The following is a 70,391-nucleotide window of genomic DNA, read 5'->3' as shown; positions in this document are numbered from 1 at the left end:
AACCGCTAGCTGCCCGTTTTCTCTATGTTCACCCCACCTAACGTTACTCCTTTGAATCCAACGCTAGAGCCACCGAGTGCGGTCTTCTAGTTTGATGCTCCCAAAGGAAATGTTTCTGCTAGTTAACGTTAGCTTGGCTAATTACGATACCCTACCCTGGCATTTGTGGGCTACTATGTCGACGTCTGTCTAATTTATATTTACGTTAAATGACGTTATGAAGCAGATGTTGATTACTCACCCATTTAGCTACTGTAACGTTAGCTAGTGTGAGCGATACGCCAAGCAGTTTCGGATCAGGATGCGCCCAGGAGGCTGTCAAACTGCTATTCACAGCGAAAAACGTGCAAGTTGTTAGCTAGTGTTGGTTAACAACACTTGATTTTATATTATTTGAAGATGCTATCTAGCTAGCTGGTCAATCATATACCCAGGCAAGGCCCACCTTAGCTAACCCACGCCGTGTCGTCCCCGGCAAAAAACAGTAAGCCACAGCACTCTCCCTCCCAGATGCCACCGGGAAAGCTTGAAGCGTAGCCTATAGTACAACCCCCACCTCACAACTATGGTATGGTTGAGTAATTTATCCGCTAGTAATATTAATCCACATCGACGCCAATATTCGCTACTTCAACCACAGAGTTTGCTTCCACTCTGCTAGACACGCACTTCCTACTACTCGCTCGCTTGCACATGCAGCAGCTACAGATTCCACGCACAGTGAATCGCAGCCTATTGCTGGCGGTTGATTGGCTCTTGGCCTGCACATAACTCGTTTTCATTGGCCAAAGTCTGTGTCGTTTGCTCGTGCCACGCCCTAAAGTGTTATTAAAAATGTCAAATTTTCAAGTGACATCACTATTCATAGCAATTAAGTCATACAAACAGAATTGTAGCTACATGGTTTGGTCTGCTAGCTACTTTACTGGAAGACTAAGGCACTATTTTCATTGAACTAGTATCACAGGCCATTGCAAATTAACATTACACAACAAATTGGAAATCGCAAATTGAAAAATGAGTGGCTAACTGCAAGCATTGCAAAGCAATCACTAGCCTGCTATTCAGTGGAGTGCGTGTGTGGTCCCAATTCTCGGTTTAAGGGTCTCTTTTCCAAGCTTAAAATTATAAAAATTCTACATTGGCCATTTCTGCCACACTCAAAAAATGTTTTTACTCAGAACTGGGAAATCTGACTTCAGTGAGTTACAGACACCTGGGAACTCAAAGTAACCCCGACTCTGAAAATACGCTTTGAATGGTCAAAGTCTGGAACTCAGGCCTCTATTTTTTTCACATTGTATTTCTCCTGTATTTAACCAGGTAGGCCAGTTGAGAACAAGTTGTCATTTACAACTGCGACCTGGCCAAGGTAAAGCCAAGCAGTGCTACAAAACAGAGTTACATATAAACAAATGTACAGTCAATAACACAATAGAAAAATGTATGTACAGTGTGTGCAAATGTAGAAGAGTTGAGAGGTAAGGCAATAAATAGGCCATATAGGTGAAATAATTACAATTTAGCATTAACACTGGAGTGAGATGTGCAGATGATGTGCAAGTAGAGATACTGGGGTGCAAAAGAGCAAGAAGATAAGTAACAATATGGGGATGAGGTAGTTTGGTGTGCTATTTACAGATTGGCTGTGTACAGGTACAGTGATAGGAAAGCTGCTCTGACAGCTGATGCTTAAAGTTAGAGGGAGATAAGACTCCAGCTTCAGTGATTTGGGGGGATGATCAGTGAAATATACCTGCTGGAGCGCATGCTACGGGTGGGTGTTGCTATGGTGACCAGTGAGCTGAGATAAGGCGGGGCTTTACCTAGCAAAGACTTATAGATGACCTGGAGCCAGTGGGTTTGGTGACGAATATGTAGTGAGGGCCAGCCAACGAGAGCATACAGGTCGCAGTGGTGGGTAGTACATGGGGCTTTGGTGACAAAACGGATGGCACTGTGAAAAACTGCATCCAATTTGTTGAGTAGAGTGCTGGAGGTTATTTTGTAAATGACGTCGCAGAAGTCAAGGATCGGTAGGACAGTCAGTTTTACGAGGGTATGTTTGGCAGCATGAGTGAAGGATGCTTTGTTGCGAAACAGGAAGCCGATTCTAGATTACATTTTGGATTGGAGATGCTTAAAGCGAGTCTGGAAGGAGAGTTTACAGTCTAACCAGACACCTAGGTATTTGTAGTTGTCCACATATTGTAAGTCAGAACCGCCCAGAGTAGTGATGCTAGTCAGGCGGGAGGGTGCGGGGGTGCGGGCAGCAATCGGTTGAAGAACATGAACTTAGTTTTCCTTGCATTTAAAAGCAGTTGGAGGCCTCGGAAGGAGTGTTATGGCATTGAAGCTCGTCTGGAGCTTTGTTAGCACAGTGTCCAAAGAAGGGCAAGATGTATACAGAATGGTGTTGTCTGCGTAGAAGTGGATCAGAAAATCACCGGCAGCAAGAGCGACATTGATATATACAGAGAAAAGAGTCGGCCCAAGAATTGAACCCTGTGGCACCCCCATAGAGAATGCCAGAGGTCCGGACAACAGGCCCTCCGATTTGACACACTGAACTTTGTCAGAGAAGTAGTTGGTGAACCAGGTGAGGCAGTCATTTGAGAAACCAAGGCTGTTGAGTCTGCCGATAAGAATGTGGTGATTGACAGAGTCGAAATTCCTTGGCCAGGTCAATGAAGACGGCTGCACAGTACGGTCTTTTATCGATGACGGTTATGATATCATTTAGGACCTTGATCGTGGCTGAGGTGCACCCATGACCAGCTCGGAAACCAGATTGCATAGTGGAGAAGGTACTGTGGGATTCGAAATGGTCGGTGACCTGTTTGTTAACTTGTCTTTCGAAGACCTTAGAAAAGGCAGGGTAACATAGATATAGGTCTGTAGCGGTTTGGATCTAGAGTGTCTCCCCCTTTGAAGAGGGGGGATGACCGCGGTAGCTTTCCAATCTTTGGGGATCTCAGATGATACGAAAAAGTTGAATAGGCTAGTAATAGGATTTGCAACAATTGCGGCGGATAATTTTATAAAGAGAGGGTCCAGATTGTCTAGCCCAGCTGATTTGTAGGGATCCAGATTTTGCAGCTCTTTCAGAACATCAGCTGTCTGGATTTGGGCTGTCTCTTATACACATCTAGATGTGTATAAGAGACAGGTGTAGGGGTAGCCAGGTGGAAAGCATGGCCAGCCGTAGAGAAATGCTTATTGGAATTATCTATTATCGTAGATTTATCAGTGGTGACAGTGTTTCCTATCCTCAGTGCATGGGGCAGCTGGGAGGAGGTGCTCTTATTCTCCATGGACTTTAGTGTCCCAAAACTCTTTGGAATTAGTGCTACAGGATGAAAATTTCTGTTTGAAAAAGCTAGCCTTTGCTTTCCTAACTGACAGAGTATGTTGGTTCCTGACTTCCCTGAAAAGTTCCATATCGCGAGGGCTATTCGATGCTAATGCAGAACGCCACAGAATGTTTTTGTGCTGGTCAAGGGTAGTCAAGTCTGGGGTGAACCAAGGGCTATATCTGTTCTTAGTTCTGCATTTTTTGAATGGGGCATGGTTATTCAAGTTAGGGAGGAAAGCACTTTTAAAGAGCAACCAGGCATCCTCTACTGACGGGATGAGGTCAATATCCTTCCAGGATACCCGGGCCAGGTCGATTAGAAAGGCCTGCTCGCTGATGTGTTTTAGGGAGCGTTTGACAGTGATGAGGGGTGGTGAGGGGCAGACCCATTACACACGCAGGCAATGATCGCTGAGATCCTGGTTGAAGACAGCAAAGGTGTATTTAGAGGGCAAGTTGGTCAGGATGATATCTAAGAGGGTGCCCATGGTTACAGATTTAGGGTTGTACCTGGTAGGTTCCTTGATCATTTGTGTGAGATTGAGGGCATCTAGCTTAGATTGTCGGACGGCCGGGGTGTTAAGCATGTCCCAGTTTAGGTTACCTAACAGTACGAACTCAAGATATATGGAGGGCAATCAATTCACATATGGTGTCCAGGGCACAGCTGGGGGCTGAAGGGGGTCTATAACAAGCGGCAACGGTGAGAGACTTGTTTCTGGAAAGGTGGATTTTTAAAAGTAGAAGCTCTAATTCTTTGGGCACAGACCTGGATAGTAAGACAGAACTCTGCAGGCTAACTCCACCCCCTTTGGCAGTTCTATCTTGTTGGAAAATTTTATAGTTAGGGATGGACATTTCTGGATTTTTTTGGGGTGACCTTCCTAAGCCAGGATTCAGACACGGCTAGGACATCTGGGTAGGCGGAGTGTGACAAAGCAGTGAATAAAACAAACTTAGGGAGGAGGCTTCTGATGTTAACATGCATGAAACCAAGGCTTTTACGGTTACAGAAGTCAACAAATGAGAGCACCTGGGGAATGGGAGTGGAGCTAGGGGCTGCAGGGCCTGGGTTAACCTCTACATAACCAGAGGAACAGAGGAGGAGAAGGATAAGGGTACGGCTAAAGTCTATAAGAGCTGGTCGTCTAGTGCGTTCGGAACAGAGAGTAAAAGGAGCAGATTTCTGGGCGTGGAAGAATAGATTCAAGGTATAATGTACAGACAAGGGTATGGTTGGATTTGAATACAGTGGAGGTAAACCTAGGCATTGAGTGATGATGAGAGAGGTTTTCTCCAGAGGCACCATTTAAGCCAGATGTGTGGGACGTGGAACAAAAGGGCTAGCTAAGGCATATTGAGCAGGGCTGGAGGCTGTACAGTGAAATAAGACAATCACTAACCAAAACAGCAATAGACAAGGCATATTGACATAAGGGAGAGGCATGTGTAGCTGAATGATCATAGGGTCCAGTGAGTAGCTAGGCGAGCTGGAGACACGGCGATTCAGACAGCTAGAGGGCAGGGGCTAGCAGGCGGGCCTCCGGGGGACATCGCAACGGAAGAACCTGTTGAAAACCCCCTTGGACGGTTACGTCGGCAGACCAGCCGTGATGGATCGGCGGGGCTCCGTGTTGGCAGTAAAAAGATCCAGGCCAAATTGGCAAAATAGGTATTGTAGCCCAAGAATTGGCTGATGGACCTCTTCGGCTAGCCGGGAGATGGGCCTAGCTCCAGGCTAACTGGTGCTTGCTTCGGGACAGAGTCGTTGGCCAGGAGTAGCCACTCGGATAGCAGCTAGCTAGCTGCGATGATCCGGTGTAAAGGTTCAGAGTTTGCTGTTGGAATCCGGAGATGTGGTAGAGAAAAAGCAGTCCGATATGCTCTGGGTTGATATCGCGCTGTGCAGACTGGCAGGAATTGACCGGGCTGAGGCTGGCTGATGTCCGAGTTAATGGTGATGACCGCTAGCATTGGCTAACTGACTACTAGCTAGTAGCTGGCTAGCTTCTGATGGGGGTTCCGGTTCTAAAGTGTCAAAATTAGCAGATGCGTACCACATTGGGTGAGGCGGGTTGCAGGAGAGTATGTTCAGTCCGTAGATGGAAATTGAGATTAAAAATATATGAAATAAATAGATCACAGCCGTCATGATTCAAACTTTTTTTTTTCAAGTTCCCAGTTGTCTTGAAAGCACCATAAATTCAGAGAATGCCAGACTGATGTCAAAATTACCCTGTGAAGGACAGCTGCGCCACCTTCCTGTTCAAGTGAGCACAGCACAACAAGGGGAGCAAAAAAATGTATTGTATGTTGCTGCATAAATCATGTAATATGCATACTGTAGCTAAGAAAGTAATATTAAGTGTGTGTTGTGTAGTAAACTGTTAGTAGCCCATGTGCCTACCCCTAATAATTTGGTCTATTTTCCCCTCTTAATTTCACCTACTGTTCTGACTTGGTGGTGCACATGTAGACTAACCTGTTTTAGAGAAATGTAATCATCGAATATTGTAAGAGATATCATTGTCTGCTTATATGCCCCCGTTATTTAGCCTACGGTTCTGACTTGGTATACAGGGAGAACACTAAGAGCGGCTCATGTTCTGAATTCTGTCGCTGTATATTTCAAAAGTGTTGAACAAATACTTATGGCTACGTCCGTCCTAGCTCGCTCATTAATGTCTTAATCTAAATGACGGATTGCCTCTTATCCGTTTGTCGTCCTCTTATGCCATAGTTTGTAAATCTCAATTGTCAGTAGAAACCACATTTGTTTAAGAGAGTCAGCCATGTTTTTTTTAAAGGCAGTAAATGAGGCTGAATGAACTGTTTCGCTGCCAGACAAGGCTCTGCTGATAGCCAGGTGTAGCAGTGGTAAGTAAGGTGTTGGGACTGCTGTGGGACAGCTTTATGTAGGCCCTAACAGTTTGTGGGCTCCGTTTGTCACAGTTATAGTGAAATTAATGTATTGTTTAGTGCCGTGTTGTGTAGTGACATGCATCCCCACATTTCCGTTTTGTTTGCCTCACCAAGATGTACAGTTGAAGTCGATAGTTTACATACACCTTAGCCAAATACATTTAAACTCAGTTTCACAATTCCTGACATTTAATCATAGTAAAAATTCCCTGTCTTAGGTCAGTTAGGATCACCACTTTCCTTGCTCACACACGCTTTTTCAGTTCTGCCCACAAATGTTCTATAGGATTGAGGTCAGGGCTTTGCGATGGCCACTCCAATACCTTAACTTTGTTGTCCTTAAGCCATTTTGCCACAACTTTGGAAGTATGCTTGTGGTCATTGTCCATTTGGAAGACCCATTTGCGACCAAGCCTTAACTTCCTGAATGATGTCTTGAGATGTTGCTTCAATATATCCACATAATTTCCCTTCCTCATGATGCCATCTATTTTGTGAAGTGCACCAGTCCCTCCTGCAGCAAAGCACCCCCACAACATGATGCTGCCACCCCCGTGCTTCACGATTGGGATGGTGTTCTTCGGCTTGCAAGCGTCCCCCTTTTTCCTCCAAACATAACGATGGTCATTATGGCCAAAGAGTTCCATTTTTGTTTCATCAGACCAAATTAAATGTCTCCAAAAAGTACAATCTTTGTCCCCATGTGCAGTTGCAAACCGTAGTCTGGCTTTTTTATGGTGGTTTTGGAGCAGTTGCTTCTTCCTTGCTGAGCGGCCTTTCAGGTTATGTCGATATAGGACTCGTTTTACTGTGGATATAGATACTTTTGTTCCCGTTTCCTCCAGCATCTTTACAAGATCCTTTGCTGTTGTTCTGGGATTGATTTGCACTTTTCGCACCAAAGTATGGTCATCTCTAGGAGACAGAATGCCTCTCATTCCTGCTTGGTATGACGGCTGCGTGGTCCCATGGTGTTTATACTTGCGTACTATTGTTTGTACAGATGAAAGTGGTACCTTTCAGCGTTTGGAAATTGCTCCCAAGGATGAACCAGACTTCTGGAGGTCTACAATTTTTATTTTCCTGAGGTCTTGATTTTCCCATGATGTCAAGCAAAGAGGCACTGAGCTTGAAGGTAGGCCTTGAAATACATCCACAGGTACACCTCCAATTGACTCAAATGATGTCAATTAGCCGACCACAAGCTTCTAAAGCCATGACATCATTTTCTGGCATTTTCCATGCTGGTTAAAGGCACAGTCAACTTAGTGTATGTAAACTTCTGAACCACTGGAATTGTGACACAGTGAATTATAAGGGAAATAATCTGTCTGTAAACAATTGTTGGAAAAATGTATTGTGTCATGCACAAAGTAGATGTCCTAACCGACTTGCCAAAACTATAGTTAGTCAACAAGAAATTTGTGGAGTGGTTGAAAAACGAGTTTTAATGACTCCAACCTAAGTGTATGAAAACTTTGACTTCAACTGTACATGCTAAAATAGCCACTGATGACAGGGAGTCATTTGAAAATCAATTATCCTGAGAAGGGCAGAGATTTTTTTATCCATATGTATTTTTATAGCTGTAGATTGGTACTTTCGACATTTCCTCATATATAAATAAATAATATTAATCCTTACTCCAAGAGGTCATTTGAGCATACTGTTCCGGCTAAAATAGCCAGTGTTGGGGAGTAGTGAACTACATGTAGGACTAGTTAAACTAGTAATTAAACTACATTTTGCGTAGCTTGGTGGTAGTTGAACTAAATTCAAATATTGATAGTGTTTTCAGTAGTTAATTATTTTTTTGCCAAGTAGCGGTGCAGTTAAATATTGGAACACTACTTTTTTTGTAAAAATAAAACATGGGTGTAGTAGACAATAATGTATTTTCTTTTTCAGCATCAGACCCGTCTAATTTTCACTTGAAACATTGTTGTGTTTAATAGGATATTTTGACTATATAGTAATCTGTTCTTGCTATTTGCATTCTATGACACTTCAGACTTATGACAAAGTAGTTTGGAAGTAGTGTGCAACTTTATCAAAGTAGTTTTAGTTAAGTAAACTATATTTTTCTTAGGGGTAGCTTTAGTGTAACTTAACTTCTTCTAGTGTGAAGTAATTGGTAAACTATATTTTCTGAATAGCTTGAAAATAGCCAACCTGGCCTGTCCCTGACAACTGTATTCATATAGTAAATCTATTAAATATAAAAAATTATATTTTGCTGATAAAAAAAAAAGTAAGCTTACAGAAATACTACCTTAAAACCTGCAATTCACATCTACACAGATGTTCCAGTTCCCACTTGCACGAGAGCCGGGTTGCATTCAGTGCCACAGAACGGTGTGCAACATTGAATTCAACAGAAACGGTACTGAATGCGATAAACATATGTCAGGGATCGGCAATAGGTGGCCCGTGGGCCAAAACCAGCCCGTGAGTGATTTTAATTATTTGTAGTATTACATTTTTTGGTTAAAAAAAGCCTAAAATCACAAGGAATTTTAACTAAAAATTAATTTAATTCAGGAATTCTGTTCAAGTATTCCCACAAATAAAAAAAGAGACATGTGATCTTGTCTCAATATAATCAAGGTATGAAATTATTGTTATTTTCAAATAAAATCTATTATTGGGCTTGTACAAGTTATTATACAGTGGGGCAAAAAAGTATTTAGTCAGCCACCAATTGTGCAAGTTCTCCCACTTAAAAAGATGAGAGAGGCCTGTAATTTTCATCATAGGTACACTTCAACTATGACAGACAAAATGAGAAAAAAAAATCCAGAAAATCACATTGTAAGATTTTAACAAACACTGATGCAATATGACATTTCATTTTTTTTACCTTTATTTAACTAGGCAAGTCAGTTAAGAACAAATTCTTATTTACAAAGACGGCCTACCGGGGAACAGTGGGTTAACTGCCTTGTTCAGGCGCAGAACGACAGATTTGTACCTTGTCAGCTCTGGGATTCAATCCAGCCACTTTTTCGTTACTGGCCCAACACTCTAACCACTAGGCTACCTGCCCCCCATTTTATCGACTACAAATTACATGACCCTCTCCTGGACAAAAAAATTATAATAATACTAAACCCTCCCCCTGATAAAAAGCCTGAACCTCCCCCAGTTTCCTTTGGGTAACAATTGCTTATATTTGACAGCTCCCTAAAGTTGTCAGAGAATCTGAAAATGGTAGTGGAAAATTGTGTTATATTAAGACAGTAATAAGTTTTAAAAAATTGCATCTGAGCTCCTAGAGTGTGCGGCTCTCCTTTATTTTCAAGTATTAAGACAGTACACATATTTTCCTAGCTTTTTTTTCCAGACCGCCCACCATTAAAACTAGTTAAGGAGGAAAATAATGCCTTTGCAGCCGAGGATGCTTTATGTTCGAGCCGGGAATGCACATCAATCCAAGAAGACAGTGTAGATCTAGCGCCCACTATCGTCTGCCTAGGCTAAAAAAAACTAGGCTCCCATATCACAGACTTGCCAATTAAAAGAAAAGATTAAGATGGGCAAAAGAACACAGACACTGGACAGAGATATGGCTTTTTCTTTGCAACTCTGCCTAGAAGGCCAGCATCCTGGAGTCACCTCTTCACTGTTGACGTTGAGACTGGTGTTTTGCGGGCACTATTTAATGAAGCTGCCAGTTGAGGACTTGTGAGGTGTCTGTTTCTCAAACTAGACACTCTAATGTACTTGTCCTCTTGCTCAGTTGTGCACCGGGGCCTTCCACTCCTCTTTCTATTCTGGTTAGAGACAGTTTGCGTGTTCTGTGAAGGGAGTAGTACACAGCCCCACAGTGGACAGACTAGCACCCAGGTTTATATGGGGAGGATATTAATACATGCATTCTATGTTTTTTTTAATCCATTTTGTTGATAGATTTTATAAATATTATAGTTCTAATAATTAATTTTGGAATGATTAAATGTAATATATTGAACATCTAAGAATTCTGTTTAAAATTAACTGTAATTTGGATTAGTTAATGCTGTTCTAATTAAACATTTAGAACATAACCAATTTCTAAACATTCTTCAGTATACAGTATATCTACCTGTGAAATACAGAATGTTTATTTTTATCGTAAAACAATGAGCTTGGTAATTGTAAAGAACTGTTAATTTGTCATTTTATTTTTAGCTATAGGTCTTGTGATATATATTCTTGTGGAATGCCTTTTGGTGTTAGTTAGAGTAATGATTATGTGTCTAAAGACACAGTAGGTGGCAGTGTATTCTGGGAATGGAGCCTTCGTGTGTCTGTGGGAGGGACGGGGTGTGTGTGTGGAATGGTGGTGGGTTGGAGGTAACCCTACGGGTAAAAACCTGCTGATCGATCTCATTCTCTGTCACACATACTTTCTGCCTCACACACACACACACACAGAGCGACACACGCAGGAGGCGTTCTTCTCCCTCTCCATCAGAAACAACTGACGGCCAGGCGGGAGAGCTGCATTTTCTGTTTAGGTAGTTATAGCTGGAGCGTATACAGCTACTAGCCTCTACTGCCTGCTTACATCTGTCAGCTGGCCACCCGATACGTGGATCCTTTTGTGTCCGACTTCCATTGTGCCATCTATTGAGGGTGCTTAAGGAAACCGCCGCCAGTGGACAAGATGAAAGAACACAGGGGCTGGGACCTCAAAGGCTTACTGAAGAGGAACTGGTTGCTGATTGCGACCATTGTGTCAGTGCTGTTAGGTAAGTGAAAGTGAAGCCCCCCTAACCCTATTGTCTGCGCTCGACTTAGTGTGAAGAAGCCCTGCTTGATGTCACACACTCCCGCGTAGCTGCCTGTCTGTCTCCGCTCTCTCTCCTTGCTCTGTCAGTGCACCCTTTCCCCACTCCCTCTCTCCTTTTTGTCTATTTTGACACATTTTTAATCTCTCCTGATGTTTTCCATTGCTGCAGTCCAGGCTTAGAGTTATCCAGAAGCCTGTCTTGGCCCTATAAAGATGTGTAGGGCTGGGGGACTGGCTGATGAGAATTGTAAAAAAAAAAAAAATAAATGAACCTTTATTTAACTAGGCAAGTCAGTTAAGAACATAAGAACAAATTCTTATTTACAATGACGGCCTAGCCCGGCCAAACCCTATGAGAGTAGTAATGTGCATGCATGGGTGTATTTGTTGTGTGTGCATAATGTTGCCTTGTGCATGCTGCGTGTGTGTGTGTGTGTGTGTGTGCACCTGTGTGCATGCAGCTGTGAGGATGTTCAAAGATGGATGCGAACAGAACAAATCAAATTTATTTATATAGCCCTTCTTACATCAGCTGATATCTCAAAGTGCTGTACAGAAACCCAGCCTAAAACCCCAAACAGCAAGCAATGCAGGTGTAGAAGCACGGTGGCTAGGAAAAACTCCCTAGAAAGGCCGAAACCTAGAGAGGAACCAGGCTATGAGGGGTGGCCAGTCCTTTTCTGGCTATGCCGGGTGGAGATTATAACAGAACATGGCCAAGATGTTCAAATGTTCATAAATGACCAGCATGGTCAAATAATAATAATCACAGTAGCTGTTGAGGGTGCAACAAGTCAGAACCTCAGGAGTAAATGTCAGTTGGCTTTTCATAGCATCTCTACCGCTCCTGCTGTCTCTAGAGAGTTGAAAACAGCACGTCTGGTGAACAGGTCATGGTTCCATAGCCGCAGGCAGAACAGTTGAAACTGGAGCAGCAGCACGGCCAGGTGGACTGGGGACAGCATCATGCCAGGTAGTTCTGAGGCATGGTCCTAGGGCCCAGGTCCTCCGAGAGAGAGAAAGAGAGAGAGCATACTTAAATTCACACAGGACACCGGATAAGACAGGAGAAGTACTCCAGATATAACAGACTGACCCTAGCCCTCCGACACATAAACTACTGCAGCATAAATACTGGAGGCTGAGACAGGAGGGGTCAGGAGACACTGTGGCCCCATCCGATGATACCCCCGGACAGGGCCAAACAGGCAGAATATAACCCCACCCACTTTGCCAAAGCACAGCCCCCACACCACTAGAGGGATATCTTCAACCACCAATTTACCATCCTGAGACAAGGCCGAGTATAGCCCACAAAGATCTCCCCCATGGCACAACCCAAGGGGGGGCCAGTGTGTGTGTGTGTGTGTGACTGGTCATAATGTGTGTTTCTGTGTGACTGTTCATTATATTGATGTGCACAGCAGTCTCTGCCACTGCTACGCTGATGCCCACTCTCCTACAGAGACAGGGTTCCCTGCACTGTTGTATGCTGTGCTGCCTCCCTGAGCCTGTCTCACTGCCCCAGTCAAACGGAACTAGATTGAACTGACCCACTCCACTGGCTCCTTCAGTCCAGTCAGTCAGTTATTCTGCATCAGCCCTTGCAATTTTGAATCCTTGGGACGTCCCTACCTCCCCATTGAAGATGAAAAGTTGGTTATGGTTAAGGTTATGATAAGGTTAGGTGTTAAGTTTAGGGTTTAAGGTAGGGACGTACCAAGGATTCCATATAGCAGGGTTTCCCAAACTTGGTATTGCACAATTTCACACTGCCTTCTGACGCTGCCTGCGACCCGTTGTTTTGGAAAAAACAGCCCACTGACATTTAGGGCCCGTCACTGAATTGTCCTGCCCTGTAACCATTTTGTTGTGCTTGCTTGGTTGGACATTTATGATTTTATGGACTAAATGGACTTTGGCTCAGTGGCAGTATTGTGTTTTAAAGGCTGTCAAACCATTAAATGATAAATGGTGCCTTTGAAGGGCCCTCCACAAGGATAATACAATTTCTGCTTATGAAGTTACCCACTGGGCACATATGTCAATTCAACGTCTATTCCACGTTGGTTCAATGTAATTTCATTGAAATTACGTGGGAACAACGTTGATTCAACCAGTGTGTACCCAGTGGGTATTTTCAGAATGTAAACACATAAACCTGGCCAAATAGATAACCTATTCCTATTTTTATTTTACTTTCTTGGAAAAAAACATAGTCATTTACAATAACATTGTAACAGTTGCCATGGAGAGGAGAGTTAGTAGAGCCAATAGCCCTTATGCACATTCCATGATCGAACGTTCTAAACACACTTTCTACCGGTGTGGCAATTTCCGGCAGTCTAGATGTTATTGACGATATAACGTTACTACCACTATGTCGCCGTTTTTTTACTAGGTGTCTTCAGGACTTGCCTCAAATTAATATTAATGATGTACATCGAATTGTTAAATCAGCTTCCGAGACTCCAGCTAGCAAGAATGAAAAGGGGTTAAAGATGTATATAGGAACCTACATAGACAACTATGAGTACCAAGTCAGTGACAGATATAACGTTAGCTAGCTACAATCATTAGCTAGCTAATTTAACTATTAACTGTAGCTAGCTAGTTACTTCGTAAAATGATGTAACGTTGACAGAATCTACCTGAGACTGTGTGTATTTTCGTTAGCTTGGTTAAGTTATGCTTGCTAGCTAAAAAATAATTGTTATTCGTGTCTTCTACACAGTATCTAACAAAGATACATTGACAGGGGAGATCACCGTGAGGGCTGCCTGTCACAGGTCCATGAGGAAGAGTGAAAAGCCGCACAGCATGAGAGTAGGGAAAGGTTATAGATAGCTACTAGGGACCTTGTTAAACATCTCCTGTGGGACACTGACATCATGGTCAAAATGTGTTGGAGACAGTGTCAACATTTAATCTTATCAGTAGATAGAAATTAATGATGGGTCCCAATCCCAATTTAGAATTGCCCACTTAACAGGTTAAAGCACTCCGTACCAGTGATAGTTGTCCAAAGCCACTGCTCCTGTGTTGCAGGAAGTGCTATGTGCAATCATCTGGTGGCCCTTCTTTACCAGACAGCGCACTACTCTCAACTAAACATTCCTACTGCACCACCAGTTAGTTCACAGCTGCACAGACACAGAACAGAGTTGGCACAAGCCAAGAACACTTGTGAGTCTATCAATATCCATAAAAAAATGCACCTGAAAAGTATTCAGCCTATGTAACAGTAAATCCGTGTTAATTAGGGTGTGAAACCAGGTCTGTTTGATGGGATAGAGTTCCGTAAACCAACTAACTCGTGTGCTGATGGAATAAGGTAAGTTGGAGGTTCCTAGAATGGAAACATTTTAGTTTTTGTATCCAGATGATAAGCCTAAACAGTGGCGTCTTTACGATGTAATGACAAATGTTTGGGACAAAGACTGGGGGGAAATATATAATCTATAAATCTGTATATTTTAATTCATTTTATTTGAACTTTTGGGCTTGTGCTGTTTCTGGAAAAGTTACATGAGTCTTTGTCATAGTAATCTCTCCAACCTGTTGTTAAGGTTTTAAAATGTTTTGCAGAAGTGCTCTCTACAAAGCACTCAATGGATACATGCCTGACATGGACCTTCTCCGCATCTCAGAAACGTATGCCAACTTTTCTCCACTTACTGCCCCTCTTGTGACAACAATGGAAATGTCAGCTGACGTGCCCCTGGTTGAGTCCGCCTTTGGGCCAGTGCAAGCCGGCAGTGTTCTGTCCTATCAGCTTCCACAGCCAAAGACCCGTGAAATTGTGAAGATTGCCGATGCCCCTTCTCCACCAATACTTCCATTAGATGGCTACAGGCTTCAGTCTTTCCAGTGTGCTTACGTCCTTAGCCATCAGGAGCAGTTCCACCTCAAGGCATTAGAGACAACCTATGAGATGTCACACAAAGTCCAGGTTGCTACAAGGGAGCAGAGCAGCAGCCCGGAATGGCATCAGCTCAGGAAAATGAGAATAACATCCTCTTGTTTCCGAAAGGTTTGCCATGTCCGGGGAGAGACCTCACCTCAGACCACCTAGCTGAGCGGATGTTCAAGGGATCTGGTATGCAGACCATGGAGATGAAGAGGGGGCTTGCCATGGAGCCAGTGGCTGTACAGGAGTACTGCACACTGAAGAATGTTAACTTCTTTCCGTGTGGCTTCGTAGTGCACCCAGATGCTCCGTGGTTAGGATCCTCTCCAGATGGCATCATATTTGATCCCAGTGTGAGACTACACTTTGGACTCTTAGAGGTCAAGTGCCCAAATGTACCAAGTTATGTTGACTGCCCTTACCTGAAGATACAGAATGGAGAGCTGAAGTTGAAGAGATCTCATGCTTACTACTGGCAGGTGCAAGGTCAAATCCTTCTCACAGGTTGTAGCTGGTGTGACTTTGTCATCTGTGCACAGGAGGACATCCTAGTTGAAAGGATTTATAAAGATCTACATGTTTCAAAAACTATAAGAGAGAAGGTTGACCACTTGTATTTTTACCACTACATGCAGAAGTGTCTCTCGCACCTGAATGGAACCCCTGCATGGGTGCCAAGTTTAGTGGTTTTATGAAAAATAAGTATTGATGTTCTTGTGAAGAAATCTACAGTAGAATAGATTTGTTTAAAAAAATGTATTTCAGCAAATGTTCAACAGTTCAGTTAATCAATTACACATCTCTAACGTTGTATTCAATCTTGCATTCTGGTTATTCTGTGTTTACTTGATTTCTTTCCCCCACCCCTGTTACTCATTGCCTAATTAAAGCCAATACAAGCTCCACACAAACTGATATTCACTACAACACAAATGATTGATACATGTCGTAGATAAACAAATTATTATTTTGCTGCTAGCAAATAAACACATGTTAATTTACACTGGTTTGGCCCATGCTCTGACCAAAGGTCCGTTTTGATAGTTGACCAACAGGCACGCCACTGCAAATAATTGGTTGATGCTGCCTGAGATGGTCAGGGGGATGACTGCGTCAAACAGCTTGTGCTCCTTTACTCTGTGGATCATTCTTTCAACATGCACTCTCAGCCTGGCAATGGATTGGGTCTCCCTAACCTCATGCGCTGGCATCTGTGTGCGTCTTGACAGAAAGGCTGGCCGGTAGACCTTGCACGGAACAATGTCATCTACGAGAAAGCCCTTATCCACCATAATGGCCATGTCAGGGGTGAGTAAGGGAATAATTCCAGACTACTTGAAGATCTCCTTGTTACTCACAGATCCAGCATACAACGATGACACAAAAGTGACAGTTCCATGTGGTGACATTCCCAACATGCCTTTAAAGGTACAGTTTGACTTGTAGGAAGAAAACGCCTCACTCTGCAGTAGTAGTGAAGATGGTGCCTGGCAGTGGAGTTCAGTGCAGTCGATCACTACCTGGGTGTCTGGATAGTCCTTGAACTCAGGTGGTAGGTGGGCTTTGATGGTTTTCTTGGGGATCCATATCCGTGCTGATCCAAGCAGACAGGCGTATAATGCGATAAAATTAATAAAGTTTTCCGTGATGAGATAAGAACTCGCAACCTTCAGGTTGCTAGACTTTTGCATTATATGTTTGAGCTATTTTAAAATCTCATCATGGACAACTTTATACGTTTAGCTAATTAGCAACTTTTCTTTTTATTATTATTTTAAAAAAAATGTACCCCCTTTTCTCCCCAATTTTCGTGGTATCCAATCGCTAGTAATTACTATCTTGTCTCATCGCTACAACTCCCGTACGGGCTCGGGAGGGTCGAAAGCCATGCGTCCTCCGAAGCACAACCCAACCAAGCCACACTGATTCTTAACACAGCGCGCCTCCAACCCGGAAGCCAGCCGCACCAATGTGTCGGAGGAAACACCGTGCACCTGGCCCCCTTGGTTAGCGCGCACTGCGCCCGGCCCGCCACAGGAGTCGCTGGAGCGCGATGAGACAAGGATATCCCTACCGGCCAAACCTTCCCTAACCCGGCCAAACCTTCCCTAACCCGGACGACTCTAGGCTAATTGTGCGTCGCCCCACGGACCTCCCGGTCGCGGCCGGCTGCGACAGAGCCTGGGCGCGAACCCAGAGACTCTGGTGGCGCAGCTAGCACTGCGATGCAGTGCCCTAGACCACTGCGCCACCCGGGAGGCTTAATTAGCAACTTTTCAACTATTTAATACTTTTTAGCTACTTTGCATCTATACTAAACAAAAATATAAACGCAACATGAAACGTGTTGGTTGGTCCCATGTTTCATGAGCTGAAATAAAAGATCCCAGAAATGTTCCACATGCACAAAAAGCGTATTTATCTAAAATGTTGTGCACAAATTTGTTTACATCCCTGTTAGTGAGCATTTCTCCTTTGCCAAGATAATCCATCCACTTGACAGGTGTGGCATATCAAGAAGCTGATTAAACGGCATGATCATTACACAGGTGCACCTTGTGCTGGGGACAATAAAAGACCAAGTTTTGAGGGAGCGTACAATTGGCATGCTGACTGCAGGAATATCCACCAGAGCTGTTGCCAGAGCATGTAATGTTAATTTTTCTATCAAAAGCCACCTCCACCGTTGTTTTAGAGAATTTGGCAGTACGTCCAACTGGCTTCACAACCGCAGACCACGTGCAACCATGCTAGCCCAGTACTGCCACATCTGGCTTCTTAACCTGCGAGATTGTCTGAAATCAGTCTGGACAGCTAATGAAACAGGAGTATTTCTGTCTGTAATAAAGCCATTTTGTGGGGAAAAACTCATTCTGTTTGGCTGGGCCTGGCTCCCCAGTGGGTGGGCCTGGCTCCCAAGTAGGAGGGCCTATGCCCTCCCAGGCCAACCCATGGCTTCGCCCCTGCCCAGTCATGAGAAATCAATAGATTAGGGCATAATGAATCTATTTCAATTGACTGATTTCCTTATATGAAGTGTAACTCAGTAAAATTGTTGCTTTATTTTTGTTCAGTATACTTAGCATGTTAGCTAACCCTTCCCCTAACCTAATTTATTACATATCATACATTTGCAAATTCGTAACACATTGTACGTTTTACAAATTTTTAACAAATAATATGAATTGTAGTTCGTAACATACATATTGTCACGTTCCTGACCTGTTTTCTGTTTTGTATGTGTGTGTTGGTCAGGGCGTGAGTTTTGGGTGGGCAGTCTATGTTTGCTGTTTCTATGTTGGTTTTGGGTTGCCTGGTATGGCTCTTAATTAGAGGCAGGTGTTTTGCGTTTTCCTCTAATTGAGAGTCATATTAAGGTAGGTTGTTCTCACTGTTTGTTTGTGGGTGATTGTCTTCCGTGTCTGTGTCTGCGTACCACACGGGACTGTAGCGTTTGTTATTAGTCTGTACCTGTTCCTACGTGCTTCGTGTTTTATGTAAGTACTCATGGTGTAGGTCAGTCTACATTCGTTTTTTGTTATTTTGTAATCCTTCCCAGTGTTTGTTTTCGTGTCTCGTCGATTGATTTAATAAATCATTATGTATTCAAAACCCGCTGCATTTTGGTCGAATCACTACTCCTCCTCTTCGTATGAAGGGGAGGAGGAACACCGTTACACATATCATACGAAATGGGTGATGGACTTCCACAAATGAATGCATACCATACAAAACGTAACATATCATACGAAATGGGTGATGGACTTCCACAAATGAATGCATACCATACAAAACGTAACATATCATACTAAATGGAGTGTCCCGGATTTACGTACAGAATGATACAAAATGCTCTGAGACCAGGTTGCTGAGCAGTCAACCTGCTTGCACTAATCACATATAATTACAGTAAAATACTGTGAAATACAAACCGCTCTCTTCAATGAATTTCATTAATTCATCCATTAATTCTGATTACAGTAACATTTACACAGTACTTGCTTCAATACCATATTTATTTTACAGTAGGTGTACTGTAATATGAAATACAGAATTTTACTTGCCACAGAGCTGCCTGTAAGCTACTGTCAAAATCACGGTAACGGCTTTGCAGTGCACATAAAAGTTCATTACTACACAATGTGGCCTCTGTTGCTGGCCATGCTTACACTCTAGTAGCAAGGCAGCCCCTTCCATGCCAGTTCTGTACTTAAGTTATTACATGAGTGGGATTGTTGGACGTCGTCTTGTATGTTTAATTCAAAACCATAAGTAATTTAGCTTTGCCAATATGCCAATAACTGTCCTATTGTGGCATGCTGCAAGATTTTACTCTCCATAGGGCCTGTATTCATAAATAGTCTGACTAGGAGTGCTGATCTAGGATCAGGTCCCCTCCATATCCATATACTCTTATTTATTATTATCTAAAATACAAAACTGATCCTAGCACACATACTCTGTGAATACAGACCCAGATCTCAAGAAATGTGCTGACTCATCTTTTTAATGAAACCATGAAAACCGCGTGGAGATTGTGATTAACCATTTTGAAGGAATCACATTATTTTACATAAATTACCAGATAGAAATTGCATGACAAAATGATCATTCCTTTAGCAATAAGGCCTGAGGAGGTGTGGTATATGGCCAATATACCGCGGCTAAGGGCTGTTCTTAGGCGCGACGCAACGCGGAGCCCTTACAACCTTGCCACCATTACCACAATCACCACCACCATTATCAACTTACCTGGTAAAATAAATCAATAATTAAAAAATAAAAACGTATTACCACAGCCACCACCACCACCGGTGTGGAACAACTTCTATACAGTACAGTATATCATGAGAGGGTTTATTTTGAATTAGGAATGATGTAACCTATTTAGTTACAATTCGCTGTGTCACCACTTTTCCCAACCTTTCACAGGGTTGTTTTATGGTGGCTTGTAGTGGTTGATAACACAGGGTGGGGAGGATGGAAGTGGATCAGCGAAATACACTGTATGTGCCGTTTATGGGCGAACCCCCCACCTCTCCACCCCATAAACCCATGACGTTTATGGGCGAACCCCCCACCTCTCCACCCCATAAACCCATGACTGTTTATGGGCGAACCCCCCACCTCTCCACCCCATAAACCCATGACGTTTATGGGTGAACCCCCCACCTCTCCACCCCATAAACCCATGACGTTTATGGGTGAACCCCCCACCTCTCCACCCCATAAACGTTACATACAGTGTATTTCTCAATGTCATAACCTTAAACCCCTGTCATGAAACCCTGTGCCAAGCTAAAGTTATGTAACACCTTGCCCATAAACTAAAAACGAGAAAGTCACAAAGTCATAATACTGTGGTAGCCTACTTGGCAGCTCTTAAATAATAGCGACGCTTACATTTTAATTTGACATGGCATGCAGGTCGAACATGTTGTTCCTTTTGTCATCATTATATCTCCCTCTCTCCCACTACATTTCCACAGTGAAAATGCTTCATATTCAGTGAATGGGTAGTGTGGGAACTGGGAACTAAACTTGTGATGTATTGAACAAACCTTGTACTGAACTAACCTTCGTAAACTAACCTTATTCATCTCTCTCTCTCTCAGGGATAGGCCTTGGGGTGTTGGTTAGGGACTATGCTTCCCTTTCCCACCTCGATAAGCAGTATTTTGGATTCCCGGGAGATATCCTGATGCGGATGCTCAAGCTGGTCATCCTGCCCCTCATCATCTCCAGCATGATAACAGGTAACTTGGGATGAATTGTATCTCAACAGCTCTATTTCAGTCACTCTGCACTATGTTTAATGAAGGGGGCCGTCAGAGAATGCGTACAGATATCTTAGTCAAAAACAACTAACATAGTCCTAGTCATTGAGAGGACTTGTTGACAGACATGCTTCCTTTGGGTGAACAGGTCTTGTTTGTGTTCACAGGAGTGGCCGCCCTGGATTCGGATGTTTCCGGAAAGATAGGTTTGAGGGCTGTGGTTTATTACTTAACCACCACCATCATTGCAGTCATTTTGGGTGAGTTAAAAGCGCCTGGTCTCACTCCCTTTCAGCTGTTCCCCCATTTGTTATGAAGAATGACATTTGACTATTGAATGATGGTGAACATGTTTTTCAGGTATTGCATTGGTGATAGCCATCAAACCTGGTGTCTCTCAGAAGGCAGAAAACATCGACAGGACAGAGAACACACAAAACGTCAACACTGTTGACACACTACTGGATCTTGTCAGGTGACGGCTTCCAGTGTTTCCCCTATAATTATTTTCAGCAGCAGTGGCAAAGTTAGTTTGAGGGAGGGGAGGGGTGGCCGAACCGAACCAATTTAGCAGTCAAATAAATGAATATGATATTTAATTTGATAGAATTTCTATAAAAGGCCCATTCTACATCAGTCAGAGATGCAGTTAATAACATTTCCACATTTGGCTCACCTTGTTGGCATCTCAACATTTGTCCTATTCGATCCACAGAAACATGTTTCCTGAAAACATAGTGCAGGCTTGTTTCCAACAGGTAAGAGTCATTGTCTGATTTGTACATTCAAGCTTACGGTCACTAGCCTGGTCCCAGATCTGTTTGTGCTGCCTTGTCAACTCTTATGAGAATTGTCAAGACGGCACAAACAAATCTGGGGGCAGGCTATACAAATCAAATTTTATTTGTCACATTCACATGGTTAGCAGATGTTAATGCGAGTGTAGCGAAACGCTTGTGCTTCTAGTTCTGACAATGCAGTAATAACCAACGAGTAATCTAACCTAACAATTCCACAATTACTACCTTATACACACAAGTGTAAAGGGATAAAGAATATGTACATAAAGATATATGAATGAGTGATGGTACAGAACGGCATAGGCAAGATGCAGTAGATGGTATCGAGTACAGTATATACATATGAGATGAGTAATGTAGGGTATGTAAACATAAAAGTGGCATAGTTTAAAGTGGCTAGTGATACATGTATTACATAAAGATGGCAAGATGCAGTAGATGATATAGAGTACAGTATATACATTATATTAAGTGGCATTGTTTAAAGTGGCTAGTGATACATTTTTGATCATTTCCCATCAATTTCCATTATTAAAGTGAGCTGGAGTTGAGTCAGTATGTTGGCAGCAGCCACTCAATGCTCTTTGAGGAGAAAACATGATCTACATTCAAATATAACCATGTCAAATGTTACTATTTCAATTCAACCAGTACAAGACAACACGCAAAGAGTTGGAACCCTCTAAAGTGAAGGAGAACACTACAACCACAATGTTCCCTCCTCTCTCTACCACTGTTATGGCAACCATTTTCCCCCCAGAGGTAGGTGTTACTGTTTCCATATGTTTATCCGCCTGTGTGTCAAGAGCTGTGATTTGATAGGATCGAAGCTGGCAAGCCCGGTCTTCTTTTCTTACTTGTTTAGAGTTCATCAGTCTATCTATCCAATCACAATCTTTTGTGGTATGAAAATGTGTCCATTTCAGTCTTTTTTTCAGATGTGCCTTGGTGCGTCTACACCTGGCTACCCACATCGAGTGTGATGACCACAGATCAACTTGTAGAACATTATAATGCCACTGTGTGGACAGGGGTCAATATGTTGTGATCTGAGGAAAAAGCACAAGAAAATGGCTGTCGGCCATTGAAACACAGTACTTCACCTGTGGATGTTTTGACCAAAATCTATTTCTATTTTTCTATTTGCTTCCTTATTTCTCCTCTCTGTAGAACATCACCAAGGACTATATAATAGTCGGGTCATATTCTGATGGGCTCAACGTGCTGGGCCTCATCGTGTTCTGTGTGGCGTTTGGCCTCGTCATTGGCAAGATGGGGGAAAGGGGACGCATTCTGCTGGAGTTCTTTGATGCTTTAAACGAGGCCACCATGAGGCTAGTTCAGATTATCATGTGGTATGTAACTACAGGCCACTATGAGGCTAGTTCAGGTTATCATGTGGTATGTACTTACAGGCCACTATGAGGCTTGTTCAATTATCATGTGGTATGTAACTACAGGCCACCATGAGGCTAGTTCAGGTTATCATGTGGTATGTAACTACAGGCCACCATGAGGCTAGTTCAGGTTATCATGTGGTATGTAACTACAGGCCACCATGAGGCTAGTTCAGATTATCATGTGGTATGTAACTACAGCCACTATGAGGCTGTTCAGATTATCATGTGGTATGTACTAACAGGCCACCATGAGGCTAGTTCAGATTATCATGTGGTATGTAACTACAGGCCACCATGAGGCTAGTCCAGATGATCATGTGGTATGTAACTACAGGCCACCACGAGACTAGTCCAGATTATCATGTGGTATGTAACTACAGGCCACCATGAGGCTAGTTCAGATTATCATTGGTAAAATGTAACTACAGGCCACCATGAGGCTAGTCCAGATGATCATGTGGTATGTAACTACAGGCCACCACGAGACTAGTCCAGATTATCATATGGTATGTATTGCTGAGTTCACGTGCTAGTCGGAACTTGGACATTTCCGACTTGCTAACTGGTTGAACACGGCACGTGTATAACTACAATCAGTGTTTTCTAGTTTCGACTAGCATGTGAACGCGGCATAAGTACAGTGTAGTCTACAAGCTCTTTACGAATACAATTTTTTAAATCTTAAAATTCACCCTCCATCTCACTAAACTACACTACAAATGTTTAGAATCTTGTAGTTCACATTAACTATTTTCTATGCAATTATATGAATGTACTGTAGTATTCAATGCTATTCCAATGGTGGAGGTGATGGTGGAAATGTTGATAGCATTAACATAACCATTGTTATTATTACAGCTATATGCCAGTGGGAATACTCTTCCTCATCGCTGCCAAGATCATCGAGGTAGAAGACTGGGAGATCTTCAGGAAGTTGGGAATGTACATGGTGACAGTTTTGAGTGGGTGAGCCTAAACCAGCATTCTCTTTCTCTCTCCAGAACATTGGTAGATTTATAGCTGGGATTAGGGTCCAGTATTCTTGCAAAGATACTGTAAAATGTCATCTCTGTCCTGGCACAGATAAGAACCAAGGACATTTAAAACTGCTCAACCTGCAGATGCGGTAATGAGACCTTTTGCGAACACCTGTCCAACCATAAATTTCCCGGACAGAATTATGCTTCTGTGTCAACAGGAAAATGATTCTCCAGAGTCTAGTGGGGGGGAACGCTGTCCGTGTGTGTCCTAAATAGCACTCTGTTCCCTATATAGTGCACTACTGTTGACCAGAGGCCTATGTGCCGTGGTCAAAGAGTAGTGGACTATAAAGGGAATAGGGTGCCTTTTGATACCCAGCCTGTTTATTCTGTTATTATAACCTGGAGAAGTTTTAGTCCCCAGTTAACCCCCAGGGATTAGTCAGCTATTTCTTACAATGAGTCAAAATCAAACACTTTTTTGTAATGTTTTACTTTTCTCCTCAGCCTAGCTATCCACGCTACTGTTTTTTTGCCGCTGATCTACTTTGTCATTGTGAGGAAGAACCCGTATACCTTTGCCTTGGGGATGGCTCAGGCACTGGTCACTGCTCTCATGATCTCTTCCAGGTAAGCCTCGGTCACTATTGGGGATCATACAATATGTTGTATATAGCAAAGCATAGCAGTAAACCCTGACATATCTATTTATCCAATCCATCCATCTGTCCGTTCTTCCATCCATCCGTCCAATTATCCACCTACGTGTCCAATCATCCATCCATCCTTCTTTAACCTAAATGCCACCTCCCTCTAGCTCTGCCACCCTGCCTGTCACCTTCCGCTGTGCCGAAGAGAACCTCCGGATCGACAAGAGGATCACCCGCTTCGTGTTGCCCGTGGGCGCCACCATCAACATGGACGGTACAGCTCTCTACGAGGCGGTCGCTGCCATCTTCATTGCCCAGCTCAACGACTATGCTCTTGACGTGGGTCAGATTGTCACCATCAGGCAAGTCCCCAACACCTTGGGTTGACAGGAGATTGTGTATTCGATGTACTCATTTTGGGCAGGTGAAAGTGTCATGGCATATTTCTAATCAGACGGAAAGTCTTTGGCGGTCTCAGACTTCCGCTGCTCAGAATGGGTACGCCACTGAGTGATGTAAGGAAAAATGTATTTGTGCGTGACAAAACAGACTTCACACTGGAAACTCAATCATAATCAGTTGAAATATGTCATGGCAGTATGTATGTTAGTATCATGTATCAAGTTACTGACCTAATAATTTAAAATAATTAAAATTATAATGATGGTAACTTACTGTTTCCTCTGATTTTAGTGTAACAGCAACAGTAGCCAGCATCGGAGCCGCTGGTGTACCTAACGCTGGTTTTGTTACCATGGTGATTGTGCTGACTGCGGTTGGACTACCGGCAAATGATGTCACTTTAATTATTGCTGTGGATTGGCTGCTGTGAGTAATACCTTGTTGAGTGAAATATTGTCAAGAGAAAATATTGTTTTAGTGATTAATCCAATGGTGTGACGTTTTAAAGGTAGACTCAGCAATATAACATCACCATACACAGTAGAGACAACAAAAACATAAATCTGCCAAGACTACAACTACATTCTCTTCCCAATTTGTGCCATCCCTTAAACAATGCCCAGGAGGGACGGTCTTGGCAGGTTACGTTTTGTTGTTGTTGATGACTGTAAACTGGAAGTTGACCCGCAGTGCAGGATGACGTCGTATTGCAAAGTCTACAGTATCTTTAACTGATTATCGATGTTCACTCGCCATTTCAGAGACCGCTTCCGCACCATGATCAACGTGCTGGGAGATGCCTACGGAGCTGGCATCGTTCAGAAGCTGTCCATGCGGGAGCTGGAAAGGATGGACGGCACCTCGGACGTGACTAACCCCTTCGCCCTGGGGACCACGCTGGACAACGAGGAGTGTGAGAAGAAGTCCTACGTCAACGGCGGCTTCACCGTCGACAAAACTGACGCCATCTCCTTCACAGAGACCTCCCAGTTTTAGGAGGAAGGGGGGAAGCAAAGAAGTGCCAATGCTGCTAGATGTTTAGCCTGGTTCTGTTTGTAGCCTGGTTCTAGATCTGTGACCAACATTTCCTGTTGATGCAGGAGGATTATTTTCCTGTTGTAGCACACTGACTCAAATTAAGATCCTACATCTGTAGCAATATCAGCCACCACCATCTGTTCTATCTTGATTCTCTTTCCAGCACTGTCCCCAATGATCAGTATGGTTTTTAACCACAAGTGGAAATCCTCAGCAGCCCTTAAAATGAGCTGGGCTGTATCTGAAATGACACCCTATTGCTTAAATAGTGCACTACTTTAGACCAGGGCCTATGTAGAGAATGAGGTGCCCTTTGGGATGAACCCATGCTCTCTTTTACCAAAAGAGCTTCCATTGTTATGTTGACATAGTGCCGACAATGTACACAGTCACTTTTGAATGAATCAATACTTTTGCTATTGTTTTTACAGAGGGAACAAAGACGACTACAAGAGCCAGAGCTTTTGAAACACAGCGCGTGTGTGTAACTGAAATAATATATCGCCGGATTGAGCTGTGTATATGTATTGTGAAAAAGAGCATGGAAGAAGAAATAACTATATTCTTGATGTTCAAAACACTGTATATTGCAAAGATTCAAACAGACTTTGTTTGCTCTTCAGAAGATGACCACTCTTTGCAAATTATTTTTTGTGTGACTTTTTATTTCATTTTGTCCATTTTTGTTCTGGGGGGTCAGATACAAAAAACAAAGAAATCCATACAAAGACAACCCCAACCCATTCCCCCCTAGTCCCCTTTAGCCTCCCATCCCTTCCCATCTCACCCAGCAACAGAGGTTGTCTATCAGCCCCCCACCAACCCATTCCCAGAGTCGCCCCCCCATCCCCCAACAACATCCAGAGACCCCCATACCACCCCTTCCCCGTGGGCCTGAAAGCGAAAGCAAGTTTAAATAAATATATATAATTGGTTTGTATGTGTGGCGCTTTAGCTGAGATTGTTCTTTACATAGTCAAGTATATTTGTTGGTGAAAGTTAATGTTCTTAAGCTTTACAATATGTGCCAAACATCTTATTCATTAATTCATTAACTTTATATCATCCATGTAATTTTATTGCATGAAGCAATATTACAAATAAATACAGTGGGAAACTTGTAATGACCATAGACCTGCTGAAAGTCTTTTTCAAGTGACCAATAGCCTTTTTAAGAAAGTAGAGTTGATGGGCACACTAACGAGGTTTGAGTTATGAATTTAATTGAATACTGTGAAATATTTTCATAATGAATTGCTAAAGAGGATGGATGACTTTTTAATAAGGATGGTCTTGACAATAAAGGCTTTCTGATAACGAACGCTAACTTTAAAAGCTTCATGTTTGTTTGTCAGAGAAACAAAGAATTGTGGGGCCTCTGAGGCAATGTTTTGGAAAACCCAGCAGTAGAATCCAGGAATTCAATTGAATGCAGTTAGTACATCTTCCAACATCAACCATGAAACCTTAGTTAGATTCAAAGCCTTCCAAACAGCTCATTATGTAATAACTTTGTGTGGCCCAACAAATTCATTATTTTGTGTAGCCTTACTTTGGGGCGGCAGGTAGCCTAGTGGTTAGACCATTGGGCCAGTAACCGAAAGGTTGCTGAATTGAATCCCCGAGCTGACAAGGTAAAAATCTGTCATTCCGCCCCTAGACAAGGCAGTTAACCCACTGTTCCCCGGTAGGCCGTCATTGTAAATAAGAATTTGTTCTTAACTGACTTGCCTAGTTAAATAAAGGTTAAACTTGAGAGATATGAGCCTTAATGTAACATTTTTTAAACAAAAATTACATCCATCCCAATTTAGAATTTGTTTTCATCCCTTGAGGCATGGGATTATTGAAACTGCCTCTTCATTTTACAGCTCATTGCAATCTGACCTCTACGACTTGTTTTTGTTCCATAACAGAGGCATACGGGCCTAATTTGAGGTAGTAGACAACGTTATTATAGAACATCTCTCAAGTTGGTGAGTTATTGAGTATAGGAAAGCAAGTCAAGGGCGACGTAACTAACATTTGATTGATCAGATGTGGCTCAAAATAAAGCTTGTCAATCAGGTTCTTCTGTACATTTCAAAAGCACAGTATGATGAGATCAACAACAATCAATGGCTAAAGTGCGTACAGTTCACAAATGACTTCAGTATATGAATCAACATGTACTAGATGTAAGCTAATAAAGAAAAATATAACTTGGGCGTTTCTCTTTTTGAGTGGTTGAGAATGCAGAATTAGAGTTGTGGACATTACTGCTTTCATTTACTTGTTTCTTCCTGTCCAGCATCTGACCATTGGAAGTGCATCCTTTGGTTACTGTACAACCTTGTTTTTATCTACAAGAACGACTTAGCAAACCATTTGAAATACTGCAGTCACTGTATTATACCACAGGTTGCGGTTTCGGATCCTCTAGACTAGCTATTGAACTGTCATAGCTTAGAAAGGTACAGTGATGGAACAGAATGTTCCTGAAGCAGCCAGCCGGTGCAGTAATATATAAATCACCTAACCGACTATTTCCCCTGAGAGATGTTAGAGCACAAAGAGCACTATCGACCTACCCATAATTCCCCTTTAACATCTTTCCACCGACGCACCCGAGGACTCCACAAAGTCAGCCCGTTTGCTGGCTAGAGGCCAGAGGCTCATTCAGGAAGGTGCGACATGACAACGTTCAGATAGATATACATTGTGTTGAGCAGATATTCTTCTTTGTCATGGAGAATAGGCAACCCAGGCTGCTCTACACGTTACAGTTCTATCTGCAGGTTTCACTCTCCTGAACACACCCAAGAGTAACAATATGATGTTACTGTACCATAGCTTATATTTTCAAAAACTGTACATTCAATATAGGGTGAGAAATTCATGATTGTTTTTGTTAGATAACACAACGTTTTATTCACACAAAATGACCATGTCCACAGAACACAACTATAATGATATGCATTTCTATGGTTTCTGCCTCAATTCAATACCATAAATAAACATACAAAATGACTAATAACATTAGCGTCAATATAATGAGATGCTTTGAATTCTGGTAATCACTTCTCTTCAATAGCCACCGTATGCCTTAATACTTCATTTCAGCTAACCGTAACACACACACACACACACAGAGTGAATTATGACATTATTAGCGTATGAAATCAATGCTGAAATGAACCGGACACCTTGGCTTCTTCACTGGTGGTATAGAAGATAAAGCTTCAAGTTGTTGAGTGAAAGGCACCCCTGGAAATAAGGCAGGTAAATCCAATCAAAATCCCTGGAACGTCAACTTTGATTGAAATATTTCTAGACGGGCCTTCTACTGTCATTCAATACAGAAATGTAAAGGTATTCAAATATTGATCACTACCAATGCAGATCAATACCGGGGATCATACTGTGTTATCATAATTGTGATATAATACTGTCATGGTAATTCATGTTTGGAAGAAGAAGATATTTGTTTGAATACAGTGTGACACGTCAGTGCAGCGAGGCAGCGAGGCAGCGAGGCTATCTGACTATTCCCTCTTACCTTCCCAGGCCGTTCCCCACTGACTCCCTAGGGTGGGCATCGGTTAGGGGAGATGGACCTCCGGGCTAGCACCTCGTCTATCTCGGAGTCTGTGGCCCCCTGAGGACCAACCAATACATTAGCACTGAGTTCGCACAAATACACATCACTAGCTTAATCCCAGTTGGTTTATGATACAGTATCTTGTCATTGACAATAAAAAACAGACCTGTCTTACTACATCACACTATAGCCAAAGAGAAAGGAGAGAGAGAGAGAGAGAGAGAGAGAGAGAGAGAGAGAGAGAGAGAGAGAGGAGGGTCAGGGGGAGAGGGAGCAGTGGAGTCTGCATATGACTTTATGTCATTCTGCTGGAGTTCCAGTTCCCTATGGATCGATTCTGAGTTTCTGTTCGGTCTATTCCCCTATCTACGGCAGCCAGACGCGTCACAAAACTTTTAGGGAATTGCTAATACTAAAATTATTTTTGGAATGAGGGTGATGCGAGCCGAGGATGAGGCAAGTGGTCCAAACATTAGCTTCCAAACAAAGCGTAGGGATCAGACATGACTGCAGACCTGGGTTCAAATACTAGGCTCTACTTTTAGCTTTTGTTCTAGTCTGTCTGGAGTGGCAGCTGGGCGGGGTTGGCCATTTTACAACTATTCTACTGCTTCCATTGTGCCAGGCAAGCTCAATGAAGCGGACAGGAAACGGTAGTAACTGGTCAATTTAAGTTACTGTTCAATCTTGTCAAGGTTAAATTGCTGGTGTGATTGCTGTTATGGTTTCCAACGCACCCACTGCAGATGAACGCGACGTGTCTTACTCACATGGGCGAGTCTGTGCACCGCTCTAGGGGTGGTAAGGAGTCCTCGGACACGGTGTTGGACCTCCTCCCACATGCCCTGGGAGCTGGGGCGTGACCTGTCCATAGAGATAGAGACAAGGATCAGGACAGGGTCAGGCCTGAACCAACTGAGATGGAGAACATTTGTCAATGGCATTACGCTCCTTATAGGAGCCAAGAGCTTACATCAAGATCATTCAAGTAAGCTCGACATACCCATTTTGTCTCGAGCTTTCCCCGTAGGAGTGCCAAAGTATGGAATGGCTGGGTGGAGGGGTGGAGGATCTCCCTATGTTAACCAGGGAACACCGTTGGCTTGGACCTGGTGGGTAGTCCAGGAGATTGTCTGTGTCAGAGGACAGGGACCGTGGGAGAAGAGGAGAGGAGTCGTTGGTCAGGGTGGGTCTGGCCATGACAGGGGAGAGGTGGGGTGTAGGGGAGTGTCCAGTCCCAAGCCAGAGGTCGCTTTTCTAAGGACAGGAGGAGAAGAGTAGAGCAAAGCAGGGGGTAAAAAACAACAACAGTAAAATACAATAAAAACTATTTGATTCAGTTGGGAGTCCATAGCCTGAAATGATCCTATCATTTTCCAAACGGAATGAATGGTTGGTTTTATTTAGAGCTAGTGTCCAAAGGTGGATGGATTGATGAGTTCAATATTCTATTTCCTTCATCAACAAAGTTGCACCACTGAATGTGAATGTCATCATCTCAATGAGAGTGTTATGCCCAGTACAGGGAATTATTACCACATGACTGGGTAGGGTCGAGGATAAAATCACCTGGGAATATTCTTCAGTTCAAATAACAGAGTGCTGTTCTCTGCCAACTACTGTCTATAATGCCATAATTTAATACACACACACACATACACGCACACACATACACTCATGGGCACGCACACGCAACATCTCCCTCTGCAACTGGATCCTGGACTTCCTGACGGGTCGCCCCCAGGTGGTAAGGGTAGGTAACAACACATCCGCCACACTGATCCTCAACACAGGGGCCCCTCAGGGGTGCGTGCTTAGTCACCTCCTGTACTCCCTGTTCACTCATGACTGCAGGGCCAGGCACGACTCCAACGCCATCATTAAGTTTGCCGATGACACAACAGTGGTAGGCCTGATCACCGACAACGACAAGACAGCCTATAGGGAGGTCAGAGACCTGGCCATGTGGTGCCAGGACAACAACCTCTCCCTCAACGTGATCAAGACAAAGGAGATGATTGTGGACTACAGGAAAAGGAGGACCGAGCACGCCCCCATTCTCATTGACGGGCTGTAGTGGAACAGGTTGAGAGCTTCAAGTTCCTTGGTGTCTACATCACCAACAAACTAACATGGTCCAAGCACACCAAGACAGTTGTGAAGAGGGCACAACAAAACCTATTCCCCCTCAGGAGACTGAAAAGATTTGGCATAGGTCCTCAGATCCTCAAAAGGTTCTACAGCTGCACCATCGAGAGCATCCTGACTGGTTGCATCACTGCCTGGCATGGCAACTACTCAGCCTCCTACCGCAAGGCACTACAGAGGGTAGTGCGTACGACCCAGTACATCACTGGGGCCAAGCTTCCTGCCATCCAGGACCTCTGTACCAGGAGGTGTCAGAGAAAGGCCCTAAAAATTGTCAAAGACTCCAGCCACTCTATTCATAGACTGTTCTCTCTGCTACTGCACGGAAAGCGGTACCGGAGAGCCAAGTCTAGGTCCAAGAGGCTTCTAAACAGCTTCTACCCCCACGCCATAAGACTCCTGAACACCTAATCAAATGGTTACCCAGACTATTTACTTTGCCCCCCCTCTTTTACACCGCTGCCACTCTCTGTTGTTATCATCTACGCATAGTCACTTTAATACCTCTACCTACATGTACATATTACCTCAACTAACCGGTGCCCCCGCACATTGACTCTGTACCGGTACTCCCCTGTATATAGTCTCGCTATTGTTATTTTACTGCTGCTCTTTAATTACTTGTCACTTTTATTTCTTATCCCTATTTTTTTTAAACTGCATTGTTGGTTAGGGGCTCGTAAGTAAGCATTTCACTGTAAGGTCTACATCTGTTGTATTCGGCGCATGTGACTAATACAATTTGATTTGATACACACACACACACACACACACACACACACACACACACACACACACACACACACACACACACACACACACACACACACACACACACACAAAATAATATAACATGAACACACATCAATACAACTATGTATGAACTTATTGCTGACTCACTGTCATGACATAGCAGATGTCATACTGTCATTTGTCACCATGACAGCTCACACCACTAGAAGTAAAATATACTTACATGACGGGGTAAAAACTCCTCATCTATATCCCAGCTGGAACCCAAACTGAGCTGTGCCAGCCGCCCCATGTTTCCATGACAACCTTCCATCTGGCTGGCTTTGCACGGGGAGAGGGAGCGTGATCTGGGCATCACTGGTGCCCGCCGGGCACCGTCCCAATCTCCTCTCCGGTGTCCCTTTCGGGACCTTTTAGTGCGTTTCTTTGGCACCACTGTCCTCTGTGATCGAATGAGTGAATGAGCAAAGTATTATTCCATATGCTCAGTGTTTCTCAATCTTGGCCCTTGGTCCAATGGGAATAAGTGGTTGAAAAAAAAGTCCTGCACATTGGCCTGCAATGGGTTAGCCTGGTCCCATATCATGGTGACCATAGGAGTTACGAAAGCACAAAAAGATCTGGGAACAGGCTAATAGAGGAACGTTAACATTAAGTGGAAGTCTATGGAGAGTGCTAATGACGTAAACTGAAAGCATTACCATTGGAGACCTGAGATGGGTGCTGTTGACCTCGGCGTTCGCAGAGCACTCACTGATGGTTGTTCTGGTGGAGAACTCTAACCTCGGAGCAATGCCCTGGGAAAGATGAGAGTGGATCATTTGAATGGATACTGGCCCAATCCACTAGTTAGAAGAGCAGCTTAATGCATCAACGTAAATTGTATCCTCTCTGTACAGGTACGCTGCCTCTGTATTGTCCTAATCGGACCTATCAATCAGTGTCTAGTGAAACATCGCCGTCTCATACATCTCACTGAAACAGGACTACAGCCTGGTTCTCCATAGTGATGGTGTAAGCTCTCTCCTACTTACAGGGAAGCTAATGGAGCGTGTCATGAGAACCTCTCTGTCCACTCCAGAGAAGGATGGAACCAATTTGGGCTCTGGAAATAGGAAGTGTCTGGCGTCTTCCTCAAAGCAGGCCAGGGCCTCCCCCACTGCAGCAAAGCACACCGAGGTCAATCACTGCGGTCCTGTGTGGCTCAGTTAGTAAGAACACACCGCAAAGATCATGGGTTAATTTCTTGCAGGGGTCACGTATACTAAAATGTGTGTGCCCAATGTACTGCAAGTTGTTTTGGATAAAAGCAGCTGCTACATGGCATATTATGATATGATCAACTTGCTTATGGTGTATTAGGCCAGTGGTTCCCAACTCCGGTCCTCTAGTACCCCGACCCGCACACATTTTTGTTGTAGCCCCGGACAAAAAACATCTGAATTAACTCATTGAGAGCCTGATGATTAGTTGACAAGTTAAATTAACAGTTTTTTTGTCTGGGGCCTAAATAAACATGTGTACTGTTGGGGGTACATGATGACTAGGGTGGGGACCACTGTATTAGACTGTGTCTGTATCATGTTAAAGTTAAACACTTAGCTTACAAACTTGGACCAAAGTCATTTCTAAACATTTTGAAGATTACCGCACCTGGGGGGATCAACTGTACCAATTCAACTTTGACCGTTTCATCTGAGAGGAAAAATAAGCAAACACACAGTCGTTGAATATGAGCATACAACATTGTAGTAGCAAAATTAATCAAATAGGCCTACCGCAGTGGAGGCTGGTGGGAGGAGCTATAGGAGGACAGGCTCATCGTAATGGCTGGAATGGAGTTAATGGAACAGAGTCAAACGTGGTTTCTGTTTGATACTGTTCCATTTATGCCATTCCAGCCATTACAATGAGCCCATCCTCCTATAGCTCTCCCCACCAGCCTCCACTGGCCTACAGGTACATAAAATATAACATACATTCCAGCCTCTCTGCAACATCTCCTGGGTCAACAGCATAGTGGAACACCTGGATGGGAACAGAAACTGAACAAATCTCATTTAGAAAATCTTGTTCATTCCCATTTTAGAATTAATCTGTTACTAGTTTATAGAACCGCTGCATGGTGCCAACCTCCTGGCATCCAAGAGAGCTACAGGGCATTTTGGCTTTTGTTCCAGCCCTGCTCTAAGTCAACAAATCAAGCACCCAGATGAAAAGCTGATTAGTTTATACTGTGCAAGAGCTGGGGTAGAACAAAAGCCTGCACTCCTGATAGCTCGTCAGGAGAGGGGTTAGGCCATACTTGGTTTAGAATCACCAGGAAGAGACGCGTCACATTAACCCACTTTCTCAAATCTCATCTTCTCTCGAAACAGGAGAGGGAAGACAGGGGGGAGACACTCCGACTTGCGGTATTGGCTCATGAAGCACACACTGAGGTAGATGTCATCCTTGGCTGGCAAATGCACACCAGGGCATGATACCTGAAATGTAATGAAAACTGGTTATGGTGTCATGATGAACGACACCGGCTTTGCAGATACATGTTCACCATGTTTAATGTAGCAATTGAAAAGGAAGATCCAAATTGGGCCTTGAACCAACAATTCTCCAATGATGATGACCATCTGTGGTGCCATAAAAGCCCTGGCCTTATAGCATAGGCAGTAGTTTCAATACACTTAAGGCTACATAACTGCAAATCAAAATGATATAGCCTGGAAAAATCAAACACAGTGGGTGGATCCCACAAGTATGTCACCGAATGTCATTACTGTCATGTATATATCTTGCATGAAAGCTTACAAACTAAAGTTAGCTAGATATGAATGTGTTGGAACAGAGACAGTTGAGTTTAGTCTCAAGAAAGCCAATTTATATGCACCACTGTACACGACGCTTCGCAAGTAAACTACTGCCTGGGAATCAGGTAACTAGCTGGTTGCATTAACAAAAATGTCTTACCGCTCTAAACTGTAAGTCAACTACCACTTTCATTGCTTTCCGAGACATTAATCTCACCAGTAGCTAGCTATTCGTTTGATGCTAGCTAGCTGTCAATTTAGCAGCACAGGTCAGCGTCATGTGTTTCCATGGCGTCTGAGACTTCCGGTTTCAACCAGATTATTTTAGGTGTATTATCTTTCCTCAGACACAAGAGGGCACTACTGTATACTACTAGAGCAGTGATTCTCCTGTAGAATTACCAAATGTTTTATATTAACCCTTTTTATTTTTACATTGGGATATTTTTAGACCCTCCAACACCACTTCCAGCAGCATCTGGTCTCCCATCCAGGGACTGACCTGTGTAAGAATAGTCATTTTTACATATGGAGACTATTTTATTCCAGTAATGCCAGTCTGCTGTGTAAGTAAAAATGACTTTTTAATAAAACACAATACAAGGCTTGCTGCAGAGCAGCAACAACAGGTTATAAGGTAGAACATAGAACTGCAGATGAGTACAACTTGTTCACTTAATATAAGCACTCCAAGTAATATATCTTCCATTAAATAAAGATGAAAACAGAAATTTGATATCAGCAAAACATTGACTATAAAGGATCTATAATTCTGCAAAAAAAAATATTTTAAAAACTCACTAAATCAACCATTTTGCAATCGATAATTCATATTAGGACACAGCTATGCTGCACATTTAGGGGCGTCTTCCGACTGCAGTGTGTCCTGTCCTCCCTGTACGTTCTACTGTTGGTCCTGTTTGTTGCCCGTTGTGTTCGGTGTGACTGTCTCTGCTGTGTCTGAGTCTCTGTCAGATTCCTCCTCCTCATCTTCTGTGGCTGTGCCCTCCTGGCCCAGGGGCATGGCCCCTTTCCTTAGAGGCAAGACAGTAAAGAAGGCCTCCTGCCAGTTCCCCTTCTCCAGGTACACCAGCATGATCTCAAACACTGTGCCAGGGAACACACACACACACTTAGAAATTCATAAATTAACATAAAAAAATCCTGAGCACATTCATTCTATCACATACACTTCATATACAGAAGTATGTGGACACCCCTTCAAATAAGTGGATTTGGCTATTTCAGCCACACCCGTTATTGACGTGTCTAAAATCGAGCACACAGCCATACAATCACCATAGACAAACATTGGCAGTAGAATGGCCTTATTGAAGAGCTGTGACATTCAACATGGCACCGTCATAGGATGCCACCTTTCCAACAAGTCAGTTCGTAAAATTTCTGCTCTGCTAGGGCTGACCCGGTCAACTGTAAGCGCTATTATTGAAGTGGAAACTTCTAAGAGCAACAACAGCTCAGCCGCGAAGTGGTAGGCCATGCAAGCTCACAGAATGGGACCACTGAGTGCTGAAGCGTGTAAAAATCCTCTGTCCTCAGTTGCAACACTCACTACACAGTTCCAAACTTCCTCTGGAAGAAACGTCAGCAGAATAACTGCTAGTTGGGAGCTTTATGAAATGGGTTTCCATGGCCGAGCAGCCGTTGAAGCGCCGGCAGGAGTGGCGTAAAGGCTCGCCGCCGTTGAACTCTGGAGCAGTGGAAACGCATTCTCTGGAGTGATGAAACACGCTTCACCATCTGGCAGTCCCACGGACCAATCAAAGTTTGGCGGATGCCAGGAGAACGCCACCTGCCTGAATGCATAGTGCCAACTAAAGTTTGGTGAAGGAGGAATAATGTCTGGGGCTGTTTTTCATGGTTTGGGCTAGGCCCCTTAGTTCCAGTGAAGGGAAATCTTAACAATACAGCATACAATGACATTCTAGACGATTCTATACTTCCAACTTTGTGGCAATAGTTTAGGGAAGGCCCTTTCCTGTTTCAGCATGACAATACCCCCATGCACAAAGCGAGGTCCATACAGAACTGGTTTGTTGAGATCAGTGTGGAAGAACTTGACTGGCCTGCACAGAGCCCTGACCTCAACCCAATCGAACACCTTTGGGATGAATTGGAAAGCAGACTACGAGCCCGGCCTAATCGCCCAACATCAGTGCCCGACCTCACTAATGCGCTTGTGGCTGAATGGAAGAAAGTCTCCGCAGCAATGTTCCAACTTCTAGTGGAAAGCCTTCCCAGAAGAGTGAAGGCTGTTATATGGAGTTGGTCCCCCTTTGCTGCTATTAGTGCCCATGATTTTGGCATGAGATGTTCGATGAGCAGGTGTCCACATACTTTTGGTCATGTAGACCACTAATGCTTTTTAAAAAATTATTTCATAAGGGTCAACACTACATGAATAGGCCACAGTAAATGGAGTTGGTGTCATATCTTGAGGTGTAAATAATTAGGATAGTTCCTCACCGTGGTTGACCGCCAGCACTTTGCGGCTGTTCATCTTGACAAAGCTGTTCAGTGGGAGCTGTGCGTGGTCGATCCCCAGCTCCTGAGCCCGTTTAAAGGTGATGCCCTACAGGATAAGGTTAAAGGTCAGACCAACAACTGAGAAACATGGGACGTGAAGAGGGCTCCCATTTAATTGGCTCAAATCTACGTGAAGTGTCTAGGGGTAGGGGGTCGATTTGGAATTGGATGTCTGACTTGCTGGTCAACACACCCAATCTGTTAGATAAAAAAATATTTTTGGTGTCCTGTGGAAATCGACCATATAGTCATGTTCTAAATATTGTAGGTAATTCTGTGTTACTGACCTTGTGGTGGTTGTGGTCCACCAGGCCTCCGATGACATAGGCCTTGGTTTCATCCAGCTCTGTCAGCACATTGGGAGAGTCAGAGGTCAAGTACACCAGCTCCTCCTTGGCCATCACCTCATGGTACGCCTCTGTTTTCACCGTTATATCCTGCCCCGGACACACACACAGAAGGTACCAGGTGTTAATGTAATTTGCAGCCTTTCCCTCTTCACCTATAGAAGTCCTACGGCCTAATGACACATTACTCTTCCTCCAGTTACAGCTCTCTTTAACCACCCAGAAACACACCGCTCTGTATTTCCCTTGGTCATTTCAACATGCATTGACCGTGTGCGTATTCAAACTAACAGACTTTGTACACTCACCTTCCAGTTAACCCATCCTTCATCAGTCTTATCCATGTTTTGCTTCAGCTGTCCACCAAGGCTGGTTAAATAAAACTGGGAGAAGGAAATAAAATACACCACTTCAGTCTTGAATCACTTGACTTCAGTGGAGGTTGATGGATGATGCTGCAGGGGATGACGATGATGGCAATGTCCTGTGGGGCAGGTAGACTGACCTGAACAGGGTGCGCCGCTCGTCTGTTAACTGAATAACATCTCTGGATTTGTTTATGGAGCTTCCTCACATCCTACACAGGGGAGACAATACAAACACTGAAACACAGGATTCAATACCATGCCTTTCTTGTATTTACATGGAACGTTGCAGACAAACAGAAATGCCATGAATAGAGTTGACTTAATTCGTTACTCTACATGTCTGAGATGAATGTCTGTTCTACATAATATTTTTCTATCTGAACATTCCACAATGTTGTGCCCTACTGACCACAGGGGCCCTGACAGCCTACCGACCTACCTTAAACATCATGAGGTTGTCGAAGCTGCAGTCTATCACCAGTCTCAGGGGGCTACTGGTCGTCACCTCTTTCCTCAAACGCTTCCGGCCCACAAACTCCCCTCCCTCCTCCCCCTGGTTCTTCCTCTCAAGGCTCCTCTTCTGCCTCTTCTCCTTCCGCTTCTGCCTGGGAAGCACACCACAAACAAAATGTTAGTCAAATGGAAGGATTTCATGACACTATAAAGGTCAGACAATATTTTTTTTTACATTTATTTCACCTTTATTTAACCAGGTAGGCCAGTTGAGAACAAGTTCTCATTTATAACTGCAACCAGGCCAAGATAAAGCAAAGCAGTGTGACACAAACAACAACACAGAGTTACACATGGAATAAACAAACATACAGTCAATAACACAATAGAAAAAATCTTTATACAGTGTGTGCAAATGAGGTGAGATAAGGGAGGTAAGGCAATAAATAGGCCGTAGTGGCGAAGTAATTACAATTTAGCAATTAAACACTGGAGTGATAGATGTGCAGAAGATGAATGTGCAAGTAGAGATACTGGGGTGCAAAGGAGCAAATAAAAACAAAAAAACAATATGGGGATGAGGTAGTTGGATGGGCTATTTACAGATGGGCTATGTACAGGTGCAATGATCTGTGAGCTGCTCTGACAGCTGATGCTTAAAATTAGTGAGGGAGATATGAGACTCCAGATTCAGTGATTTTTGTAATTCGTTCCAGTCATTGGCAGCAGAGAACTGGAAGGAAAGGCGGCCAAAGTAGGAATTGGCTTCGGGGGTGACCAGTGAAATATACCTGCTGGAGCGTGTGCTACGGGTGGGTGCTGCTATGGTGACCAGTGAGCTGAGATAAGGCGGGGCTTTACCTAGCAACGACTTATAGATGACCTGGAGACAGTGGGTTTGGCGACGAATATGAAGCGAGGGCCAGCCAACAAGAGCATACAGGTCGCAGTGGTGGATAGTATATTGGGCTTTGGTGACAAAACGGATGGCACTGTGATAAATGACGTCACCGAAGTCAAGGATCGGTAGGATAGTCAGTTTTACTAGGGTATGTTTGGCAGCATGAGTGAAGGATGCTTTGTTGCGAAATAGGAAACCGATTCTAGATTTAATTTGGGATTGGAGATGCTTAATGGGAGTCTGGAAGGAGAGTTTACAGTCTAACCAGACACCTAGGTATTTGTAATTGTCCACATATTCTAAGTCAGAACCGTCCAGAGTAGTGATGCTGGACGGGCGGGCAGGTGCGGGCAGCGATCGGTTGAAGAGCATGCATTTAGTTTTACTTGCATTTAAGAGCAGTTGGAGGCCACGGAAGGAGAGTTGTAATGGCATTGAAGCTCGTCTGGAGGTTAGTTAACACAGTTTCCAAAGGGCCAGAAATATACAGAATGGTGCCGTCTGTGTAGAGGTGGATCAGAGAATCACCAGCAGCAAGAGCGACAACATTGATGCATACAGAGAAAAGAGTCGGCCCGAGAATTGAACCCTGTGGCACCCCCATAGAGATTGCCAAAGGTCTGGACAACAGGCCCTCCGATTTGACACACTGAACTCTGCCAGCGAAGTATTTGGTGAAACAGGCGAGGCAGTCATTTGAGAAACCAAGGCTGTTGAATCTGCCGATAAGAATGTGGTGATTGACAGAGTCGAAAGCCTTGGCCAGGTCGATGAATACGGCTGCACATTATTGTCTTTTATCGATGGAGGTTATGATATCGTTTAGGACCTTGGGCTTGGCTGAGGTGCACCCATGACCAGCTCGGAATTCAGGTTGCATAGCGGAGAAGGTACGGTGGGATTCGATATGGTCGGTGATCTGTTTGTTAACTTGGCTTTCAAAGACCTTAGAAAGGCAGGGTAGGATCGATATAGGTCTAACAGTTTGGGTCTAGAGTGTCTCCCCCTTTGAAGAGGGGGATGACCGCGGCAGCTTTCCAATCTTTGGGGTTCTCAGACAATACGAAAGAGGTTAGTAATAGAGGTTGCAACAATTGCAGCAGATAATTTTAGAAAGAGGGTCCAGATTGTCTAGCCCAGATGATTTATAGGGGTCCAGATTTTGCAGCTCTTTCAGAACATCATCTATCTGGATTTGGGTGAAGGAGAAATGGGGGAGGCTTGGGCAAGTTGCTATGGGGGGTGCAGAGCTGTTGACCGGGGTAGGGGTAGCCAGGTGGAAAGCATGGCCAGCCGTAGAAAATTGCTTATTGAATTTTTCTATTGTCGTGAATTTATCGGTGGTGACAGTGTTTCCTAGCCTCAGTGCAGTGGGCAGCTGGGAGGAGGTGCTCTTATTCTCCATGGACTTTACAGTGTCCCAGAACTTTTTGGAGTTTGTGCTACAGGATGCAAATTTCGGTGACAATTTCAATATGACATTATCATACACAACAAGGCACTTCCTGCTTACGAAAATCAACATTAAAATGTATCATGTGGGCATGCTTCAAGGCACAACTTCAAATCTATGTAGAGTTGAATTCTGTTGTTGTTTGTCAGCAGTGTGATGATGATGTCTTACTGTTAAGTCAATAATTTGTCAATATGTATATAGTCACAAAGAAGTAGACTACGTGAATGCATGGGGGAAGTTTTCATTGAAAACATTACTTAATACTTAAAACAGTAACGTATACCTAGTTAGCTACTTACTTGCGAAGATTCCTCTCCTCTTCCCATTTCTGGTGCCTCATAAGCTTCTTCCTCTGTTTTTTTGAGAGAGTCTCGGTTTCTTTTTTATAAGCACTGCTCTGTCCCTCTTTATTCTCTGTGGCACTGGCAACATCATTCTTCTCCTTTGACGGTGTTAAATATTCGCTGGACATTGGTTGTGTGTTTTTGCTTCTGTAGCAAACTGCCTGGTTGTCGCTACTACTAGCTAGTGTTCAAATGCACGTTACTACTGGGAAAGTAAAGCTTACCAACCACATGCATATAATAATTCACACACACATTCGCTAACTAATGCTTTTAATTTAAAAAAGGACCCTCTAAAAACATAAAACATTGGCTAAATGTTCCCTGTCAGTCTGGCCATTCCACATGTACCTTTTTCCGTTGTCCCACAATGTGTCCTCTTCAGCAAACACTGCACAGTCGCACAATTAATGACGCTCTGCCGCTAGCCAAAGATCTAGGTTCAATCTATCTGTGCTATGCACACTATGGTGGTGGAAATGAAAGTAAAAGTTTAACTTGTTTCAGTTGCAACGAGAGGAGATATTGAACAACATGAAAATCTTCACTGTTCTCCTTTGTTTAATTCCATATGCAGGTAAATTAGAACATATATTCTGTTATTAATATTATTATTTTCTGTTTACCCTTTATGCTATATTTCATCCCTGTTGTGGCGGTTCACAACCTCCCCATTAGTGTTGAACGATTACTGTTTTTTTTAGGTCGGTTGGTTGATTATTTAAAAAAGTAATCATGGTTTTCGATGTAATTTTTAAAAGAAAACATGAAATGCATTATAAAATAGAGCTTTTAAATGAAAATAAATAATGAACATTCAATTACCAAAACATTGGGTAGACATCAATAGCAAAATAGGAAATTAATATGAAATGATACAATATTTATGTTGTGTATATTACTTATTTGTCATTCCTGTAATCAACTCTGCTCAGGCAGTAGCAGTCAGCCAGCCAGGCCATCTAACATGACGTCCTCCCCATACTGTAATGTCTATAGTTATCCTATTTAGCTAGCCTACCTAAGTATACTGCAGAGCTGTCTAAAGAAATCATTTGACTAAGTAGCTAAGTCATACTTTCACGAACTGTCTCTGTCCTTCTCATCGTTGTGTTGTGTTGTGTGTGTACATTCGTCTCTCAGACGGTCTTGTGTGTATCGCTAACCTAAGGTAGCTGGTGTAAAGGTGTATTCGTCCAAAGATCGTTATATAATGACGAGACGCTCATTTCTCCGCCCTAACAATGGGAGTCGTTGTCCCAAAGACGGGAAGGCAGGCGACAAGCTTAAATCCTAAATAAACCCTTAGAAACCCATTGGGCTTATTTTGGACAGATTTTTCCGAGCGTGAAACCTCTCGCTTCGCCTCTTCCTCTCGGATCTGTCTGAGCAGGAATAAAATGCCGCAATGAGTTATGGTCTTTGTGGTTTATTACTACGTTTCTGCGCTGAACAAAAAAAATAAATGGTATTCAAGTAATTAAACCGACGTCGGTCAATTAGGTCTACTTGTTTACCAACCACACAAAAAAACAACCGAAATATCGTTTAATCGCTCAGCACTATTCTCTTTCCTCCCCAGGTGTGCTTGGATTCCTACAGGTGCAATGGCTGCGCTGTCGACTGACAGATGAGTATGTATGGACAAATGCTGAGGGACACGTTGAAACTAATAACAGCTACAGAGATGCTGTGTTGCAGTTTGACAACTCAGGGAACAGCGCTATGTTGTCTGACTCAATCACGTTCCTTGTTGCAGGTGAGGTCAGATCCGTGTAGTGGAGAGTAAACTCCAAAACTATTTTTATTTTGTCATTGGCTTTACCCACCTATTACGCAGTGTGTTTTGCATTAGGGTTTATCCAGAGCTATTGGTATGGTTTATGCACTCTTAGCACCTTTTTTTCTATCTAGAACTGAAAAGGATTCTTCGTCTTTCCCCATAGGAGAAACCTTTGAAGAACCCTTTTTGGTTCCAGTTAGAACCCTTTCCCCAGAGGGTTTTACACAGAAGCGAAAATAGTTGTATCTGGAACCAAAAAGGGTTCTCCTAGTTCTATGGCAGTGTTCACAAACCTTTTTTGAGTCAAGATCACTGCTCTGATAAAAAWTTTTTTTAAACATGACTTAAATCGAACATTATCCTAAAAACTGTTCTGTAGGCATGTTTGGGCAGTAGGACTAATATGACTAATATCCGTGATCACAGCATATTAGCTCTATGCCTGGCCTGCCAATATTGATATTCTCAGACCATATTATATTTCAAAACTCAAGCTTTGATAACAAAATAGATCACTTGCGTAGCATAAATGTAAATAATTAGCTTTTTGTTTTACTGGACTGATGGGGGGACAAATCATGACGTCAGTGATCTTCAGGTCGGAAGGTCGGAGCTCATGAAAGATGCCCAAGTTTCCAACTTGAATTCCGAGTTAGATGACCTTTCAAAGCGATTTCCCCCAGTAAAATCAAGTTTTTTCCCGACTTACCAGTTGTCTTGAACACACTGAAATCTGACATTTCTGAGTTCCCAGTTTTTATGAACACGCCATTAGTCTAAGGAGAGGCCTCCGGTGAGACTGAACAGAGAGGGGGGACACCGTCTTCCAACCAATGGCGAAACTGGAGTAGCACCGCATCTGCCTCATGCACATGTAACCGATGTGAAATGGCTAGCTAGTTAGCGGTGGTGCGCGCTAATAGCCTTTCAAACGGTGACGTCACTCGCTTTGAGACCTTGAAGAAGGGCGCGGTTTTTGTGGAGCGATGGGAAACGATGCTTCGTGGGTGACTGTTGTTGATGTGTGCAGAGGGTCCCTGGTTCGCGCCCGGGTATGGGCGAGGGGATGGACGTAAAGTAAAACTGTTACACACAAATTTCTGTTGTTCCTTTGACACGAGAATGTGAAATATTCCTCGATATTAAAATAAACGCGTGAGCTGCTAATGATAGTAAAAACGCAGGGCTATCGATACACTTGGCCACTCATACATTGCAGCTTGATTGGAAGTACAGAGAATAGTTTGTTTTGTAATAGTGTTGATTTAAAAACAGTGAGTGCTGAATAAAAACTTAAACCATGACAACAGAAACACTGTCAAAGAATTGGCCAGCGTGGTAGGCACACTCGATTTAGACACATACACCCGGTGCGACAAATTAAATGGTTAAAAATGGGAACATGTTGCTTACCCGGTGCGCAGGTCGTCTGAATCAATTGCACCTAATGCCAACAGCGGGGGGGGAAAGGAGCGCAAGCCTTTATCGTGTGCTTTATCGTTGACCTGTTGGCCACCACTGTCCTATGGGGACAGCCAAAGAACCCTTTTGGAACCCTTTTTCAAAGACTGAAGGGCTCTGGGATTGTCCGTACATTTTCTACCACAACAACCCTGAGTAAGAGAAACAACTTAGATACAAAGTCATTCTTATTCTGCTACTTGTGTTTGTTGGAATTCTAACCCAGATGTGTCTTCCCCAGCATCTAAGGTGGATATGAGGAAGTTTGTGGAGGGTCCGGTGGATCGACTGCAGTGTGACATCCACAGGTACAGCAAAGGGATTAGCCGTGTGCGCTGGCCAAGCCTGGGAGGAACGGCGCACGACATCTGGTTCACCTGCACGCTGCGGCACACCGCAGGCCTCTACAACATCACCTCCTTCCTCAGAGTCACCCCGGCCACGACCATGTCGGCCCACCAGCCAGACTTCTTCAGCTGGCTCACCATCGGAGTTAAAGAAAAAATAAGCGCCTCAGGTATGGTGCAGACCAATGGATTTCTTTTGTATTGTGGACATACATACAAATACAGCATACACTTTAACATATACTCTTGTGTTTATGATTTTATACAGGTATGTATGGCAGTGGTCCAACCTAAGATCAGTCTGTGTACCTCCCCTTTCCTCTATTGCCCTTACCTTCCTCACACTCTCCCTGTGGCCTGTCTTTATGTAGCTGTGATGGTGCTTATGACCCGCTCTCCATCCGTGCGGGTCGGCCTGCAGAAAGAGACGACCCTGCACTGTCAGTTTGCTGTGGACCACAAGGTCCCTCACCTTACAGTCGAGTGGCATCTACAGCGGCACGGAGAGCGCCGGACCAAGCTGTTCAGCTACTCCAGCAGCTCAGGTCAGACAGAGGGCAGCGGGGTGGCAGTGAAGGGCATTGCTGGGGGGGATGCCTCCCTGACTGTGCCCATCACCAAGGTGAGCAGTGAGGGGATGTACTTGTGTTCCGTCCGCGTACCCCCACTCAACGGGAGCGTGGACATCGCGCTGCACATCATAGGTGAGACCTCTGGGGGTATGAGGGGGGCAGCTCACTGTGTTGGGGTCAATTTAGTTTTCAATTCAGTCAAATCAGGAAGTGAATTGAAATCATTGAAAATGTCTTAATGACTTGAGAAAGTGCAACTTTAAATAATCACACAGATGCATGGCAGACACTAGATGCCCGTCTTTTGTGTTTCACTCCTCTCCTCCCTCAGAGCCTCCTGATGTTTCCTTGACCACAAAGGAGGAGCAGATCCCCAGCGTAGTGTGTGAGGCTAATGGCTTTTACCCCCTGGACGTGGAGATTGACCTTTTCAAGGAGACCAGCAGTGGTCAACGGCCTGAGAAGCTGGGGAACGTCTTGCACTCTAGTCACCTCCAACATCATGACGGTACTCACTCTTTGGCAGCCTTCGTCCGGCTGCGGCCCTCCCCTCAGGACTCGGGGTGCGCAATCTATTCCTGTAGAGTGTCACACGTCTCCCTGCAAGGTCTGTACATCCACAAGAGCATTATCGGCCCAGGTGAGATCAATCAATCCAATGTATAAAGCTCTATACATCAGCACCAGTCACAAAGTGATGCAAAATAAGTAAAAGCAAAAGATGGTCAGAAAAACAGCCTAGTTAGAAGACACCTAGAGATGACTTAAACACAGCACGTTTTAAGAGGACATTTCTGTTCAAATGTTAAGAGTTAATCCTCTGTGTGAATGTAATACTGTATTATATTTAACCTGTGATGAATCTTATCAGGCTGTTGGACTTGGTTTCATCTGACCTTGCCTGGATTGGTATGCCTGGTTTTAATGATAATTTTCATAGGTGAGCCTTTCCTACTCTGTGGACATAATCATTGAGTCACTGCTAGAATGACTGATAGTTCACTCAAATTATAAAATATTATTTTGGTTTCCTTAACCTGTAAACTTGTTCAATGGAACAGTGTTAATTGATTGTGAGGACAAATTATTTTCTTTCACAGCAGTAACAAGACGACGTTTTTTTAACAAGACAGTAAGAAGACGATAAAAGAAAGACGAAACAAGAAAGTCTCCACCTCCTTGTTCCCATTTGCAGCTCAGTGCTTCATTTGGACATTTTGGGTGTGTGAAGTACCTTTATTGTTTGTTTAATTGCTTGTATTTAATAATTACTACACTGTTTCTGGATTGTGTGTTTCAACAGTTCTATACTTGCTTTGGTATTTATTATTCACATAACTTGACCTATGAAGAATTATCGATTCATCTCAATACAACATTTTATTATGTCCTATTTTCCAAATTAATTTCTTATGTAGACTGTAGTTATAGCGGTAAAGTCCACTGGTCATATTACCCATGTACAGTACCAGTCAAAAGTTTGGACACACCTACTCATTCCAGGGTTTTTCTTTATTTTTACTATTTTCTACATTGTAGAATAATAGTGAAGACATCAAAACTATGAAATAACACATATGGAATCATGTAGTAACCATAAAAGTGTTAAACAAATCAAAATATATTTGAGATTCTTCAAAGTAGCCACCCTTTGCCTTGATGACCGCTTTGCACACTCTTGGCATTCAGATTTAGAATCTTTAAACATCGATGATAGGATTAATTCCATGAGTTTCATTAAGTCAGTGTATTTGTATTTATTATGGATCCCCATTAGCTGCTGCTAAAGCAGCAGCTATTCTTCCTTGGCTCCAGCAGAATTAAGGCAGTTTATACAATTTTACAACATTACAATACATTCACAGATTTCACAACAAACTGTGTGCCCTCTGGCCCCTACTCCACCACTACCACATATCTACAGTACTAAATCCATGTGTGTATAGTGTGTATGTTATCGTGTGTGTATGCATTTGTCTGTGCCAATGTTTGCGTTGCTTCACAGTCCCCGCTGTTCCATAAGCTGTTTATCTTATCTGTTTTTTAAATCTAATTTTACTGCTTGCGTCAGTTACTTGATGTGGAATAGATTTCCATGTACAGTTGAAGTCGGAAGTTTACATACAGCCAAATACATTTAAACTCAGTTTTTCACAATTCCTGACATTTAATCCTAGTAAAATTTCCCTGTCTTAGGTCAGTTATGATCACCACTTTCTTTTAAGAATGTGAAATTTCAGATTAATAGTAGAGAGAATTATTTATTTCAGCTTTTATTTCTTTCATGACATTCCCAGTGGGTCAGAAGTTTACATACACTCAATAAGTATTTGGTAGCATTGCCTTTAAATTGTTTAACTTGGGTCAAACGTTTCTGGTAAGCTTCCTGAGCGGTATGACGGCTGCGTGATCCCATGGTGTTTATACTGTCGTACTATTGTTTGTACAGGTGAACGTGGTACCTTCAGGCATTTGGAAATTGCTCCCAAGGATGAACCAGACTTGTGGAGGTCTGCAAAAAAAATTCTGAGGTCTTGGCTGATGTCTTTTGATTTTCCCATGATGTCAAGCAAAGAGGCACTGAGTTTGAAGGTCGGCCTTGAAATACATCCACAGGTACACCTCCAATTGACTCAAATGATGTCAATTAGCCTAGCAGAAGCTTCTAAAGCCATTACATAATTTTCAGAAATTTTCCAAGCTGTTTAAAGGCACAGTCAACTTAGTGTATGTAAACTTCTGACCCACTGGAATTGTGATACAGTGAATTATAAGTGAAATAATTTGTCTGTAAACAATTGTTGGAAAAATTACTTGTGTCATGCACGAAGTAGATGTCCTAACCGACTTGCCAAAACTATAGTTTGTTAACAAGAAATTTGTGGAGTGGTTGAAAAATTATTTTTAATGACTCCAACAGTGTGTGTAAACTTCCGACTTCAACTGTATGTTTACTTTTGATGTTAAATTGCATTATGCTTATCCTTGTTATTCCGATTATAACTATTTTATTAACATTATTATTCTCATGGCCAAATATTATATTGGCAAATGTAAATGGGGTGTAAAAATTCCTTATTTTGTAGTTTTTTTCCCATTGAACTATTCTTCTATTGTGTTATTGACTGTATGTTTGTTTATTCCATGTGTAACTCTGTGTTGTTGTTTGTGTCACACTGCTTTACTTTATCTTGGCCAGGTCGCAGTTGTAAATGAGAACTTATTCTTTGTTCTATTATTTCATTTTTTTCATTGTCCCTGTATTGATGTGTAATATTATTTTTGCAATAAACTAAATTTAAAAAAGAAAATAATAAGGCATAATGTACTTTGTAATATTCATGTTATACCAGTGCAGTGGTATATTTTTATATAACCAACTACTGCACTGATGTTAGCATAGCGTTAATTAGCACACATTTGCACGTGAGCTAGCTAATTGCTTACAGTAAGTGAATCTTATTTGGACAAATTTGCCTATTTGAGCATCAAGGCTAGGTTTACATGTACAGTTATGTAATCGATTTGATCGTTGATTTTCTGTGTTTCTTCAATGTATGCCTTGTTGTGTATGGCTGGCTCTAAATGTGTATCGTTGATGCCGACGGCCATTCCCTAAGTTACACATAGCGAGTCTACACAGCCTACACATAGTATATACAATAATTAAATTATTCAATAACTATTTATTTATTTGTTTATTGAATATATTTGACGTTCACGTTTTTTGATTTGCCCTGTTTTTTCAGTTACATCAGTGTATTTAATTAAATTGTATAACTTGTTACTTTACTGTAATTCCTCTCTTTCAGAGATCACAAAAAGTGATCTTTATGTTCCCACATAAAGTGTGGCTTCAGTTGTTGAAATGCGACACACTTTCATTGTTGCTATTGCTACGGCAACAATAATCAACAGAACACTGTTTATGTGGAGGCAGTTGACAACAAGAAATAGACTGCCTTTGCCTCTTTTGAGAAGCAGGAGTGAAGCCATTTTTGAGAAGTGGTCAAACCTGTTTTTTGTCTGCTGTGTTAATTGTGTTTTGATGTTTAGTAAGTCACCCGAGTCTCTGATCTCTTTACTGGAGCTGGTATAACCTAATGTACAACGCACATTCAGCTTGTCAGTATGTCTATATGGTATAGTCTGTCTCCATTCTCATGAGGAAAGTAAATAGCATTATAACTCAGGATAGGTAGTAACTGTATATATATGCTCAATGAAGTAATATAATTGCAAAGTTATAACATCAACACAATTGTAACAGTACATGACATACATAACAAGTATGTTGTTCACTGCAACAATATCAGTAGCTTGTCTCAAATTTAGCATGAAGCAAAAAGTAAAACACATGTGCTGGTACCACTTTATATAATATTTCTTATGATCTTCAAAAATGAAATACGTTTGTAATCAACGTGTGCCTTGCACAAACGTGTGTGTTTGTATTCAGTGTGTGACTGTCAAACCTCAGATGGACAAAAAAGCACAGGTGGGTGGGGTCAAACGTGGGCGAAGTCAAACGTTTGACACCGCCCACATTTGTCCCGGCCCAGAACTGCACACTGCAGTCAGGGGTATTTGTTATTTGTAGATCAGCGTTTAAAGTGGGCAGAGAAAACGGTAGCCGAGTACCAGGAAGAGAAAGATCGGTTACGAAGAATGCTGCGGATCACGCCAGATAAACTGTAGAATCGGTGCGTATGTAGCGTAATATTGGACTAAACTGTACTCCTTAGTCCAAGGACCATACATGTTCTGTTTAAAGGCGAGTTGTCGCTTGAAGCCAAAACAGCCAAATACTCCATATAAATGTGAATCGTTTCTTAATTGCGGTACAATTAAAAAATACCTCTACTACGTCACTTTTGTTTTGAGCCGAAATCACCGGCCAGAGCGGGGCTCCCGGCTCAGGCATAGGAGGCAGCCGGTTACGAAACAAACGCAATCACTTTGGGTGAGTTTATTTTACATGGCCGGTACCCCAGGTTGGCGGAGTTTGTTTATTTTAGACCATTCCATAAACGGGTTGTTTAGCAACAAAACTGAGGCATGCGCAACTATGGGGCAAAACAGACTGGGTTGGCTTAGAGATTGTTGACAACATGTAGCCTTAACTATATTTTGTCTGCAATGTTTATTGAAAACAAATACATTTGCACAACGATCACTTGTTGTCTCTCAAATACATAGTCACGGTTGTTGGTTAGCTAGCTAGCGAATTTTTGCCATATTAGCATATACATGACAGTCAAAATGCCTTAAAACAAGACATAGCAGACCTATTAAGAACAACATTTTTTTTAAACTAGCTGAAAAAAGACACCTACGATTCTCCACATGGAGGCTTTTTGTAATTGTTGCTAGCTATCTGGCCATCCAGAATCACGGCCTTCTGCCCCATTGAAGCGCATCATTTTCGTGACGTTGTCAGCTAACCCGTCTACTAAGCAAAATCTCCACCCACCCAGGGTACCGGTCCATGCAAACGAACTTGCCCTTTTAAACAATGCAAACCCTGAGCAGCCGGGCCATCTTAATCGATTCCCCTCAAAGTTTACAGAAGAGCCAATACAAATCTTAGGAAAAACAATATTTATACTAGTTAATTTCGCAGAATCATCACTGCATATACATTTCTAAATAGCCACTAGTGTTGGCTCTCATTTGAGTGATAGTTTGACCCTCGTCCGTGTATTGTATTGAGGCCAGATATATTTATAAGAGAGGCGCCAACGTGAACTGAACTCGCGTTTTGATATGGTGAAATTTTTATTTTTAAATATTTATTTCAAAAGAAATATGGAACATTTAATAGTCAAATCCTAGTGTAAAAGCAGGTAAGCTGGTTCTACTCTCTGTGGCCATTTTCGGGTGTTTTTTGGTGGGAAAAGGAGCGGGTCGAGCATAACACGTCAACCCAGTTACCCATAGATAGACAGGCTAGAATTTTTTTTCATGTTTTGTGAATCTTGCATTCAATTGCCCCTCGCTGTTATGGCAGCAGCATTCTAAGTCCCATTACCGACAGGCGCTTATGACAAACACTGGTAAAAAAACAAAGATATTGATCTGAATTAGGCAATCAATTGTGTGTCATCGTGATGACTATAAACTTTTATACTAACTTCACCAATCTGAGGTAAAACCAATGTATATTTCCTGTAATTCTTGTGTGGTGAAAACGTTACTCTGTGTAATGTAGTAACACCATGGGGAAAGTTGCGAAATATAAAATAATTCAATGTCAAAATAATTCACCATTTAAATTTAGGATAATATTAAATCAAGCACACTCATGTGTAAATGTGCAATGCAAAAAACCTCTGTGGGCGCACAGTAAGTGTATCATTTGTATTTGATCAAATTATTTTGGGGTGATATGAATGTAGAGTTTCTAAGGTTTGTGGATTATTAAAGGTTACACTGTCTGGACTTTTGGACACATTGACCGCAGTGTGTTCCATAGTAGGCATGAGAGCCCAAGCCCTATAGTGCTTGTGTGATCGAGAGGAAATACCTAGATACCTAGATATCTGCACTCAAGCATGTCTAAAGGCTGTATAGATTATAGAGATCTATAATTCATGTGTATAATTCAAGTGTTCTGTTTCATTCTGTGGTATATAGATAACCTCTGCTCCTCCTCTCCTTCCCTCCAGACCCCCTCCAGTCCTCTCTCACTGTTTCTGAATAGGAGATTCCCTCTGAGCAGCAGCACTGTAAGCATGAGTGTAGCTCCAGTCTGGGGCAGGAATAACCAAAGCCCACACAGATTAAAGAGGAACTCGGGACCAGTCAGGAGGAAGAGCAGCTTCAAGTCCTGGAGCTTGATATCACTCCTTCCTGTGTGAAAAGTGAATGTGATCAAGAGGACCCACTTCAGTCCTTGACTCTTCCCCAAACTCAGACTGTGGAGAACAGAGAGAGTGACTCTAAACCAGTGGATCTCAAACCTTTTGGCACTGTGACCAACCTAAAGGGTCTCAACATTCCCTGTGAACCTCCAGATAATCAAAACAATACCTCCAGCCACCGCTCATCCTTAAGCAGCGACCCAGTAGGACTTGACAGAAGCCCACCATTGCATCCTAGCCCACTATTGGATCCCAGCTCCCCCAAAGTAAGAAAACTGGACAAAAACGGAAAGAAATTAGGGCTAAGAGATCTTCTGTCAGAAGATGGGAGTAAAAAGGCAGGATGTGGACAACACTTTTAGGAAAGCAAAGCAACCTTGAGTCATTCATACTGTGAGTTTCAGATGAATAGCTGTGTGTGATGGATTTACTTTTGTAAAATGTTCTATGTGAATAAAGTTTGATTTGATTTGAATGATGAGGTAATGATCAAACAATAATACACACTATTATGGGAATCAGGTCTGCTGTTAAAAGTCTGTTGATGTCTTCAAGCCATAAGAAACTGCAATTCCTGGTGGTTTGTTTTTGGAATGTTTCAAGAGAGAATAGTGTGATTGATGTTATTGATTAAAATTTTTTTTAAGTGCTTTCCAGAAAAGATGTCCTTGCATTTGTCCTATGGTATTTCTCATATAGTTTGAGCAAATGCTGCTCATTCATGATATTGTTTATTTTGGGAAGTAATGATTAACAGTCGACTCCTGATAAGTGCATTGTGTATGAGCGCATACAGTGTTTTAAGTGCACTGCAGTGTTTTTCCAGTCAATACTATTCAATGCTATTCTTCCTTTATGTTGTAGTTATGACTGGTTCCTGTACCTTGCAGAAAAAACCCATCCACATGGGGCACTGTGTTATGTTTATGGGCTCGCCACCGGCTGACGCAAACAGAAGAAGAAGACAATGCAGAAGTAAAAGTCAAAGATTTTTTTTTTTAAAGAGGGTTTTTGTTTGTGACCACCATTCTTTCCTCGTTGACGAAGGCATACTAGCTGAATTCCCAACTCTCAGTCGACTGAAACGTGTTTGGGGGCTGCCACATTCGCTCCAAGCTGTTGCAGTTATCAATAATCATCTGTGTTTCAATGCGTTTTCCAATTCAGTTCATGCAATAAATGATCATCACATTACTAATTACAACCGTTTTCTCACTCATAGTTTATCAAAATGTGAATGGGTTTTACTGGAAGGCACAGGCCAGCTATAACTAAACCAGAGAATGCAGTTATCAGGAGAAATTAAGAATGATATTGAATTGGTACTGGAAAAACAGTGAAGTGCACGTAAAACACAGTATGCACTCATACACAATGCACTTAGGCGTCGACTGTTAACTGGTTTGTACCTTGTAGTAAAACCCCAACCTTATGGGGTTGCTGTGAGGTGTTTATGGACTCGCCACCCGCTGGTACTAAAGGAAGAAGAAGACAATAGAGAGCATCCACCCACGAAAACGCATTTTGGTGATGAAATTGAACTTCCTTATGAAATATATGTTACCAAGCCAAATATGATTATTCATGTTATTAGTCGTTCAGTGGGGTCTTTCTCTAACATATAATTATGCAAAAATGTCCGAGGGGGTGTGGAATATGCCAATATACCATGGCTAAGGGCTGTTCGCGTGGAGTGCCTGGATACAGCCTTTAGTCAAGGTATATTCACCATATACCATAAACCCCCGAGGTGCCTTATTGCTATTATTAACTGGCTACCAACGTAATTAGAGCAGTGAAAATAAAAGTTTTGTCATACCCGTACGGCTTTCAGCCAACCAGCATTCAGGGCTCGAACCACCCAGTTTATAATTAACATTATATCCAAAAAGTCGGATTTCGTAACCTAATACATCCGATAATAAGCACCGAGCTCTGTTGACATAGAGGTGCAGGTTCCTCGCAAGAACTTCAGAGGATTTTACATTTTGTGGTCGTCACCTTTAAAGTTGTTTCAGCCTGTCACAAAAAGCAACATTAGCATGACACAAGCTGAATTAAAAGGCTTTCAAAATAAAAAGCTTGGTATATGCTTATAAGGCTACTACGCGAGTCAATAGATTGATTCAGGCTACATGATTGCATGGTAAATGTTTCTGATCAGTGATAGATGAGCCAACGAATAAATGAGCTAGCACTTCCACTAGTCCGACCAGAGATCAATTAAGCAAATATACAGACAGAGATTCATTGAAACAAAATGACATTGGTTATCAGACAAATCACAGGCTTTTTGTTGGTAGTAGGACTGGCTACTAACGCGAGTGAAGAGCAAAATCCACTTGTATAAAATGTACTGATCAGTTGATCATTAGCACTCAGCTCAATTTAGCTAACATTTTCCCAACCTTATTGTCACCAAATATCCAAACGGAGATTCAGTGGAAACAAAGATCTGACATTGATTGATTTATGTCCCCCACGCTTGTCTCAAAGCAGAGCGATGGCGCTGTCCCAATCAAAACGGTGCTGACCACACACAACTATTTATTTAAATTAGTATAATTGCTTGTCATTTAATTTTTTCAGGAAAAGTAAAGAATGGTCCCAGGACAGTATGTAGCGTTCTCAGAAAAAAAAACATGACTTCATATTTTGTGGTATATGCTCGGCAAAACATGACTTAATACTTTGTGATATGCTATCTGACGTAAACGCCTGCTTTTTAAGATGACATTTGTCTCTGTCTCTTCCCAGGATGCTGCTCCTGATTGGGATTTGAAACTTTGTGGACATGCAGCTCTTTGATTGGTGCAAGAGGGAGAGGGCAGTTAAGGACTGCCTGCTGATGACCTAGGTACAGTTCAGTCTTGTTAGTTATAATAGTACTACTATTAGTCAATTCTTAAAAGAATACTTCACCGCTTTTCAACATCAAATTAATAGGACATTGACTTCATCACTGCTGACAGACAGACTTATAATCTGACAACTCCTCCATAAAGTTGGCTAATCATAGGCAAGAGTATGCACCCATAGCCGCCAATCAAGTTACATTGGCCAAGTGACAACTTTATCTTGCCCCAATGGCTTGACAGGACAACGCAAAAGTTAGACAAGTAAACTAATAATGGACATCACTGTAATACATGGTAATGCATTTGGTGAGGTGTGTGTATATAAAGATTTACTGCCCGCCTCTTGCAATTCATTTATGAAAAACAAATATGTAATGTCTATAAATGGTTGATAAGCAGTAATGGGCAGTCACTACAACCACAGGGCTTTTATTGTTTCATTCTGTGTTCCACCCACATAATGCATTTATTGTACACACCGAAAACCTACTCTCTGTGTCTATGTCCTAATTTTCTTTCTTTGTTCATTTTTTGTCTTGTCTTCTTGCTTTGTGGATGTTTTTCACATGTGTCAGCAGAGAAGCCTTCTTAGTGAATCTTTTACCACAGACTGAGCAGCCATGTTGTTTCTCTCCTGTATGAGTCAATTTATGAACGTTTAGGTTCCCCTTGGCACTGAAGCTTTTCCCACAGTCAACACAGCTAAATGGTTTCTCTCCTGTGTGACTCCGAACATGATCTGTTAGGTTATCCTTACGACGGAAGCTTTTCCCACAGTCACCACAGATGAATGGTTTCTCTTCTGTGTGAGTCAGTATGTGCCTACTTAGGTCCCCCTTCTGACTGAAGCTTTTCCCACAGTCACCACAGMTAAAWWRTTTCTCTCCTGTGTGAGTCAGTGTATGCTTGGTTAGGTTCTCCTTGAGACTGAAGCTTTTCCCACAGTCACCACAGCTAAATGGTTTCTCTCCTGTGTGAGTCCGTATATGCTTATTTAGGTCTCCCTTCTGACTGAAGCTTTTCCCACAGTCACCACAGTGGAATGCTTTCTCTCCTGTGTGAATCCTCATGTGCCTGGACAGATCTTTTTTGTATTTGAAGGTCTTGCCACAAACAGGGCAAGTGCAGGTTTTCCCACCGTGACAGAGTCTGACATGGGCCTTCAGTTTACAGATGGAGTTATAACATTTATTGCAGAAGTGGCATTCACTGAGTCTTTTCTTGGCTAGAGTCACATGCCTCTGCAGGTCAGCTTTCAGAGCAAACGCTTCACCACAGTCACGGCAGCAGTGAATTTTTTTAGACGTAGTGCTGAGCTTCAAACAGTGTTCCCCCATTGATGGGTTTGGATTCAATGGTGAGCTGGGATCCAATAGTGGGCTGCTGTTCAGTCCGACTCGGTCGCTGCTTATGGCGGAGTTGTGGCTGGAGGCATTGTTTTGATTATCTGGAGTGTCACAGGAAGTGTCTAGACCCTTTAGGTAAGTCACAGTGCCAAAAGGTCTGAGATTCACTGGTTTAGAGTCAAACTCTCTGTTCTCCACAGTCTGGGTTTGGGGAGGAGTCAAGAACCAATGTGGGTCCTCCTGATCACATTCACTTTTCACACAGGGAGGAGTGAATATGGAGTCTTCGGCATCAAAGAGCCATTGAAGCTGCTCTTCCTCTTGACTGGTCCTGAGTTCCTCCTGTTCCTCTTTAATCTGTGTGGGCTCTGGTTCCTCCTGCCCCAGACAGATGCTCCACTCCTGCTTACAGTGCTGCTGCTCAGAGGGAATCTCCTCTTCAGAGACAGCGAGAGAGGACTGGAGGGAGTCTGGAGGGAAGTAGAGGAGGAGCAGACGTTATCTATATACCACAGGATTAAATCGAACACTAGAAGTATATACAGTACCAGTCAAAAGTTTGGACACACCTACTCATTGAAGGGTTTGTAGAATAATAGAAGACAACAAAACTATGAAATAACACATATGGAATCATGTAGTGACCAAAGAAGTGTTAAACAAATATATTTTAGATTCTTCAAAGTAGCCACCCTTTGCCTTGATGACAGCTTTGCACACTCTTGGCATTCTCTCAACCAGCTTCACCTGAAATGCTTTTCAAACAGTCTTGAAGGAGTTCCGACATATTCTGGTCATCTGATGCAGCACTCCATTACTCTCCTTGTTCAAATAGCCCTTACACAGCCTGGAGGTGTGTTGGGTCATTGTCCTGTTGAAAAACAAATGATAGTCCCACTTTGTGCAAACCAGATGGGATGGCGTATCACTGCAGAATGCTGTGGTAGCCATGCTGGTTAAGTGTGCCTTGAATTCTAAATAAATCACAGACATTGTCACCAGCAAAGCAACCCACACCATCACACCTCCTCCTCCACGCTTCACGGTGGGAACCACAAATGCATAGATCATCTGTTCACCTACTCTGTGTCTCACAAAGACACGGCGGTGGAACCAAAAATCTCAAATTTGGACTAATCAGACCAAAGGACAGATTTACACCAGTCTAATGTCCTTTGCTCATGTTTCTTGGCCCAAGCATGTATCTTCTTCTTATTGGTGTTTCTGAGGCAGGTAACTCTAATGAACTTATCCTCTGCAGCAGAGGTGAGTCTGGGTCTTCCTTTCCTGTGGCGGTCCTCATGAGAGCCAGTTTCATCATAGTGCTTGATGGATTTTGTGACTGCACTTGAAGAAACTCAAAGTTCTTGAAATGTTCCAGATTGACTGACCTTCACTTGACCAACAATGTTTTAAATGTAACCTTTATTTAACTAGGCAAGTCAGTTAAGAACAAATTCTTATTTACAACGACGGCCTACATCGGCCAAACCCGGGCCAATTGTGTGCCACCCTATGGGACTCCGAATCAGGGTGTCTGTAGTGACACCTCTAGCACTGAGACCTCTGCGCCACTCAGGAGCCCTCATGTCTTAAAGTAATGATAGACTGTCATTTCTCTTTGCTTATTTGAGCTGTTCTTGCCATAATATGGACTTGGTCTTTTACCAAATAAGGCTATCTTCTGTATACCACCCCATACCTTGTCACAACACAACTGATTGGCTCAAACGCAGATTAAGGAAAGAAATTGCACAAATTAACTTTTAACAAGGCACACCTGTTAATTGAAATGCATTCAAGGTGAAGACCGCATGAAGCTGGTTGAGAGAATGCCAAGAGTGTGCCAATCTGTCATCAAGGCAAAGGGTGGCTACTTTGAAGAATCTCAAATATAAAATATATTTTGATTTGTTTAACACTTTAGTTTCTACTTGATTCCATGTTTTATTTTATAGTTTTGATGTCTTCACTATTATTCTACAATGTAGAAAATAGTAAAAATAAAGAAAAACCCTGGAATGAGAAGGTGTGTCCATACTTTTGACTGGTACTGTATATTCCTATGATATATAGACGCTAGTGAAAGTCTACACACCCCTTGCACAGTTTTCAAATGTTGATGCCTTGAAATTAAATCCAAAAAGGGATTAGATTCAATTTTTGTTTTTGCTACCGATATACACAACCTACTCCACATTTTCAAAATGAAAGAAGATTATAGAACATTTTACAACTTAATAAAACATTAAGATTCGTATGTCTTCACATTGAAGAGTTAATACTTGGTGGAAGCACATTTGGCAGCCATTACAGCTGTGAATAATTTTGAATCAGATTCTACCAAATTTGCACAACTCTTAGGGCAACATATATCTATTATTTCTGTCAAAAAGTGCTCAAGCTCAGTCTATTTTGTTTGGGAATCATTGATGGATAGCAATATTCAAACCGTGTCTCTGATTTTCAAGCAGATTTAAGTCAGGCCTGTGACTGGACCATTCAGGAACACTCAACACCTCTTGGAAAGCCATTCTGTTGTCTTTGACATTCAAATTTGTGTAATTGTCCCACTGAAAAATGTAAATCTCTAATCCAGGTTAGGTTTTCGGAAGACTACGGCAGGTTTTTCTCAAACATTTTAACTGTGCTTTGCTCCTTTAATATTTATTTTGATTCTGACAAACTACCCAGTCTGTGCCGATGACATGCATTCCCATAACAAGCAGACCCCACCACAATACTTGAAAATAGAGTGTTTCACTCTGTGATTTGACCCAAACTGTACTTATTAATTTGGGTCAAAAAGTTCATTTCTTTGCTATGTTTTTTTTTACAGTATTACTTAACGGCCTTGTTGCAAAAATAATGGATGATTTGGAGTGGATTTTAACACAGGCTTTCTTACATTCATTTTGTCATACAGGCCAGTAATGTGGAGTGAATGCAATGGTGTTGATCCTCTGTATTTTCAAGTATTGCGGTGGCAGCATCATGTTATGGTTATGCATGTCACTGGCAGAGACTGGGGAGTTTGTCAGGATCAAAATACATTTAAAATGAGGAAAGCCCTGGTTAAAAGTTAAAGGAAAACCCGCCAACAATTTTGACAATTGTCTATACTTTTCTTTCCTTGGAATAGGTTGTGTAGATCTGTAGGGAAAAAATCTAATGTAATCCCTTTTTATATTTAATTTTAAGGCAGCAAAATGTGTAGACTTTCACTAGCGACTGTATATCATAGAGGAAGGTGAAGACTGTGAATGGGGTGTAGAGACCATCACTAGGCACTGTATACAGCCTTTAGACACGTCTGAGTGAAGATATTTAGCTATTTGCTCTCATTCACACAAGCCACATAGGGCTTGGGTTCTCACTCCTATTGCCTACTATGAAACACACCGAAGCCAATGTGTACGAAAGTCCCAACACTCTCTGACCATTAATAGTCCTCACTGTCAATACGGTTTTGGAAACCTTAGAAACTTTACTTCCATATCACCCCAAAATTATTTTAACAAATACAAAAGATGGTGTTTTCCATTGCACATTTACCTGAACTATGATGCTTCCTTAGCTAATGGAAACAAGGGAGGCAACAAAAAAAAAGAGATAATATATATACAGTTGAAGTCGGAAGTTTACATACACCTTAGCCAAATACATTTAAGCTCAGTAGTTCACAATTCCTGATATTTAATCCTAGTAAAAATTTCCTGTTTTATGTCAGTTAGGATCACCACTTTATTTTAAGAATGTGAAATGTCAGAATAATAGTAGAGAGAATGATTTATATCAGCTTTAATTTCTTTCATCACATTCCCAGTAGGTCAGAAGTTTACATACACTCAATTAGTATTTGGTAGCGTTGCCTTTAAATTGTTTAACTTGGGTCAAACGTTTCAGGTAGCCTTCCACACACTTCCCACAATAAGTTGGGGGAATTTTGGCCCATTCCTCCTGACAGAGCTGGTGTAACAGAGTCAGGTTTGTAGGCCTCCTTGCTTGCACGCGCTATTTCAGTTCTGCCCACACATTTTCTATAAGATTGAGGTCAGGGCTTTGTGATGGCCACTCCAATACCTTGACTTTGTTGTCCTTAAGCCATTTTGCCACAACTTTGGAAGTATGCTTGGGGTATTGATCATGTTGGAGTACCCGTTTGCGACCAAGCTTTATGCTTCTGACTGATGTTTGAGATGTTGTTCAATATATCACATAATTTTCCATCCTCATGATGCCTCACTATTTGTGTAGTGCACCAGTCTCCGCAGCAAACACACCACTGATGCTGCACCCCATGCTTCACGGTTGGATGGTGTTCTTCGGCTTGCAAGTCTCCCTTTTTCTTCCAAACATAACGATGGTCATTATGACCAACAGTTCTATTTTTGTTTCATTAGACCAGAGGACATTCTCCAAAAGTTCGATCTTTGTCCCCATGTGCAGTTGCAAACCCAGTCTGGCTTTTTTATGGGGGTTTGGAGCAGTGGCTTCTTCCTTGCTGAGCGGTCTTCAAGTTATGTCGATTAGACTCGTTTTTCTGTGGATATAGATACTTTTGTGTACCCATTTCCTCCAGCATCTTCACAAGGTCCTTTGCTGTTGTTCTGGATTGATTTCACTTTTTCGACCAAAGTATGTTCATCTCTGGAGGACAGAACGCATCTCCTTCCATGAGCGTATGACAGCTGCGTGGTCCCATGGTGGTTTATACTTGCGTTATTGTTTGTACAGATGAATGTGGTACTTCAGATGTTTGGAAATTGTCCCAAGTGAACCAGACTTGTGGAGGTCTACAATTTTTTCTGAGGTCTTGGCTGTGATTTCTTTTTATTGTCCATGATGTCAAGCAAAGAGGCACTGAGTTTGAAGGTAGGTTGAATACATCACAGGTACACCTCCAATTGACTCAAATGATGTCAATTAGCCTTATCAGGATCTTCTAAAGCCATGAAATCATTTCTGGAATTTTCCAAGCTGTTTAAAGGCAGTCAACTTAGTGTATGTACATCTGACTGGAATTGTGATAACGTGAATATAAGTGAAATAATCTGTCTGTAAACAATTGTAGGAAAAAATTGTCATAATGACTTGCAAAACTATAGTTTGTTAACAAGAAATTTGTGGAGTGGTTGAAAATGGTTTTAATGACTCCAATAAGCGTATGTTGTGGGCGGATGATCAGAAGTTAGTTGGGTAACTAGATAATGAAGATGTTTTATTTGCATAATAGTGTTATGTGAGATACTTGTCATTAGAATGTGTCCTTTTGTGACTTAGTGTTGGCAGTTGCACTTTCCCCTCAGTAGGCTCAGTCACATTTGGGCCCAGAGAGGTGAGCGGTCAGGCTTGTTTTCACAGTGTCCTGGTGCTATGCAGATATTCAGAAAGGAAGAGGACAGAATGGAACATTGTCTTGACATGTGAATGGTCTTTACCTATTCTTAACAATGTGAAGGGATGGGTGATTAATGGGTAACCATTACTTGTCTCCACAATGTGTCTGTGCGCCAGTCCCTCCCGTATTTTCCATTGGGGGGGAGGTGTATGGCAGTGTCTGGACGTTGTATGTCCTCTCTGATTTTACACTTATCCTGGGATAGTGTATGACTAGAGGCTCACTCCCTCAGTGAGCTTGTCCGGGTGGGGTAAGGGGGGTTTATTGAGATGGGAGTATCTAGAGTTGATAATTGATATATGCATTGGATGAGATGGTGTTGTTGTACTATGAAGTACGGAACGAGATTAGAACCTCGTCTGAGGACAAACTAAAAACGATATTATAGCGATGTTTATCTGCTAAGGGATACTCTTCCTTTTCCCATTATTGAAGTCCTTTGTGAACTGTTCCTAAGATCTGTGGTTCGTCATGTAGGTTGAGAGGGGTGTATCTTGGCTATAAAAGATCTTTGTACTTTTCTGTTGGTACTTCTCAACGGTTCATTATTAATAGTGAATTGTTGAAAGTCAAATGCTATTGCAAAACTTATTATTAAAGATGTAGTTTAAGTATAACTCTGCCTGGTGTGTAGTTTGTAACTCTCCTCATTTGGTAAAGCAGAAATATGCCACCACAATGTAAACTTCCGACTTCAACTGTATATCACCTTGAAGCTGTGTTCCACAAAAAACAGCCAATCTGTGGTAAAATTATGTTGGATTATTATTAAATTGAGTGTTCAAGGTTTCCAAAACCGTATCGCAATCAATGATCAATTGTTTCTAGATAAAGCGTTTCACACTTGATCAAATCATCATCCTCTGCTAATCAAAAGGCAGGGTTGTTTCTGGATAAAAAAGGGGCTTAGGTGGTGGGCGTGGCAATGAGCCCGGTTGGCCCGACTACATTTTAGAGGCCCCCATCTTGGCGGTGGAGAGAAATGTGTGCATTTCTAAGCAAATTTCCTGCAATTCTACAAATTCTTTGCAGTTTTAAAGCTAGTTCCCTAGCATTTTCGATCCTGATGTTTTACTATATTTTAAATAACACACCGTTTGGATTTAATAGAACATTAAAAAACACTTAGGCGGCACGCCCAAGGTTTGCAATGGCAGAAAAATCCCTGAGGGACCTTGAATAACTCCAATGTAGCATTGGAATCAGAAGGGCAACAAAAGGACTTTAGGGAAGTAAGTTCAAATGTAATTGTATTCAACATTTGTCAATGGAAAAATGTGTGATGCTGCTGTCCAAGCGAGGGAAAGCATTGGCACTTCAGTGCTACTTTTATCTATTCACGGCAAAAGTAAAAAGTACTTTCACTTTTTTTTGAAATTGTGATCACTGAAAGCCTAAACAGTTTATTAATCGACTAGAACTGTAGCTAGACATTGGTAGAAATACATACAAACCTATTCTACATAATTTTATCTCTGGGGTGAGCCGCAGCAGTCTCCGTAGGCTATCATTCTCCTCCTGGTACTCAGCTACCGTTTTCTCAAAGGCGCCAAAAATCTCCACAGCAGCAGACGCCGTTAAACGCTTATTTAAAAACACACTAAATAACTTTAGTTTAGACATTTTCAGTAGACTGAGAGTTGGGTATTCAGCTAGTATGGCTTCTTGACATGGGTCCTCCTGATCACATTCACTTTTCACACAGCAAGGCGTGAGTATGGAGTCGCTGGTATCAAAGAGCCGAAGCTGCTCTTCCTCCTGACTGGTCCTGAGTTCCTCCTGTTCCTCTTTAATCTGTGTGGGCTCTGGGTCCTCCTGCCCCAGACTGGGGCTCCACTCCTGCTCACAGTGCTGCTGCTCAGGGGAAATCTCCTCTTCAGAGATGGTGAGAGAGGGCTGCAAGGAGTCTGGAGGGTAGGAGAGGAGGAGCAGAGGTTATCTATATAAAGTGATTGCATTCCTTTTGGAACCGGGCTGCATCCCAGCCGTGAGCCAGGTGCCCCGCTCTGGCCCAAGGCGAAGTTGCCTCAAAAGAAAAGTGACGTAGGAGCATATGGAGTAATGCGCAATTCAGAGTCCAAAGCCACGATTGTACTCCATTGTGACATATCTGTCCCGCTCTGTCACCACTGTGTTCCAACCAACACGACTCCGCTTATGCGGCTTCTATTCATTTTATTAATGTGGTGACGGTTTGGAAATTGTGTGAGGTGCGCTGAGAATTCGAGCAAACAGATCCATATTCTAGAACACTGCTGTGTGGACACGAACATCCTTTGGACTCTGATAGGCGCTTAATGAGTAGGATTCTGTGTTTTCACATGCTAAAGTGATTTATTTTGATAAAAACGCTTTACCTGCCTTCCCAACGAAAACTAGTTTGACATTTATTTTATAGAAAGATGTTTCTAAACGATGCATTATGCTGCATTGTTGACAATATAACCGAGCAGCACAGATTAGGATACTGTTTGATTTGAGCAGGGTGCACCTCCCTCGCCTAGTCACATGAAGGGCCAAAGCTTAATCTAATCCCCTCATTAATAAGACACTGCAGTGCCTTCCAATGAATCATTAAAGAAGTATCGGCAAGTAAAGGTTGGTTGAAAATGTGCCACGCTTTGAATGGACCTAAGTTACAACAGTGTATGCAAGTACAGATTACATTATTGCATATCGACCATTGCAAATCTGAAGCTATGATCTAATATTGCAGAGTACCGGAGGAGTTGAGAGCAGACTAGAGTTTTTTTAATTAACCTCTGACTCGCTATGCATCAACATTTCAAATATATATCTTAAACCCATACTGTGTACCTATGTTTGTCCTCTGTTGTTGCGCTCCTTCCTTTTTTTGCTGAAATCCATACGTTTTAATAAAATATTAATTAAATACAACCACGATTGTTTCCTAAAATATAGCCACCGACAGTACCAGATTAACCTCTGACTCGCTATGCATCAACATTTCAAATATATATCTTAAACCCATACTGTGTACCTATGTTTGTCCTCTGTTGTTGCGCTCCTTCCTTTTTTTGCTGAAATCCATACGTTTTAATAAAATATTAATTAAATACAACCACGATTGTTTCCTAAAATATAGCCACCGACAGTACCAGATCAATGTGTAGGGGTAACAGTTGCTCTAAGATGCCAACTCAGTGCGAATGCACATGTGCCAATACAATCTCAACAAGGAAACAGTTGGTGGGTCTATTTGATTAACTTTTTATCAAAAAGTATGGATTTCAGCAATCAAAGAAAAGCATGCAACAGAGGACAAACATTGCTACATGGTAAGGGTTTAAGCAGTAGCGGATTTAGGTGTAGGCGACATGGGCAGCCGCCCAGGGTGGCACGGGGCGCCCGAACACAAAAAATTGTAATGGTGACATTTGCACGTCACGTCAATGATATCATGTCACCGTGTGGGACTGTGGGCCAATTAACCTTGTCGGAGTGGGCGCCCTGATTCTAGTTTGTGAGCTAGGCAGGCTACTGCCTGGGAAGGTCTCCCACTCAGAAGTATGAGATGGGGAGGGGGGCGTTGGTAGGTTGAGCTCAGGTCTCCCCACTGGAAGCCCGAGGTAGGGGTACGGGGGAATCTATCAAATAGCGCACCTCTAACTTTGTACAGTACTAATACAATTAGTAGAATCAGTCACACTACGAAATGCTACCAAATATACCACAATGAATTCATAATACTATGAATATATAGTTTCACAGACATATTGTTGCATTTTTTTCTGGTTTGTGCGAAATCGTTAAGAATAATATAAAACCAGTCTCAGAATTTGTCTTACTCTTCCAGTGACCGTACCTGAAGCTGAGAGGAGCTTTTCAAAGCTCAACAAATTCTACCTGAGGTCCACCATGTCACAGGAATGCCTTAGTGGCCTTGCTGTCATCAGTATTAACCATGCAATTGCTGGGCAGATTTCTGATGATGATGTAATTGATGACTTTGCATCAAGGAAGGCAAGAAAGGTCAGGGTTTAGATGGCAGTGTGCAATTTAGTTTGTGCGTTTCTTGTTTGAAGTGCAATAGTGTAATAATCAGGTTCTCTTCTTTATAAGTGTGTTATTCTATTTGTGCATTTGTGTGATATAGGATTTGTGCAATTTAGTTTCGTTTGTGTTTTTGTTAGTAATAGGGTAATAGTGTAATAATTCGATTCTCTTTTATATTTGTATTTATATACTACAATTTGTTTCTATCTGTCTTTGTTACTTCTTTTTGATATTTCTGAGTCTTATTTTTGTATATATTTTTTTATATGTATATAGTTTTAAATGTTATGGGGGGAGGTGAGGTACTCAGCTAGATCTAATTCAGCCTTTAGTCATAACTGAGTGCAGATATATGTAACGTTATGCTATTTCAATTAGATTTTCGTGACAGACACTTTTTTTCTCCATTCACGGTAAAAGTAACAGTAGATAACTGTTTTTAAAAATGTATGGCATAATGATCACCGTTAGCCTAAAAGGTGTATTAATTTATTAGAACTATAACTAGCTAGTAGACCTACATACGAACCTATACATAGTTTTATCTCCGGCGTGATCAGCAGCATTCTTCTTAAACGATCATTCTCTTCCTGGTACTCCACTACTGTTTTCTCAACTGCCCCGAAAATCTCAAGAGCGGCCGCCGATAAACGATCATCTAAAAACACACTAAACGACTGTAGTTTAGACATGTTTTAGTCGACTGCGAGTTTGGAATTCAGCCAGTATGTCTTCGTCAAAGAGAGTTGAACTATGACTTTTACTTCCGCATTTTCTTCTTCTCTTTGTATCAGCGTGTGGCGAGCCTATTAACACAACACAGCGCTCCATGTGGATGGAGTTTTACTGCACGGGACAGACAAGTTAAAACTAAACCAGATAATGCAATCACAATATCAGAAGAAATCTCTCTCTCTCTCTCATATTGTACTTGTCAACTACTTGCACGCACGTTACCACTCCACTATGTCTCCCTATCAGTACAGATACCAACATATCTTGACCACAAAAGTCTATTTGATGTCACAAAGCTGTCCAGTATTTAACAAATATCCCCTCCTGTTGTCCTGGTTTCCAGTGGTTTGCAGAAGAGGATGTCTTCCTTAATTGACCCCCCATAAACGTAACTGACATATACCTGGAGCTGTGCTAGGCCCGCCACGTCTGTTGACTCATCCAGCTGTAACGCATATAATTCACTGGTTTGTATGCGAAGCAGTAATTGTTTCAAAACATCTCCTGGCATGTCACTGATTCGTTGTGAAACAGTGTTGTTTGATGAAGTCATTGTCTGTATAGTTTTTTTGGCCTTTTCCCCCAGCATTGTCCCAGCCATATCCGCGGCAGCAGAAAGAATTAAGTCCTCCACAATAGTATTGGGATTGCCTGTCCTAGCCACTTGGTAGCTCACCATATAAGACACTTCTAGCTCCTTATTATTAATGGTATCAGTTGCTTTTATACATGTCTTACTACTCAAAGGTTGTCTTAATTCTCGCTCAAAAAACTCCTGTGGCTTATTTTTCATATTGGCATGCTTTGTTTCTAAATATCTGCGCAAGAGTGAAGGTTTCAGCTTGAGGAATAAGTTAAATACATTTTACAGAATTTGGCAACCTTTTATTGACTATATGGAGAATCTCCCCCCACATCACATTGAATGAATCTCTATATTATCCTTATATAATGTTTCACACGTAATGCATAATATGTAGCCTACGGCAGGTGACCATATGATCCAATGTCTCATTATAATTTGTTTTTACTGTATGTTGGTATATATAATTATGATTTGTTTGATTTTTACTTTCTCTGTTACGCTCATCTGTTACTGTCACTTTGTCCTATTGTTGTCTAATATCTTTTCACGTTTGTCTTGAATGTTGTTAATTGGAAAATGCAAAAATAAAATATTCCAAAAAAAAGAGTGAAGGTTTCATAGAGTTGCGAGATAGTACTTTTGCACATTTAACACACTGTGGCTGAGGAAAGGCACTACTCCCAATATAAGTGAACCCCAAATCAATGTAGTTCTCATCATATTTGCGCCTCTTCGATTGTCCAATGTCCCTGTCTGTTGTTCGGTTTCAGTTTCCCGGGTAAGGGAGCAGTAGCTCTTCGGCTGCATCAGATTCACAACTGTCAGTGTCCGTGCTAGCTGGGCTAACAACAAATGTAGAATTACTGATGCTAGCATTGGATGTGCTCGTGGAAGCAGAACAACTTGTGTCGTCGACAGGTGCAGGTGTAGTACTGCTGGTAGTAGCCGTACTACCAGTAGAGCTGGTATGTGTCTCTATGGATGCGGGCCGGAATGAGCAGCAGCTACGGAATGAGCAGCAGCTACGTTTGGCTACATATGGACTGTTAGTGGAATTCCCGCGAGTAAAGGTTCATGTGATTGGATGTTAATTAATTGACTAGGCTACCTGTATTTGACATTGTCTTGTTATTTCGCTGAACACTAGATGGTTTAATTTTATTTTTGGCGGTGAAAGGAGGCTACTCAGGCGAGAGAAAAAACTCACCCAAATGTACAGCCCCGTTGGAAAATATAAATGGACTGTTTGAATATGTGAAGATTTAATTATTTAAAAAAGAAATAAATTGTGAATCACATTTTTATTTGACGTAGCCCCAACAGCATTGCGTGTACGTAGCCCACCTCGGGAATACCTGTTCTATAGAATACAGACCATTTCCAATGCACATTTGTAGTTTTGTGGAAATGCACCATCCTGACATATTTGGAATCCAGATGTGTATTTTAGACATACTGTATATAAAATTGGGATTACTCCAAATATCACACATGGACATTTCCTATGGCCTCATTCAATATCCTGAGATACAGTATGTGACATCCTATTTTCTCTCTTCATGTTGACAAATACTAACTGTATACTGTACATAGCATATCTGTTTTTTCAGCACATTCAAGATAGGAAGCTATATTGATTCCAGATATCTCTCGACTGAGGGTCATATCCGGATCTTGATATTCTCAAAAAAAGGACGATTTCTGTTGCATTTCTGAGTTTTCAGCACATACTCTAACTGCAGTAACACTGCAAAATTGTGCTGATTTGGACGCAGTGTTTGCAGCATCCGCAGTTATACTGCACTCTAACTGTAATCTTTTTTCGTAAGGGAGGAGGGGAGAAGTCCGGAACTTCAAAACTTCTCTCCATAGCAAAGCTAGCTTAGCTTACCTCACTGTCACTACTCACTACTGCCCTTGTTTGATGTGATTGAATGGCAACTATAGACCAAGAAACATCCACATCAAACCACACCCAAGACAACTCTCTTTTGGCTTCAGTCATGCCCGCTAGTCATGCCCGCTAGAAAGCCAAAAATGTCCAGCCCCCCTTTAAAGTCAGACTCACTACAACATATGTGTTCTGTTCTGTATATAACATAAAGAAATAAGAAAAAGAGAACAAGTTCTGGAAAAGTATTTCAAATTTATTGAACAACTCTCAAAATGTATATTTGCTTGCAAAAACACATTAATTCGCAGTATCAACATATTTTACGTCATAAAGTATTCTGTGCTTTGTTTGTTTTCTTTAACTGACACTAGTTATCTACATTTCCTGTGGCCTGGAAATCATCTTGATCTTTTCTTTTTGCCTCATGTTCTACGTCCGTATTGTCAGGTGGAAGAAGAGATCTCAATATTTAAAAGACAATATTCTCAATCTCTCTTCTTCCTTTCAACCATTACTTTTAGACTTGTGCATACCCTCAACATTCTCTAGTCCTTCTGTCCAATTGTTAGCACACACACTTCCCTTCACAATGGCACCTCCAAAAGATTGTGACACAATTTTTTATCCAACAAAACCTATAAATGTACTGGGTTACAAAACGTCCAGCTCTAGACAACCCCGAAACATTCCACTGCTGTAAATCAATTGTATTTTTTTCACAGAGCAATGTTTAATTTATGAAGACAAGTAAAATTATAAAAGTAAGGGCTCTATTCAATCTGTATTGCTGCGCGATAGAAACGTAAAGGTCATTTC

The 70,391-nt window shown here is 42.2% G+C and overlaps 6 protein-coding genes and 2 long non-coding RNA genes across 14 annotated transcripts in view; 4 read left to right on the top strand and 4 right to left on the bottom strand.

Annotated features, from left to right (window-relative positions):
• LOC111954522 (rap1 GTPase-GDP dissociation stimulator 1) overlaps positions 1-708 on the bottom strand; it is a 43,331-nt gene extending 42,623 nt beyond the window's left edge. For 3 of the 4 annotated variants that reach the window (XM_023974317.2, XM_023974341.2, XM_023974332.2), the window contains exons 1-2: positions 446-708; positions 242-326 (exon numbers count right to left, since the gene is read on the bottom strand). In XM_023974317.2, coding sequence (XP_023830085.1) covers positions 242-245 — 4 coding nt within the window. In that variant the 5' untranslated portion in view covers positions 246-326; positions 446-708. The remainder of the gene's footprint in view (positions 1-241; positions 327-445) is intronic. The other variant, XM_023974326.2, reaches the window with a different exon arrangement.
• A 9,823-nt stretch (positions 709-10,531) lies between these two features.
• Positions 10,532-28,213, top strand: LOC111954569 (excitatory amino acid transporter 3). Its single transcript, XM_023974413.2, has 12 exons — positions 10,532-11,010; positions 20,577-20,717; positions 20,906-20,998; positions 21,099-21,213; positions 21,454-21,496; positions 22,190-22,300; positions 22,709-22,893; positions 23,797-23,904; positions 24,426-24,548; positions 24,736-24,930; positions 25,262-25,396; positions 25,732-28,213. The coding sequence occupies exons 1-12, from the start codon at positions 10,926-10,928 to the stop codon at positions 25,964-25,966; spliced, it is 1,569 nt and encodes a 522-aa protein (XP_023830181.1). The 5' UTR covers positions 10,532-10,925; the 3' UTR covers positions 25,967-28,213.
• On the top strand, positions 11,438-15,779 carry LOC111954664 (uncharacterized). Its single transcript, XR_002876011.2, has 2 exons — positions 11,438-14,385; positions 14,640-15,779. It is a non-coding gene; the product is annotated as an uncharacterized lncRNA (long non-coding RNA).
• A 678-nt stretch (positions 28,214-28,891) lies between the features above and the next one.
• Positions 28,892-35,578, bottom strand: spata6l (spermatogenesis associated 6-like). Its single transcript, XM_023974475.2, has 11 exons — positions 35,457-35,578; positions 34,838-34,975; positions 34,469-34,517; positions 34,143-34,184; positions 33,524-33,648; positions 33,191-33,286; positions 32,713-32,931; positions 30,592-30,845; positions 30,359-30,452; positions 29,547-29,645; positions 28,892-29,254 (listed from the first exon to the last, which is right to left on the bottom strand). Exons 1-10 carry the CDS (start codon positions 35,502-35,504, stop codon positions 29,574-29,576), a joined length of 1,137 nt encoding a protein of 378 aa, XP_023830243.1. The 5' UTR covers positions 35,505-35,578; the 3' UTR covers positions 28,892-29,254; positions 29,547-29,573.
• Positions 35,579-35,861: 283 nt separating this feature from the next.
• On the bottom strand, positions 35,862-42,155 carry LOC111954618 (tRNA methyltransferase 10 homolog A-like). The gene is made up of 8 exons (XM_023974487.2): positions 42,064-42,155; positions 41,668-41,893; positions 38,998-39,163; positions 38,696-38,767; positions 38,499-38,573; positions 38,131-38,280; positions 37,784-37,889; positions 35,862-36,403 (listed from the first exon to the last, which is right to left on the bottom strand). The coding sequence occupies exons 2-8, from the start codon at positions 41,838-41,840 to the stop codon at positions 36,201-36,203; spliced, it is 945 nt and encodes a 314-aa protein (XP_023830255.1). The 5' UTR covers positions 41,841-41,893; positions 42,064-42,155; the 3' UTR covers positions 35,862-36,200.
• Positions 42,156-42,158: 3 nt separating this feature from the next.
• LOC111954592 (tapasin-related protein) lies at positions 42,159-49,508 on the top strand. Of its 4 annotated transcripts, XR_002876001.2 has the most exons (8): positions 42,159-42,289; positions 43,295-43,471; positions 45,198-45,473; positions 45,675-46,007; positions 46,207-46,515; positions 46,747-46,815; positions 46,976-47,096; positions 48,325-49,508. XR_002876001.2 is itself a non-coding variant. In XM_023974457.2 (7 exons), exons 1-7 carry the CDS (start codon positions 42,247-42,249, stop codon positions 47,020-47,022), a joined length of 1,095 nt encoding a protein of 364 aa, XP_023830225.1. In that variant the 5' UTR covers positions 42,159-42,246; the 3' UTR covers positions 47,023-49,508. The 4 variants fall into 4 exon arrangements, 3 of the variants coding, with proteins under 3 accessions (XP_023830225.1, XP_023830210.1, XP_023830232.1); XM_023974457.2 differs by having other exon boundaries at positions 45,675-45,848; positions 46,976-49,508; XM_023974442.2 differs by having other exon boundaries at positions 46,976-49,507.
• A 912-nt stretch (positions 49,509-50,420) lies between these two features.
• LOC111954659 (uncharacterized) lies at positions 50,421-53,942 on the top strand. The gene is made up of 2 exons (XR_002876010.2): positions 50,421-50,578; positions 52,544-53,942. It is a non-coding gene; the product is annotated as an uncharacterized lncRNA (long non-coding RNA).
• Positions 53,943-56,009: 2,067 nt separating this feature from the next.
• On the bottom strand, positions 56,010-67,140 carry LOC111954514 (uncharacterized). Its single transcript, XM_070436033.1, has 3 exons — positions 66,890-67,140; positions 63,798-64,250; positions 56,010-57,412 (listed from the first exon to the last, which is right to left on the bottom strand). Exons 1-3 carry the CDS (start codon positions 67,050-67,052, stop codon positions 56,121-56,123), a joined length of 1,908 nt encoding a protein of 635 aa, XP_070292134.1. The 5' UTR covers positions 67,053-67,140; the 3' UTR covers positions 56,010-56,120.
• Between the last annotated feature and the right edge of the window lie 3,251 nt (positions 67,141-70,391).

Source organism: Salvelinus sp. IW2-2015, linkage group LG3 (assembly GCF_002910315.2).
Source record: "Salvelinus sp. IW2-2015 linkage group LG3, ASM291031v2, whole genome shotgun sequence".
NCBI classification, from domain to species: domain Eukaryota; kingdom Metazoa; phylum Chordata; class Actinopteri; order Salmoniformes; family Salmonidae; genus Salvelinus; species Salvelinus sp. IW2-2015.
The sequence above is the reverse complement of the archived record's forward strand: the minus strand, read 5'-3'. Positions and strand labels throughout refer to the sequence as shown.

Bases quoted from the DNA above. Each gene is read 5' to 3' on its own strand.
- LOC111954569 (XM_023974413.2), top strand. From the start codon at position 10,926: ATGAAAGAACACAGGGGCTGGGACCTCAAAGGCTTACTGAAGAGGAAC. The intron at 11,011-20,576 runs GTAAGTGAAAGT...TCTCTCTCTCAG, and splicing joins CATTGTGTCAGTGCTGTTAG to GGATAGGCCTTGGGGTGTTG. The intron at 20,718-20,905 runs GTAACTTGGGAT...TTGTGTTCACAG, and splicing joins CATCTCCAGCATGATAACAG to GAGTGGCCGCCCTGGATTCG.
- spata6l (XM_023974475.2), bottom strand. From the start codon at position 35,504: ATGTCTCGGAAAGCAATGAAAGTGGTAGTTGACTTACAGTTTAGAGCG. The intron at 34,518-34,837 runs GTGGGTTAATGT...GTTCCCATCCAG, and splicing joins AGAAGATGAGATTTGAGAAA to GTGTTCCACTATGCTGTTGA. The intron at 34,185-34,468 runs GTATGTTATATT...TTTTCCTCTCAG, and splicing joins TGTTGCAGAGAGGCTGGAAT to ATGAAACGGTCAAAGTTGAA.
- LOC111954618 (XM_023974487.2), bottom strand. From the start codon at position 41,840: ATGTCCAGCGAATATTTAACACCGTCAAAGGAGAAGAATGATGTTGCC. The intron at 38,281-38,498 runs GTGAGTGTACAA...TGTCCGGGGCAG, and splicing joins AAGGATGGGTTAACTGGAAG to GATATAACGGTGAAAACAGA. The intron at 36,404-37,783 runs GTGAGGAACTAT...TCCCTGGCACAG, and splicing joins AGTGCTGGCGGTCAACCACG to TGTTTGAGATCATGCTGGTG.
- LOC111954592 (XM_023974442.2), top strand. From the start codon at position 42,247: ATGAAAATCTTCACTGTTCTCCTTTGTTTAATTCCATATGCAG. The intron at 42,290-43,294 runs GTAAATTAGAAC...TTTCCTCCCCAG, and splicing joins TTGTTTAATTCCATATGCAG to GTGTGCTTGGATTCCTACAG. The intron at 46,816-46,975 runs GTGAGCCTTTCC...TTTCTTTCACAG, and splicing joins TTTAATGATAATTTTCATAG to CAGTAACAAGACGACGTTTT.